At 43.6% G+C, this 72,089-nt stretch overlaps 1 long non-coding RNA gene across 1 annotated transcript; it reads right to left on the reverse strand.

Moving 5' to 3' along the window:
- Positions 1 to 38,069: 38,069 nt before the first annotated feature.
- On the reverse strand, positions 38,070 to 48,000 carry LOC132652214 (uncharacterized). Its single transcript, XR_009589694.1, has 3 exons — positions 47,675 to 48,000; positions 46,894 to 46,990; positions 38,070 to 38,593 (listed from the first exon to the last, which is right to left on the reverse strand). It is a non-coding gene; the product is annotated as an uncharacterized LOC132652214 (long non-coding RNA).
- Between the last annotated feature and the right edge of the window lie 24,089 nt (positions 48,001 to 72,089).

The following is a 72,089-nucleotide window of genomic DNA, read 5'->3' on the forward strand; positions in this document are numbered from 1 at the left end:
TGGGTGGCATGCTTCTAGGATGGGCATTAACCGTGGAAGAAGGGTCTCTGGATGGAGAGGCAGCTCGGGGGAGTGTGGCTGAGATGGAGGGGCAAGCAGAAAGTCAGTCTGAGTAGCAGGAGGAGGCTCAGAAGGCTCTTGACCGCAGCAAGCTCAGGGATGACTGGTTGGCAAAGGAAGCCAGTGTCCCTTAGGGGTGTTGTAGTAGGGTGAAGCCAGAAAGTAGAGCGGTAGTGTGCCAGGGTTAGGGCATGGTGACAATTGGAAGTTGGCTAATAAGAGGGACCCGGAGCATGGTGGGAAGATTGGTTGAGGGGTGGGAGCCCTCTGCTTTTGGGAATTGAAACAAACAAACAAACAAACAAACAAACAAACAGCAGAGAACAGGAGCACAGAGAGGTCCCTTCCACATTAAAAGGGCCATGGAAACTTGTTGAAATAAAGCCGAGTCCTTGGTTAATATTTCTTGCAGAATGATTTTAGAGGACAGCTCCTTGATTGAAATGATGATAGGTTGGGCTCTCCCCTCTCTTTTCTTTCTTTCTCTCTGTCTGTCTGTCTGTCTCTTCTCTTCCTCTCCCTCCTGCTCCTCCTCTTTCTTCTGGTTTATTTATTTATTTATTTATTTATTTATTTATTTATTTCAGCCTAAAGATGTTTGCCATTTGACGGCATCCCTTTGGCTCAGCATACCATTCCATTTTGCATAACTATATGTTATCTCAAATCTAGAGGCAGGGACTGGGTAGGAGCTCCTGCTGTCCCTTTTTGTCTGATGCTTTTAGCAGCTGTTTTCCTTGTTTGCTTCCCATGACTCCCCAAATATTCTAGCAATTACAACTGGGGTCTTTTGCCATGGGTGGGCTCACTTACGGAAAGTTGGAGTGTTGGAGGAGGCACAAAAATAAGAGCCCTGTAAAAAACTTCCTCTTGTGTTTTGCATTTTCTTCAACTGTAGGTTGAGGAAACAAACAAGAACATGGTGAGCACCAGCTCTGGACAATAAGACATTTTTATGAATAACCATACTCTGGTTATAGTAAAATGTGCTAGGAACACTAAGAGGTGTCAAGTGCTTTCCGAGCTGAGAGGAGGAGAGATTTACTGCGCATGTTGAATTGTGTGAAAGTACAAATTGTACCGAGAGAAGATAAATAATCTAGTCCCTTCATAGTACTATAATAAATAAAATATTATTGACTTGCCTGCCAAGGCTACTAATACCATTTGGGTGTTTCGAGAAAGTCTTATGTATAAATAACCATGGGCTGGTAGAGCCACAGAACTTAGGGTTTTAGTGCTGCAAGTAAGCTTGGATGACATCCAATTCAGCCTCCTCATTTTGCAAATTTATAAACCAATGTCCAAATAGGTTAAGTCAATTGCTCAAGATCACAGAACTGACCAAGGCAGGGCAAAGGCTAAGCCCCCTTACACACTGCCCCCAAAGTCCCTCTCATACTGGTGGTGTGACATCAGCTATGTCTTGCCTCTACTAAACAACGAATTCTGAAATGTACTCCTTTCAGCTGGGAGTTCCACCTCTTATCAGAACGTCCTTGTGGCCTGTTTGGAACACTTTCACATTTCCTTACTGTGTGAGACTTTTCTGAGAATTTAGGTGACCCAGAGGAAGGAAAACAGAGTGCTGAGAGGGCATATAAATTGCTTTGGAGATCATGTTAAAAAAAATCCTAAAGATAGCTGGGCACAGTGGTGCACATCTGTAATCCCAGCACTCGGGGAGGCAGAAACAGGAGGATCTCTGTGAGTTCGAGGCCAGCCTGGTCTACAAAGCAAGTCCAGGACAGCCAGGGCTACACAGAAAAACCCTGTCTTACAACAACAACAGCAATGAAAAATGCTGAAGATGGTTCTCTAATAGAAGCTGACAATAGAATATTTACCAGGGGCTGTGGGGAATAGGAGAGAAGGGAGATGGGAGAAAGGGGTCAGTGGGTCCAATGTGACAGGTAGATAGGAAAGAAAGGTTTGGTTCTGCTACATGAAAGGATGACTGTAGTTAACTCAATGTGGCATGTGTTTCAAAACAGGTAGAAGAGAGGATCTGGAATAGTGTTCTTAAACAAAGAAATGATAAATATTTGAAATGATAGATTTGCTAATTACTCAATTATCTCTGCACAATGTACATAGACATCAAAACATCTCAGCACACCCTCTAAACATGTACAACTATGTGTCAATCAAAAACAAAGCTCAAAAATTGAAAGAAAGAAAACATTGAGAAGTTTGAAAGGAAAGCTCTACTGACTTTGGCCTGTCTCTTCCAGCCTGTCTGGGCTCTAGGAAGTGAGCCCAACCTCTGTTCTCCCCTTTTGGAGATCTCTCCAGACCCATGCAGAGGAGCCAGACACTGAATCTGCCTTTCCGTCAGGGAGGCTGTTTGTTGGTCCCTCTGTCTGCCATCCATTCTCTCTCTCTGCCTGTCTTCTTTCTTTCTCAAGCCTTTCCTCAGATTCTCAAAGACAGCCCAGCTTCTCTCTTACCATAGTTTTACTGCTCTTTTACCTTCATTTCTCACTCGGGCTCCCTCACAGCCAGCATGTAAGGTGGGCGTCGTACCACATACCAACTTCCTTGACAAATTTTTTTGGGTTTAAAATTAAATCTTTATTTATGCATCTATGTGTGTCCACAGTGCATGTGTTTGCATGTACATGAGGAAGTCAGAAGACACTTTGGATGCCATTTCTTAGGAATGCCCTCTGCCATAACTTTATTGGCCTGACTGCTCATTGGGCGAGATTGGCTGGTCATTCAGTCCCAGGGCTTTGCCTGTGTCTGCCTTTCCACTGCTGGAATTACAGGCATGCAGTCCCATTCCTGAGTTTTTGTTGTTGTTGTTTTTGTTTGTTTGTTTATTTGTTTGATGGGAATTCCTTGTGCTTGCAAGGCAAACAGTTTTTCAAGTTTATCTTCCCCAGTGTGTCATGCGGACTTCATTTCAAAATCTGCCTCCTACCCAAGCTCATTCGCTACTTAGAACGGTTATTCCTGCAGCCTCTGAATGGCTCAGTATGTGCTGCTGCAGAGCCTGCGTCATCCTTGGTTAGGCAATGGCTTATTGATTTGGTCAAGGGTGTCCTAGGGCTCAATTGTACTGGACTAGCGTTACCCGTACAAAGCACAGACACTTGCAAGTTCCCTTCAAAATCTGACTTCTAAAAGGGACAATTAAGCTCAGATTCTCTGGTACACACTCATCGATTCTAGTAAATGCCTCCTTCTTCCCTGACACCAGCAATGGCTTTACTGCCTTCTGACCCTCCCCAAGCCATTTGCTTATAAAGTTAGGCGGCACTTCTGCTGCCGTGCCTTGAATTACAGGGAAGCCTCACTCCTCTTCTCTGGAAACTATCATGAGCGTTTCAGCCAGTCTCAGACCCATTGTCTTGTGCAGAGAATGCCTGGCATAAAAGAAAGATTGGACCTAGCCTTGGCAAACTTTTAGGGTTCCTTTGAAAGGTGGAACACTTAGAGATATAAAGTCCCGAAGCACAGAAAGGATTTCTGTGCCTAAAATTATCACTGCCATTATTCCCAGAACATCTAACATTGGGGATTTTGTGAACTTCATCTCATGTAAGACTAACAAGCCTTTGATCCTTTAGCAGAAGAGAAGAGGAACCTCAGGAGGGAGATTATGCAACTTCCCTGAGGTCACAGGACTAGTAAGTAGACCTGGATTCCTAGACCCAGCAGTGCCTCGTGTCACCTCTGATATCAGTTGTCACTGGCAGAATGATGAAACCAATGTCCCAACCCTTTACTCATCCAGAAGCCACTTCATTTCCAAGTGTGCCTTAGTGCCGCTGTCCTTGGTCTGCTCGGCGGTATCACCACAAAGCTGGCCATTTTTTTTTCTCCCTCCAGATTTTTCTCCCCAAATAAATCATTAATTGCCCTTACTCTGAAGCTATGTCATAGCCTCTGACCTCTGGCATCAGAGCCACCATTAAAATGTCTTTTGGAGTCATTTTCTGGGATGCTACAGTCAGGTTCCTGCGGTATACTTGCTGATTCCTCACTTGGCATTTCATCTCGATGATGGATGGCCGTAGGATCTGCCCTTCCACACTCAGGGACTCAGTGCTCAGCACCTCTTTCCTCTTCTGGCAGCTCAGCTTGCCTTTTACAGTGGTCAGAAGTGTTTGTGCTCAAAGAACCTTTGGCTATTATTTACCTCCTTTAAAGCTCACTCAAGCTCCTCTGTTCCTCTACACCCTCCTTCCCTGGCTCCTTTACAGCTCCCACTAGCCAGTGAGCAGTCACCATTCCACCCGATCCTACCCGGGAACGGCGGCCACAGCACCCATTTGATGCTTGTTTCTTTCTCTGTCCCATGGGAAGCAGTTGTCATATCCCGCCACCCATGCTTCCATTCATTTATCTGACCCCTTCTGTGTACTCTCCATGGGATTGTGTGCTTATAGGGAGAGAAAGCACATCTTAGGATGTCTACAGATTTTAACTATACCTTAACTTTTACTTCTTACCTTTACGTATACACAGATTACCCTAACTGCATTCCACTAAAGTGTGACATTAGTCAGCATTGATGAAACTCCATTGGCATATCATTATAAGCCATAGCTCATAGTCAAAACTAGGTTCTCTCTTGGCATTGTACTCAGTGGTTGGACAAATGTATAATGGCGCGTGACTGCACTAAAATCCCTACTACATCCTGGGAAAATATGTTGGGACATAAAATCACCACAGTACAATTTTACTGGTGTTGAAATGGCAATAGCAATGCAAGCCTGATGGAGAGCCAGGAGGAAATAGTCAACTACTTTTTAGTTGGGTCTGTAGAAATCTGAGAGATCCAGCAAGACATTTGCATTTTGTCTATTTCCAGGGGATTAAAAAGAGTGTTGCGAGGATTGTGGGGCAGAGGAGAAAGCTGGCTTCTGATGCCTGGGCACATTGGAGCGAATGCAGACTGGTGTGTTAGCGTGGATAAGAGCTGAGATCCGCAGCCCTACAAACTGGAATAAGATTCTGACTTCAATGACATACTTGTCCTGTCGTCTTGGCCAAGCAATGAAACTCTGTATGCCTCAGCGTCTTCAGCTACACACTGGGGAAGATGACAGTGTTTGCTTGTAGGGATGCTCTGAAGGTGAGTGGATGATGCATGCCATTTTTCTTGCGTCTGGCCTCGGATCTGTAGACCCAGATGGCAGCCATGGGTGTGTTGAGACAGAGAGGTGGTAGGAATAGAACTTGAAAGATTATGACTAGAAGGCTCATGTGTCAACAGAATTTGGGAGTTTTGACACATGAAACCATAGTGAGGACTCTAGTCTCTAGTTCAATGCTGTCCAGTCTTTTGGGTGTGTAAGAATTATAATACAATTTACTGAATGCAGATTTATCAGTATTTACATGTTTTCTATTTCTGTTGACTTGCCTTGGGGCTCAGGAAGCCTGTCTTTTCATGAATGTGCTGTAAGTTGTCCAGACAAGTTTGGCCTCCATAGAATTATCATGACTTCTGTCTCTATCTTTGCAGAAAAAGCACAGTTTATGGATGTAGAAAGAAGTTTGGGGTTTGCTTAGGGTCAAGCTGAGCCATACTTTAGCCAGGGGTCTTGACTTCCAGCTGAGCTCTTTGTCCCATACCCACACTCTAGCCATTCAATGCCCAGTGAAAGCTAAGCCTCACTTCTGTCTGCTGGGCTTGACGGTCAGGTGTGCATGAGGTTCTTGTGATGTTACAGACAAATCTCCTTCTGCCCCCGCCCACTAGAGACTGTGTAGATTAAGAAAAAACATGCTCATGAGCTTCCAGTCCTGTGGCAATGACTGAGCATGTCTCTTCAGGAATGGAGACTAGACATCCCTTATGGATGTGGCTTTCTGCCAAGTAGCTTGAAGCAGTGTATAGCATGCTTCACTGAGTTCTTCATCTTGCGGGCTAGGACATTCTTCTCCATTCCACTCTAACCCTGGAAGCTACAGCCCCCGCTAACACTCCGTATTTCTTTCCTCTGTTGAGGAGCACCTTGCCTTTTGGCTGCCAAGGCTATTCCTCTGAGGTTCTTCACTTATTCTAGGTCAGCGTGTTTACTAAAGAGCCCCACGGTCTAGCTTCTCTCCCGAGAAAGAAGAGTCCTGAAGACATCAATGAAGGTGATATCTTACCCAGGTGAGGTAGCAGAGTCCAGTGTGTCCTGGATTAGGAGTTCCTGTCCTGGTTTCTGCTGTGTGTGTAAGTCTCCTAAACTAGTCCCTCTCCGCTTTTAACTACAAACGTCAGGAGTTGTTCAGCTTTGCAGATCTCTCTTCTTGACTTGCAGGCTCCCCTTACCACATCATAATTTGAAAGACAACTCATAGAATAGACTAAATGCTGCCTCTTTCTACCCTCTACCAAGAGTTTTATAGAGGTGAGAGGACACCCAGGAGTCTGGGACGCTGGGAACTGTGGAGAATCAGTTGCGTTTACCCCAAGGGGTGGAATCACCAGTAAGCACCAAAGGTTGAGGAGCCATTGGTTCTGAGCTTGGGGAGGACACAGGCTAAAGCTGGGCTCGGACACTGTGTCTCACCTCTGGATGCCGAAGGCTTTGCAAAAATGATGCCTCCAAGTCCCCATACCAACTGCAACAACAGGAGCCCGGGACCAGCTGTTTCTATGCCCTTCTACAGGGCTGCGAGGCAGCAGGGGCCTGGAGTGCTTTAGAGTTTTCTGTTCGCCATTGATTCTGACAGCTACAGGATTGTCCCAGATGTGGAGCGACCCCACACTGCGTTTCCAGCTGACGTTTCTTTATTGCTCTCAGGCTGAAGAAACTAAAAGCAACCATCCAGGAAGTGTGGGCCCTGGGCCATGTGTTTTCAATGCATCATTTCAAATCATAACCAGCTGGGGAGATCGATGTTCCCTTCACTCTCATTTTGCGTACAGAGGCTAAATGATTGACCTAGGACAACAAAGCAGCTGGGTTCCACACCCAGATTGGCAAGAGCTCGAAGAGGTGGGGTTCCCACACCCAGGCTCCCACGTAAAGTTGCCTCCCCTGGAAATAGGTCATTATGCTGAGTGACAAGGAAGTTGCTTGGTAACCTAACCCAACTGAAGAGCATGAACTATGGCTTGACAGGTGAGTCAGAATAATTGGTTCTAATGCTGATCATATGCAGTTCTGGACATCCCCAGAACTTCTGGAATTACTTGGGAGAAAGATGGTCAGGGGAGTAAGGGCCCAAAAGAGATAAAGTGTTGGAGTTGTATATTGAGCAGGGTTTGCCTATATCCATATGCAGGCTTTACATTACACATGCCTTATGATTTCTACTTCTCCTGCTGCCACTATATGAAGTTTTAGCCCAGCTGTAATCTCCATTGGTCAGAGATAGGCCAAGAGGGGCCATGCTTGGGGACTGATTCCAAAGGCCTGGCTCTTGGGACAGGAATAAACTGGCTTTGGTGATCTACGACAGTGAAATTTTTATATTCAACTAATCATTTTTATAGGTTACTATGGTGACTGATGTAACTGATTTAGATGCAACCCCAGAACCAGTTGGCAATGTGCTTTTGAACTCAGTCTTCAGCTACTTCTTGCCATCCATGTGTGAGTTAAGGAGCAAACAGACAGAAAGCTTTAGTCTTCAACTTTGAAATGTATCACTTACTGAGACAACCGACAAACTTCAAACAAGCAGATTTTAAAATCGAATCAAACCCACAAATTTAGGTGGTAGGGAAATTGCCTTTTGAAAGATAAGGTAAAAATTATGTCATATAGCCAGATTTGGGAAATGTGTGTGTTTGTGTGTGTGTGTGTGTGTGTGTGTGTGTGTGTGTGTGGGTGTGTGTGTGTAAACTTGAAGTTGACATTGGGCATTTTCATCAATCCTTCTCAACTTATTTATTGAGGCAGGTTGTCTTAATGATCCCACAGATTGTCAGTTTTGGCTGTTCTTGTCAGGTATGGCTTGTCTCTGTCTTTTGAGTGTTGGAAATACAAGTGGCAGCCATCTGCCTGGCTCTTTATGTGACCCTAGGCATCGGAACTCCAGGCCCCATGTTTGTGTGATAAGCACTCTATCCACTGAGCCTTCTCTCAGCCCGAAGTTTGTGAAATTGTCACTGAAGAGTCTTAGGCAAGTGATGGAATTGTAATTATTCACTTGCCAGCTTTTAGATGATTTCCCATCTTTGAAATGAAAGAATACATTAATCATAAAACTCACAGAGTTGAGAGCAAACAGCATCATATTTTAGTTGGAACCATGGGCCAGGCAGGCCTTGAAGAGAACAGGTGGTATTTTCATAATCATGATAGCCTGTAAGTTGAAAGTAGAGGTGTCTGTTTGAGAGCTACCTCAGCTGGTAGTCAGATGGGTGAGGACAGAGATGAGCCACTGCTCCACTCTGTGGCTCTGTTCCTCATCCACAGCATCCTTGCTTTGTTCTATTTCCTAGTTCCCTGCCGGCTCCAAGATTCTGTGATTAGCATCTCTACTCCATTTCAGAAGATTCTTGTATGTCCAGTAATGTAAATCAGGTTATCAAATCAAATATTTGTTGAACACATGGTATCAGTTCAGGATCTGAAATCATTTGACAATCTAGATCTGGAAGGGAGAAAAGACAGCCGAGGAAGAAAAAGTGCCACTGATAATAAACAGACAACACATGATAATGAACAATGTTGGAATGTTTAGTAATTTCTAGTGTCTACTTGCTTGTTTAGAGTCATTCTGTGTGGTAAAAGCACAGCTTCCAGTGAGACAACGGCCTGAGGGGGGGGGGGGCATCAGATATGACCTGCAGGGTGGTAACTGAGCTACTAGGTTCTCAGGATGACAAACATTGCTAGGAGATAAAAGGCACGGAGGCATCAGGGGCTAATCTGCTGCTAAACTGCTGCTTTAGGAAAAAGAATGTGTGACCAGAAAGGAAGTCGTGGTGATTTAACTGATGGCGACAGCTGGAGGCCCTGTAATTGTCCAGCTAGGAAGTGGGAAAAGAAAAAGTTGTCTCTTCCGTGGAAAAGATGGTTCAAGCAGGTATTGCTAGAATATTCTGGCTTCTGAAGATTCCTGAGAGTGGTTGAATAGATTGGTCACGTACACATGTGCTACAGCAAGCAGCCAAAGCCCCTCAGCGTTGTTTCTCCTTTCCCCCTCAGCGTTGTTTCTCCTTTCCGAAGAGGCTCTGAGTGTGGGGGAGGGGTGTTCAAACACCTTTGAGAATTGATGGAACTGTTAGAGGGGACCCAGTGAGAGAGAAGTGAGTGGTAAGTCGTACCAACAACATTTCCTTAAATCAGAACAGTTCTGCAATCAGTTGCTGTATAGATTGAGGCTCTCCATGATGGAATTGGATAACTTAATTGACAGAACACTCAGGAGCTACTTTGGAGGTGGTGACCGCTAATGTTGGCTGTCATTCTGGTTGGATCCGAAATCAACTAAACTGCAAGCCACTGGCATTTCTCTCTCTCTCTCTCTCTCTCTCTCTCTCTCTCTCTCTGTGTGTGTGTGTGTGTGTGTTTGGGTGGGGGTTCTTCATCACATGATTCGAAGTGGGAAGACTTATCATAAATGATGGTGATCACTTCTGGTGCTAGGCCCGAGAAGGACACAAAAGACAGAAACTGCTTTTCTGCTTGCCTTCGCTCTTGCTGACAAGTTTGCCTTATCCTGTGGCTACAGCATTCCTTTGCTGAGAATACAACCACTTTCTTTGGACTTCCAACACAGACTGAAGACCAGCAGCTCTCTAGGAATCCTTCAGGCCTCCATTGCCAGAGTGTGGCTGCTGAGACATCTAGCCTCCTGGTGTGAGCTGTTACCAGATTTTCAGCTTTTCCAGTGTGAGTCAGCATTGTTGGACTATTAGGACCATATTGTGTAAGACGAACTGATGAATCCCCATTATATACATACACACACACACACAAATGTGTATGTACATGTACATACGCACACAGACACACAGAAACACGGACACACATATACACACAATATCAATTCTGTTTCTTTACAGAACCCGGAGTTCAGCCTTAGCCACTCAGTTAGGCAAAGGTCTTATGTTCAGTATTTTCCTGTTCTTTGGTGATGACTGGGTGTTTTCTGGATAATATGACCAGGATTCCTGGTGCAAAGACCTCTGGGAGATGGTTCCACACCACTGCCCCCAGCCCATGGTTCTTCTATTACTCTCTAAGGGGTAGTGTGCCCTGAGGAACGAGGTAGGGGCCCGCATAGGAAATCTCATTTAGTTCTTGTAACAAGTCCCGGCTGTTGCTGCTGTTCCCCACATCCCCGAGACAGGAAGTGGAAACTCTAAAGTTCAAGGGTCTTACCTGGGCCATTCAGGCGAAGAGCTGTGTTAAAGAAGCCCTAAGAATTGTGTTCTGAAGTTACTCGAAGAGATGGCTCCAGGGACACTCTAGACTATAGTCTCAGCCTGGAAGCCACTGGGATCTTCTCTGGTACCATGAAAGCTAGTATTCAGGGAGGCAAATCTGGGTATCTGAGGAAGAAGAGGGTGTGAGTTCTGAATGTTGTAGGATCCCAAGCCGTCCAGTGCTGTGGAGCAGTTTAAGAAGAGGCCTAGGAAGGTCTCTATTTTATCTCTGTCCTGTAATAAGAGCTCCTGGAAGAGCTCAGTCGATGCCCTTCTATCGACAAAACCAGCCACAGAACACGGAGCTGCATTGGTGGGTTGTAAGTCATAAGTAATTGAATTTTTAAAATGCAGAAAGAGTAAATCCTGGGAACAACCCAATCTGATATAAATTGACTTATATCCTTTGACATCGAGAAAGCCATGTTTTTACTTTCTGATATGAAGAGAAGTTGGTGTTTGGAGTAGGCCCTGCACAGACATTTCTTGAATTGGTAGAGAAGAAGGAAGGAAAGTTGACATGAAGTACTCGTTCTGTCCTGGGTTTAATGTCTACTCCTTAATCCTTCAGGAAGTGCTCCTCTAGCCCAAAGAGTGTTCATTACTTTAAAAGAGTTGACAGAAACTTGGGGTGATTTTCTAGTAGTTCAGTACTGCTTAAGTCATGCATTTTAAAGTGGGCTTATTTCTTATTTCCAATCATCCATAAAGCCAGAAGTCTATCAAAGAAGCCAGTGGAAACCATGTCAGGAGTAACGGAATCTTCTTCCTTTGCATTTCCCCCCCCCTCTTTGACAGATGTCACAGATAGAATTTCCCTCTTGGGATATAGACCCCCGTAAAACCTATGGCCTAACATACCAGCAGCCTCCCAGAGCCGCAGACGAATGCTTAAAATTCCACAGTCTGCTGTGAGGCCCACAGAGAAAGCCCGGAGCAAGAAAGGCAGACACTGGGGACTTTTGAACTTATTCTGGGTATTAAAGGAGCTTTAAGTGGGAAAGGGTGTGTGGAGACAGGAGCCAGCGATTTTCAGCTGACTCGAGGGAGTTGCCGCAGGAAGGAATATTCACAGCCTACACAGTTTGGAGCTGTGCCTTAGGCAGACAGTATCAAGTACTGCCTGGTACTCTGCGGGTCTCTGCACGATAAAGTTTTCTTAAGAGGTGGTGGGTGAGAGGGTCTTCATGTCTTGCGACAGGAATGTGTGCCGTCTCCAGTCATAGGGTCCTCTCTTCATGCTGTGACAGGCAACCAGGAGCGATGGCAATAGCCTATGTTGTTTGGAGGTAGTCTTTTGCACCCCAAATTATTTTTACGAGGAAAGAGAAGCTCCACTTTGTTTAGCAGTGGGACTTTTACAGGGCTTGGCACAGAACACTTATTCAACAAATATTTATTTATTAAGTGAGGAAAAATATAAAGGCAACATTGAAGGACCCGTGAGCTTCTTTCCATGCCTGATATTAAAATTAATGTCTCCATCCCCGGCACTATTGCTTACAGAGCCTTTAGAAAATTTTATTCTGACTTGATCTCCCTCCCCCTTTCCACCTAGAAGTTAAAGTAAAAAGTTATGGACTTTTTATTGTTGTTTGTCTTTGAGACAGGGTTCTGCTTTGTAGTCAAGCTGGCCTTGAGTGCACCATGTAGCCAGGGCTTATCTTCAGTTCACTGTACTCAGCCTTCCCCAGCCTCCTACATACTGGGATTGCAAGTTTGTGCCACGATGCCTAGTGGGGGCTGTGCTTAGTTTTCAGTGTTTAGTCTGGTTCCTGCTCATTGAGCAGGAGGGCCACAATAATTTGTTACTCAAAGCAGGACCCTCTGAGGGCACAGGGATGCTGACTAGACAGCACAGATATCCCCGTGGAAGCCGACACTGTGCCCTGATCGGTGAATGCTTGGGGAATGAATAAGGAAGGGGAAGCGAGCTTACAGAGCCCACAGAGGCATGCTGCCTTAATGCTTTTCCTTATCTGGAGATTCAAGACTGCTCTATGGGAATTCCACCCCCTGGGCTCCATTCTATTCCACTAGACACACACAACACATCTAGATGGTCTTTCTTTCATGTGGCATTTAGTATTTGAGTTCCCTGGCTGCTACCCTCCTGCTGATTTTCTCCTTTGCAGCCTAAACAGCCCCTTTCTTTAGCATTTCATTTGCCTTGGAAGTTTGCTGGCTACACATGGTTCTGGGGCAGCAGGGCAGAGGGTGGGGGTTTTGGGGAGCAGTGTCTGTGTGACAAGGCTGCCTTAGGTACCACAAGCGTTGGCTGAGAGAATCTTGTCCATAGCTCCACGATCTAACTCCCCACTGCCCAGTTCTGGTGACTGCACTTCTGATCCAAAATTGGCCTCACTTCCCATGTAAAAATGCTCATCTTTTTTTTTCTTTTAAAATAATTTATTTTATGTGCGTTGGTTTGAGGAGGTCAGATCCCCTGGAACTGGAGTTAACAGACAGTAGTGGGCTGCCATGTGGGTGCTGGGAATTGAACCCAGGTCCTTTGGAAGAGCAACCAATGCTCTTAACTATTGAGCCATCTCTCCAGCCTCATATTCATCTTGTTTTTATTAGTTGTTTCTCTTCTGCTCCAAGGAGGAAGTCATAGCCCAGGGGACACCTCTGGGAGGCATCTAGTCTATAAGGCTTGATGATCCAGAACCAGCCTTCCTCCCTACAAAACTGGGGCCAAGCTCTCTGTTAGAACATGTGGAGAGGAGTTCTCCTAGCTGACTTGTATGATCCCCATGATTGTGTGTTGTGTTGGGCATTGTTGAGGTGCAAGACCGAGGCCTTGTCAACCATGCTGACCATCCTTCATCTTCTCATCCTTGTTGGCTTATTTAATTATATCTTTAGTTAACCTCAAAGAAGGCAGAGAACTCTTTTTCTGTTGTTTGCTTTTAGGAGGGAGGGAGAGGGGGAGAGGGGTGAGAGAGGGAGGGATGAGAGAGGGAGAGAGGAGAGGGGTAAGTGAAGGAAAGAAGGGAAAGGGGGAGAGAGGGAGAGGGGAAGAGAAGGAAAGAGGGGGAAGAGAGGGAGGGAAAGCTGGAGTGAGGAAGAGAGAGGAAGGTAGACAGTGAGGGTGACAGAGAAGGAGGAAGAGAGACAGAGAGAGCGAGAGCATGCTGTTAAGGACCTTAAAGTTTCCTCATTTCCTCATGGTGCTTCCTACAGGCTTCCCTGAGCTGAAAATTCATCCATTCATCCATAGACAGATTTATCAGTCACTTCAATAAATAATGGAGAGATAATAACATTTTAGCCTCCTGCTCTCCTAGTAGAAAAGATTCCATATAAATATACAACATTATTGTAAAGTTGCTAGAATGCCCTGCAGAGGAACGTGACCTTTTCCAAGTTAAGCCACATTATACCCTTGAGCTTTTTGTGTTCCGTAAATTCTAGAATAAAAGTTAAAAGCCTTTTAAAGGTTAATAATCACAACTGCAAAGGGTTTTGCTATTGTTTTTGTTTTGTTTTGTTTTTGGTTGTCATTGTTTTGTTTTGTTTTTTCTGACTAGGAAGCTGCTTTTCATCAGCTTCTAGTATCAGGTTAGTAGAATGAATTGCATATTTAGGAAAAAAAAATTAGGGAGTGACTAAAACAGCCTCCTATTTTTAACTCCTTCTCCTGACTTCTAGCTAGCTGTGGGAGCCTGGGCAGGATATGTCATCTCTCTAGGTCCTGAGCTCATTTGTAAAGAGAAGGTTTCACTGTATTGTCTCTTAACATTCCACAGTTCTAGGATTTTGCAACTCAGCATGAATACTGAGAAGCCACTGCGCTGTTGGGCTTACAGAGCAAGTAGCTGCAATGTTTGCAGTGGCTGTATGTGACTTGGGCGTTACAGGACGGTAAACTCCATTCCTAGTCTCTCCCAGACCCCACGGTAGGTAAGCTGCCATAGCTTTGCTAGCCGGACAAGCAGTTAATACACTGCAGTAGTTTAGAGCACAAAGGGCTATGGTGAAGATAAAGCACAGGTGTGACATTGGGTGTGTAACTTCGCTCCCCACAAAGCTTCCTGTGTTAAATATGTACGTATATGCAGAAGAAGGAGAGGAAGAAGAATAAGAATAAGAATAAGAATAGGAATAAGAAGAAGAAGGAGAAGAAGAAGAAGAAGAAGAAGAAGAGGAAGAAGAAGAAGAAGAAGAGGAAGAAGAAGAAGAAGAGGAAGAAGAAGAAGAAGAAGAAGAAGAAGAAGAAGAAGAAGAAGAAGAAGAAGAAGAAGAAGAAGAAGAAGAATAATGATGTAATTGTGTGTCATGGCTCTCAGCACATAGATGTGGTCAGTAAACGCTGGCTGTTGTCTTTGCTTTATTTGTGATACGATGGGCTCAGCATCAGTTCACCTCTAAGGTCCGTTCACGTCTTCACTGGCTGTCCCTCTATGATGACGGTTTTGTTAAAAAAAAAAATGTGGTCAGTGACCTCTGGGATGTTTGGTTAACTGGAGCTTGGGAAATTAGGCCAAAGTTCACATGGGAGCTCAAAGCCTATGATGATTAAGAACTGCTATTCTGGGTTTAAGTAACATGGGTGACCATTGTGGGTCGCTTTGTTAAATACAGATTCTTGAAAGCATTTTTATTTTTTACGCTGACGCTTTTCTGGGAGATTGGGGGAACAGAAGTAAGTACTTTGCAAAGCCTGAACTGAGGTGTTGGAGCTGCTGACTTCCCAGGCACACAGCCTGAGGAGCGCTCTTCCTTCAGAGGATCGGAAGTGCTCGCAGAGGAAACAAGGCTGCCTCTGGTACTGGAAAGTGCCGCGCTTTGCTGACAACACAGCTTCACGCGAGGTGCTGCGGACTCAGCAGAGGGTGCTGGGTCTGCTTCTGAGAGGCCACACTGAGCTCGTGTGCCTTCTCATCCGACAGTCCTGGAACACCAGTGCCGATCTCTGTAGCATTCTCAAAGCCAGGGGTGTGTTTTTGATGGTGGCTCAGGCCAGCACCACAGGGCTGGGGCCGGAAGGTGAAAGGCAGCCATGCTTGGGCTAGGCAAGCCCCTTAGTAAAAGCTGTCATTGTTTCCCACAGCATGTCCTGGAACTGGGAACTAAGTCACCACTTAGTAAGGGACTCTTATATTTTAAATTAAAAAAAAGTTATTTTTAAATCAATGGAAACCAGTAAATTGAGAAAAATAACACACACTAATTCAGATGCCGTCTATACTTAATAGAATCAGAAATCCAAATTCAACTGTATATATCCAAATTCAACTCTATAAACTGTATATAAAAGTACATCGGAGGCTAATAGATCCAGAGTTCCTTTTTCTAGATGGGGTATGTTCCAAGATCCACAGTGGATGCCTGAAACCTGGGGAATGCTTAATCTTGGAGGTACTGCAAAATTTCCTATGCATATATACCCTTGTTCAGGTTTAATTCATTAATTAGGCACAGTAAGAGATCAGGAATAGTACTAATAATAAATAGAGCAATTGGCACAACACAGTTTTAGAGTTGCGCCATTATTGGACTTTTTGGCCATTATTAAGTACAATGAATGTGGACCTGGATACAGACGCTAGAATCCTTTTGACAGTGAAGTAATTGCTGAGCAAACTAGGTCACATGCTGAACCACAAACACAGCAGTGCTGTCAGGTAGGGACATGATCTCTTAGATATCAAAGATGACTGCTAAAAAAAAGTAATTGGATTAGAGCGTGGGAGACAGGGGATGGGACAGTAAGGGAGTATGAACACAACCCCCCCTCCCCCAGCTGATTATCACCATCTCTTCCTGGAGCATGTTGCCTGGGCTGGGGTTTCCATCTTCTCACTGTGCCATGGTCCTTGCGAGTCAAGCTCTGGTGTAGCAGCACATTCCCCCAGCAAGAGAACAACCCCCCTTTTATTACCCAGGAAATGCTGAAGGATCAGATGTTCTGTGCTAGCGTTAAAGATCAAACATGAGAGCAATATCTACTATCCCTGTTGCTTAAGGATTTTAGGATTTCTGAACCAGAAACTAGGAATTTATATTCTCTCTCTCTCTCTCTCTCTCTTTCTCTCTCTCGCAGTGCTGGGAATTGAAACCTAGTCCTTTGCACGTCAAGCAGGAACTTACCACTGAGCTACAGCCTGAGCATATTCTTAATAAAAAAGGAACTATAACATGAAATGAAGGTCCAAGTTTATTATTGGCTATTAGGAATTAACCTGCAATAAAAAAATGTTACTATGAACCTTTAAGAGTGGTTAAATTACAGAGATTTACTGTACTTGTATCAAGTTTTGAAAAAATTATACAAATTGGTATCCCCAGACATCCTTAATGGAAATTTAAAATGGTGCAACTACTTTGGTAAGCAATTTGGTAGTTGCACAAAAGGTAAGCTTATACATGTCATATAATGCAATAATTTTTACTTCTAAATGTCTATGCAATAAACAAGCAAACCAACCTGAAAGCATATTTCCTCCCTAAGACTGGCACAGGAATGTTCACCTCTTGATGCATGTACAATAACTCCAAATTCAACTGTTACCTACAGGAGAACAGATATCCATAACAGGACAGTAATCTACAGCAACATGAATGAGTTTAAAAATAATGATATGCAAAGGAAGATAAGCCTTATATAATTATATTTATATACAATGCTAGGCAGTGTAAACTATTAGTAATAGCATATTTATGATAGAGATGGTGGGAAGACATGAAGTTATTACAGAAAAGCATAAGGTTTGTGGGAATTGTGGATATATTTACCTCATCACCTCTCATTGTGATGGTTTAATGGGAATATAAATATCAAAATATATCAGTGTATAACGCTTAAATATGTGCAGCTCTTTTGTATATAAATTGTAATTCACTGACATTATGAAATGGGGGGAATATTAGAATAAATGTCCATCACTGTAAAATAAATCAAAACACAAGGAAAACAAATTGTGTTGAAAGGCCCCAGTGCTCAAGAAACCGCACGTATAGCCGCCGCCTGTTTTTGGATGTATGTTATCACTGTTGGCTCTGCAGCGCAGAGACAAGGGAAATTTCCAGTAAGGGCGCCAGGCGGCTTCTGGGGGCTCCAGATGTTAGTTTCCCCACACCACCCAATGGAGAGTGCTAAGTAGAGATTATCACACACCTCCTTCAGAATCCAGCCCCGGTCGGAACCTCAGAGGCTTTCTTTTAGGCCTTGGCCATGTCCGCAGCCCTCACTGCAACCCTCACTCCAGAACAGTGAGCCAAAGTGCCCAAACTGGCCCAGTTCTAGAAAGCATCCCTGTGTGGTTGCCCACAGTGCTTTCCTGGGAGGCCCTCAGGAGGGGCTGATGGTTGGATCTAGTTTCCTCACTTACTTGATATGTGAGTAAAACCCTTCAGGGAGAGGGTGCCTGAGACGCCCCCCATCCCACCCCTGTGGCCTGTCCCCTCTGGCCTCCTCCTCATCTCAAACTTGCAGGTCAAATAGCGGCAGCAAGCACTCAAGCATGATAATACTGACATTCGAACGGTAGTTGGCCTTTTCCCACAGGGTTTCCATGGGAACCTTCCATTTCTCACCGAGCCTCAGAGACAACATAAGAAATATGTAAGGCAGGATGATTTTACTTATAACTTTTTTTTCTCTTTGCTAATCATAAATACAATGTATGGCCCTTTAAGACTATCTCAAAGTATAATTATGAAAAATGTTCAAGGGGAAAAAAATCATCTGAAATTCAGTCTCCCACTACGGTGATGTTTGTTCTTCCCAATGCAGATAAAGCATATTCATTAATTTTATTTTTAAGCAACACTAAGCACAAGCTGTACCAATATTTTGCAACTTGTTTTTTCTCCACTTAGTGCAGGGTAGTCATTTCTTCATATCCTTAAATATGCTTTGAAAATAATATTTTTTAAATGGCTACTTCCTAGGCTATTGCATGGGAACACATGATTTATTTAACTAATTTCCTATTGTTTGACAGCTTGTTTCTAAGTTTTGGTCTGAAATAAATCTGTAGCCTTTCTGGGGTAGCTGGAACTCCCGTGCACTCTTAGAGGAGTTTATTCACACAACAGCTCTAAGATAATGTTGGCAGGTGGCGGCGTTCCCTGTGACTCAGCGTCCCTCACAGGTGTTCAACAACAGTTAAGATGATGTTCATAGAGGCAGTTATGGTCTTAACGAGGGCTAGTGTAAGTGTCAGTCAACAACCAAATGCACAAATGCTATAGTGTGTTGGGGCAGCAGAACGCCGTGGAACAATGGGAATGAACTACCTCCAGTGATACGCAGCTCCATGGATGATTCACACGAACGTAACATCGAGCGAGGAAAGCCAGGCACAAAGAATGCAACACTGAAACAAACACGGTCAAGCCATTGTTTTAGATGGCAGCGGCTCCTCCTCTAGATGAAGAATGAGCATGGACTCTAACTGTGGTACACCCAGTACCTGTCCACACCCCTGGGCCTGAGAAACCCAAGATACTCAGGGCGCTGAGTAGAATACTCGCAAAAGCTATCACTGCTAGCAGAATAATAATCTGTAGATTGAGCACTGCTCCTGTCCCCAAAAATATTGAAAACAAGATCCCTAGAGAAAAATATTTACTTTTATAAGCAACACAACTATGCCTGAACAATATAAAACATATTTACAGAATACAAAGAACAATGCTGAAATTCACAATGTATGAAACCATCGTAACAAGAAGAAAGCCAAACCTGTCAGCTAGGCTGTACAGTGTTTTCTGGGCATTGGTGGGTGATTTGTTCCTGCGTCACTCAGAGATAGATAGATAGATAGATAGATAGATAGATAGATAGATAGATGGATCGACAGATAGAAAGACAGAGAGCAAGAGATATCACTATTTAATCTCAGGAGGCAGAGGTAGAGGCAGGAGAATCTCTGTGTATTAGAGCCAGCCTGATCCACATTGAGTTTCAGGATATATATGGAGAGACCCTGTCTCAACAAACAAACAAACAAACAAACAAACAAAAAAGGCAGGGAGAGAGACAGCAGGGAGAATGTTTAAATCTCTTGCATAAAATGGTATAGTATTTGTGTATAACTTTTGGAGGTACTTCTGTATAGATTAAAGTATCTATGCAAATTGTTAATTTACTATTTATTATTTAGGGATTAACTGCAAAAGAAGTCAATGCATATGTAGTCCAGATGCAAATTTACGGATTTTAGATATAAGAGTTGACTGTATCTCAAGAAATGCCTTTATAAATGTTGGTAAATTAGTGATCTTTTCAGAAATCGAGGAGTTTAGGCAACTTATTATGCATATAAGTTGTCAGAAGAAAATGTAAAAGGAGCCCTTCGTGCAGAGAAGAATGATGGGAGTCTATGCAGAGGGGAATGATGAGAGTTTGTGCAGAGGGGAATGATGGGAGTTTGTGCAGAGGGGAATGATGGGAGTCTGTGCAGAGGGGAATGATGGGAGTCCATACAGAGAGGGAGGCTGGCAGTTGGTGCAGAGGGTAATGCAGATACAAATCAAACTCAACCCAGAGGAGTGAAGAACTCCAGATGTTTACAAGGGCAAATGTGTAAGATTTGCAGTCTTTTAAATTAAAATCTCTTTAAAAGTCAGTTTGTTGTATAAATAATAATTAATGATAATAATAAAATATGGAGATTATTGAAGATATAAGATTAAAAAAACCCAAATAAAATTAAACTGGCCTCAGAATCTCCATCCTACAGAATCACTCCATCTCTACAACCATACTTCTTTTACATTTTTTAATTTTTAAAGTTAAATATATTTTGATCATAGTCTTCCCCTCCCCCAAGTTTATCAAAGTGTTCTCTTCCTCCCTACCAACTCAACTTTAAGTTTTTCTCAAACAAATCCAAATCCCAATGCAACAGCAAAACATCCCCAAGCCTAGGAAACAAAACCCAACATCACCTATAAATAAAAATAAAAATAAAAAACCACAACCAAACCAAGCCAGCGCCCCCAAAATGTAACCAAATGAAGGCACACACACACACACACACACACACACACACACACACACCCCCGACAAACCTGTGGAGTCTATTACATGTCAGTCAACTACTCCTGAACATGAACTCTGCCCTGGAGTGGTTGACATGCCCAGTGTCAGTCCATTGAAGAAAACGGATTTTCCCTCTCCCAGCAGCTATAAACGACAGCTCCGTTGTTAACTTTTGTCCCAGTGGCTAGGTTTACATTTACTCATTCCTTTAGTTTTTAAAAATATAACAAAATGAAATATAGTAAGATAAAACAAAGACTGGCACATAAGATAAAATATAAGATGGACCAGACAGACCACTGGGAAGGAAACAACCCAAGGGAGGGCATGAAAGTCAGAGACCCACTTTGTGCCCAGAGAAAATCCCATGTGAATTTGGTGGGAAAGCAAGCCGCAGAGGGAGGCCCCAGGCCAATCTGACCCTGCACACAGGTTGGTCTCCAACTTCCACCGCTGGGAGAGGCTGGATCTTTTACATCACTCAGTTTGTGGCACTTTGTGGTGGAGTCTCCAGGAGTGATGGCAAACAGTACAGATGATGGTGAGCAATTGGAAGACAAGGTCAATTCTTGCTCTTTCAGGCCCTTATCATACACCAAAGCTCTGTCACACAGTGAAGCACACACTTACAGAATCAACTGATAGACAAGGAAATTTGATATTGGTAAGTAAATAAGATATGGTAATTAGCCATATTTTATATGGTAAATATTTTATATTTTACATGGTAAGTTGATTGGTGAAAATGCCATTAGATCACAGATATTCAGAACACGCTGTGGCCTGTAAGGATCAGTCTTATAATTGTAATATCTTGTACTTATAGAACCTTTTGTGTAAGAAGAAAAGGTGTGGCTTCTATTGATATATTTCCCTATGGGCAACAGTGATGCTCTAGTCACTGGGACTCCAGGTATGAAGGGACAGGAAGCTTGTTTGGGACCCATTTGACCCAGTGTCCTGTCCAGCACTGATATGAGAGCGTTTCCCTGACTGTTGAGCATTGAACTCACAGTCAATCATTGATTAATCTCACAAAGGTCCAATGACATGACACAGTTACACTTGCTCCAAAATGACAATATAGCACCTGGAAAGGACCTTAGAGTTTGCAGTGGAGACAAACTATCAGTTTTGGGGAAAGAAAGGTCAAAGGTCAGCCCATGGGCGGTTATGTGACAGAAATCTTCAGGGTAACAAACAAACAAACAAACAAACAAACAAATGCAGGGTCAGGGTCAGCCAGACATCCCAGATGTTCTCTTCTCACACTATCTGGAAACATCTGGATGACAAGTGGAAAACCTTGTGTTTTCTTACACATGCGGCACATTTCAGCAAACCTGAACCAGGAAGAAGCTTGGCAAAGAGGGAGCAGGTTTACTGTCGCTCCATTTCCTACAGGATTCCATCGGAGTCCAAGTGGCTCAACACTCACACGCACACACAAAAAGATATATGCATGAAGTCACAGCTGCTTATATGTAACCAGACTTGGGATGAAGAATTGCCTCGTGGAAGAACAGGGCCTAGCAGTTTCCGGTACATTGAACTCGTCTGTGCCTGTGCACGGCCAGTTTCAGATGTCAGTCATTAGCATCATAGCAGCAAGAGAACACTATAGAATGTGGTGCTTAGGAAGCAAGGGAGGATGATCAAGCCAGAAACAAGCCTATGGGTGGACATTGAGAGGCAGAGCAGATATTCCTGCAGTGGACCAAGATGGCTGAAGAGAAAGGAGGGCTTTGAGGTGCATCCAATATGTCCTGATGCTAATTCCTGAGTTTTTGACTCTTTCCACTTAAGAACATCCTGAGACTAGGTTAAATAATGCTTCCATTCCCACCTACCCATCCATCCATCCATCCATCCATCCATCCATCCATCCATCCTTTATCCATTTGGCCAATATTTATTGAATATCTCCAGTGGGTAAGAATGATAATAATTAGTGAGAGTTAATGTAAGCTTGAAATCTAGAGGATTCAGAGAAGAGAAACATTGGGACAGGAGGTGTGGAAGCTACCCACTTCCTAGATGTGATGCCTACTTGAAGAGCTGAAGAAGAGTGGAAGAAAAGGAGAACGGGAGAGTCCACTAGATGAACAGGTAATCATGGCTCAGCATGAGTCAGTTCAGGAAGGCTGGGATACTTGGAGAAATGAGACAGAAGGCAGTATGGCGGGGTCTGAGGAAGCTGTATTCTCAGTATGACGATGGGCTGGTGATAGCAGTGTGCGTGATGATGAGGCCTAGAACCTGTTACTGGTGGGAGGTAAAAATGTGGAAATCACCAACATACCAGGTTTACTTAATGGGCTACACTGCAGGGATCCTCAAAGCTAGGTAGGATGAATAGGCAGCAAGCCAGGAGATGTGGCAATGAGGTTGCCAAAGGAACATTAAGATTTAAGAACAAGATTGTCACTGACAGCATAAAGGGGCTGAGAACAAGATCCTAATTGAAGATCAGTGCCTGCTCAGCACCTTGGAAATGGGCAGTAATCTTGGTTTGATCAGGGGCTTCCTGGTGGTTCAAGTGTAGAAGAGGTGTGAAGGAGTGATAGTGAAAAACCTCCCGAACTGCTCAGGTAGCGACAGCAAAGATAGACATCGACCTGGAACAGAAGAAGTATTGTATGGGAGCATATTTTAAGATGGAAGTAAAGATAGCATATTTGAATATGGGCCAAACATTTCATTATGGGTGGCTTGGTTGGGGTTCCAAGGAGGGCCATGGAAACTGTGGCACAGGCAGATGTGAGATGGTGGCAGTGGCTGGACCTCTAGGCTAGATCGTGAGAGCATATCCTGCCTCTTCTGCTTTCTGCCTGTGACCTTCAACGAGTACTGAACCTTTTTGGTGCCTCCCTCTGTAGGATGTCCTCCCCCACGCGGCATGCCACACGCAGCCCCTGTTCATCTCTGTTTTCTAGACTGTACTCACCATGTGGAGAGCCGACAGCAGAGACCGGCAGCAGGGCACACCTACAGGAAACCCAGCTCGTCTGGCCTGTGACTCAGGAAACCACAGCTCTGTGACTCCGGGAAAGCCCAGCCTCCCTTTCTCTGCAGGCAGAGCCGTGGTTTGGGGACCGTCAACTGAGCTACTGGGGCATTGCACTCAGCATCTGAGATTCTTCACTTTTGAACATCAGTACAGTATCTGATATGCTGTCCAGAGTATGGAGGGAGGAAGGCAATGCCTCACTTTCCAAAGAAAGTGTTCTTTCTTTCTTTTTTTTTTTTTGCCACCTACTTCCTTCCAGCGGCCATGACTGACCTCCAGTGCCCTTTTCTCCACTGGAATTTGTTAAGCTAAGTGTGGCCCAAGGTGAGACCCAACTGAATTGGGATGTTAACTGAAAACCTCACTTAAAACCAAACCCTAGCTGAACCTCATTCAGTTACAAAAATGAGAACGTCTGTCGATCGCAGGTGGCTTACTCATCAGAAGAGGGAGAAAACAGGGAATAGGACAAGAGCCTGACACAGAGGGCCCCTGAAAGACTTTACTCTTGAAGCTCTGTTCAAATATGGCAAATGTCAGCCTGGAATGGGTCAGTGGACCTTTATGTCTGTATTCTGTTTCTTCCATCCTTCTTCTGTCTACAAATACAGTCCAACCACCTTGCTGTTCAGGACCTCTCTGAATCTGGTACCTTCTAAGAGTTCCTGGTAGCTGCAAATACAGAGACATTAGCTCTACAAAAACAAATTGCTCATCATTTTGAGTTTTAACATGTCAGGTCAAGATGCAAGTATGTAAGCGAGAGCTTTGTAGTGCCTGGCTAACTGAGGGTGGGTGGAGGAGAATGAAGCTCAGGGTCACACAAAGAGTCTCTGCATGGCCAACCAAACACTTAAAACTAAGGCCTCCTGGCCCAGTGTGTTCCTTTCAAATCTTCTTTCCATAAGACATGGGAGTTTAGTAGTCCATCTGCTTCCCTTCAGTCTTCATGAATTTGCTTTGATGCTGACGGAGGGGGCCATGTCCTTCCTGTGTTTACTGGGGGCTTAGCAAGCTAGAAATTCATCTCTGCTCTTATGGGGCTTATTAGAGTGAGGGCAGACAGACCACAAACCCATTGAACAAATAAGATAGTTAAACCTCAGTGAGAAACATTTTCTCGACAGAACATCCATAGATATTTATAAAATTCAACTCCATAGATTATGTACTTTTCAATACAATTTTAAGCCAGTAGCTATACATGGAAAGAGTATATTTTTGACTGAAAAGCTCAATGCAATAGTTAAACAAGATAACTTTCAGAAATAATCTTTAGTTACATTTACTCACAATAATAGGAAGTCAAGTCCGAGACAGGCAGGTTTCTGAAAATAAAAAAAAAATCAGCTTGCACATGGTTTGTGCGTCCTGCCTGCTGTTAGGCTAAGAGAAGACTCACAGCACATTAGACTTGGCTTTTTGGGAGATGATAAAGCCATACTGCTAGTGTTTTACAGCCTAACATCATAGTTATAATTTATATACAGATTCGCAGCTCATTTTCTGTGTTGTTTCACGTTAGGAAGTTGATTAGAAGGCTTGGATTGATGTGAGCTTACATTCTGGCATTTCCTAAGATTCAGAGGGACCAGACTCTTGTTTATGAAGATTTGTATGCAGATTGACGACTTTCAACATCTGTCTCTGATGGTAAGAAGGTCGGAAGATGAGAAGAGTTGTAAAACTCTCCTTGTGTGCCATGCCAACAAAGCCTTCCTTCCACAGCCTCTTCATTCCCATGGATGGCAGATTCCTTTTGTCGGGGAGGTAGTATAGAAAATGGTACATTTAAAGGGACATAGGGGCTCTGTCTTGATGATCACCACTACTTGCAAAATAACCAGAAGTGTAAGATGATCCCCATTAAGATTAAGTTCAGTCAAAGTTTTTCCCCCTTGAATGGTAGCTATGGAATTGTAGGAAGTGTTCCACAAAGGATTTCCTTTGGCCATTGTTGTTTTCTCTCTTAGTTTAAAAAAAAAAAGGTGTTTGTTGCTAAACAAGAATTCTTCTCCTTTGAGTTCAGCAATGCAAAGTTTAAAAGGCCTGAGCAGGATCTAGGTCACAGCCTTGCTTTCCTCTTGGCCTGGGGCCTCCTGCTTCATAGCCTGTCTCTTTAAATACTGGGAACAGAGCTCTGCATTCCTTCCTGCTTTTTCATTCCTGGTCTTAGGCGTGAACAGTGCTTCCCTCATATCTGTACAAGGGACGTTTTATGGAGCAACCACAGCTTAAACTTTATCTTTACCCAGTCCCCTGAGTCACATAGTCCCGCCCTCTTTTCAAAGCTGTCTCACTCTGGGTGACAGCTCAGGGAGGCCCAGTGGGCCCAGGGTCTGTCTGGCTGTGGGAGGTGATATCAGAAGGCACCAGGAGACAGAACCCATGGGAGGTGACGGGCCAGGAAAACTGTTATATTTTGAGGAAGTGGCTCACAGGACTGTGAGGGCTTCAAGTCCAAATCTCAGGGGACGGGCTGGCAGGAGGAAGGCCCAGGCAGAGCAGACGTTGTGGGGCAGGCCGGAGGGCCTAGTGCTGTGCAACTGCCTCCGTTCAACAAGCTCTGCCCGCCTTTAGGTTCCCACTGCTGTACAAAGCCTGCCAGCATGACGGAGCACCATCCCTTTTCCTCAGAGTAAACCAGTTCCAGTGGAACTGTCACCCCAAACCTCTGCGCAGAAACATCTGCAGTCTTGTTTCACAAGGTAACCGGGCAGCAATGGCCTAGCAAACTTGACATAAAATTAGCCAGCCCTGTGGGGTGCAACATCAAGGCTCTCATAGATGCTTGTTAGTGTTCAGGGAGTAGATACACAGACACACACAGAGAGAAACACATACTCACACACAGACACATAGACAGAAATACATGCAGACTTGCACATGTGTGTGCCCACACAAATACAAAGACACACACAGACAAAGGCACACACACATACCCACTGACACAGACAGACATAAACACACAGACACACACAGGCAGACAGATATAGACACAGAAAAAAGACGCACAAACATGCACACATATACATACAGACAGGCACACGGAGAAAACCAGACCACAAACATGCACATGGAGACACAGACAGACACACAGACACACACACAGACACACACACAGACACACACACACACACACACACACACACACACGAGCTCAAAGAATCCTGTCCATTCATAAAAAGGAAATTCAAGCTTTGGATAAAGTCATCTTCTCTGGCCAGGCAGTGGTGGCTCATGCCTTTAATCCCAACACTTGGGAGGCAGAGGCAGGGGGATTGCTGTGAGTTTGAGTTCAGCCTGGTTTACAAAGTGAGTCTAGTACAACCAAAGCTACGCAGGGAAACTCTGTCTCTGGGAACAAACAAACAAGCAACAGCAAAACCCACCTCCTTTCTTCCTGCCCTGGGAAAGTACATGGCACCCGGATTTTGGTGACCCATTAAGAGAGACCCTGGCTTTGAACCTTTTAAATGCAGCCAGCTGCGGGCTCCCTGCATTCCTGCAGTTGTGTAGGGCTAAGAAGGGGCCATTAAATGTGGCAATATCTACAAGACACTTAGGTGAGTGCCTGCTCCGTCAGTCCTGACAGGGTTAAGACTGCACAGTGATTGTTAACATTCTCCTCAGTACAGTGCGTCTCAGCCACGCACACACCTCAGCCTGTGCACACCTCAGGCATGCTTATTAACCCACAAAAGGCGACCTGTACTTACAGCAAATAAATTAAGAGCGGGAACCCTATACGAAAACCCCCGGAAGCCACTGTGCAGAGCCCATGCCGGGGACTGTCTATAAGAACATTTATTTCCTGGGGTACCTCATTCATGGAACTTCGTCGGATAGAGTCCAGGCTATCTCTGCTTTAAATTAAATTGAAGCATTTTAATGTGTTCCGGAAGACGCTGGCCTGAAACTGCGATCAGTTCAGCGTAAAGCGTTCGTGAAGATCGTCTGCGGCAGGATGCCTTCTGCTGCGTAGGAGGTCTCACGCATGCTTGCACCGGAGCAAGGCCTTGGCCACTTGAAGCTCAGGTGCTTGTCAGCTTGCTGGAAGGAGAGCGAGCGGGTGGGCGCCTGGGTGATTCTCTATGACTTGACAGACGCTGCCAGCTTCACGCTCAATTAATCTCAGTTGAATTGATCACCCAGTTATAAAGGAAACCATTAGCAATAACGCAAAACTTCCCAAAGAGCTTTTATGCAAGGAGGAGAGGAAGGGGATTGGTTTTTAAAAGAAATTAAGATGATGAACTGTGTTTGAAAAGAGCTGAGCTCCAGCCTTCTATCTGCTGGGCTGAGTCAAACCTAACGAGGAGAGGCAACAAAGACATCTATTTTTTTTTTTAACCTATTTATCTCAGGAATTGTTAAGGGAATTTTTAAAGAGGCAAGTGCTTATAAAGCTTAGCCTATTCTAGATTTGGCATTAAAAAACTATCACCTCATTTAGCTCTCTGACAGCACAGTAAGATGGCAATATAAATTTTCTACGGTCTCAGCATTTATTTGTTTATTGTCACTGGCATGTGAGAGTACCTGAGGAGTTTGTTCACGCTTGCCAAGGCACACTTTGTGGAGTCGGTTTCTTTCCAGCATGACATGAGTTTGAGGATCCAACTCAGGTTATGACCACTGCATTTCTCTGGCCCACTGCTATTTTATGGGTAAAGAAATAGAAAACGCATTGAGTAGCTGGACCAGGATGACTAACAGCTGAGCTGAGCCATAAGGTGCAGTCTTCATGCTCTATGCTGTGCTACGTCCAGGATCTCAGTCCTGACCTTTACCTCAGGATCAGGTGCTCTTGTTAATTTCCACAATCTTACTTTCCTTTTTTAATTATTCATTATCTATACAGCATTCTGCCTATATGTGTGCTTGCACACCAGAAGAAGACACCAGATCTCTCTGTAGGTGGTTATGAGTCACCATGTGGTTGCTTGGGAATTGAACTCAGGACCTTCGGAAGAACAACTAGTATTCTTAACCTCTGAGCCATCTCTCCAGCCCCCACAATCTTCCTTTCATATTGAAAATGCTATGCTATGTTCTTTTAAAAGATAACTTTGGGAGAGCTCATTTATTTTAGGATACAAAAAGCATTCGTAGCAATACTGAGAAGCAAGCAGAAGAAATAAAACTTATTTTTATTTTTCACTTAGGTGATGCTTTCTAACACTGTGTCCTTCTTGGTTTTGTTCTTCATGGCATCTTTCCTTTCAAGCAACAATAAACCCATATAAGACAGACTGTTCTATAATAAACTCACATGAGACATACTGTTTTATAATATTTAGCCCTACAGTGAAATGTAAATGTCTTTCCATTTACATGGATTTATTTCTACAACACTATTTTTTAGTTCTTAAAAAGTATTCCACAATATACAATGCTACAATTTACTCAACTAATCTTCTGTTTTGGATAATTGTTTCCAAACTTAGAAATGAAAAATAGGACTACCATGCAAATAACTGATAAAAATGTGTAGTAAGTAATGTAATCTTCTAGTATATATTTTTAAAACATCATGTTGTACACGAAAAATGTATTTAATTTTTATTAGACAAAAAGAAAAAACTGGGGCTACTATATAAATACTTTGTAGCTTAACTTGTATGCGTATTAACATATTTTAATTAATTAAATTATTATTAGCATTAGGTTTTAGTTCTTATTAATTCCTATTGATTCAAAGTGTTTATTTAAAAAGCAATACTATTTATTCTTTCCTGATACTCACCTATTAAAGGAAGTGATCAAATCTTCAGGTTAATATAACCTGTTTGTAACATAAATCTTTAGTTTGTTCTAAATTTTCTAGTAACATGGATCTTGACTTCATTAAAATTTTATGACTTCAACACTGAAACTTTTAGAAGATAATGATGACAGATAAATACAAGGGAGGCGACATGTGCCTGTACATTCCCATTGGGCTTCTCTGTGACTTCTAGTCAAGATTCCAGGGGTCAGCGGCTCCAGGCCTTAAGGACATCAATTTCTGTGTTCATGCTTAGGGTGATCCTGTACTTCCAGACAAGTTTTCTGTCCACGGAGCATAAGTGTTCATTGGCCTTTCCCTGCAGTTTTTTTCCTCATTGTCGTAGATGGCCTTTCCATCCTCTGGAACTTCCCCTCTAAATCTGTCTGTGCATGGTTTCAGATTTAGCTACTTTTTGGAGATTGCATGGCCTTTAAGGATTAACCGTAAGAAATCCAACTATAACCGAAGACTAGCTGAGCTTCAAGTATTAACTTTCCTGGACACCTTGTCTCCTTTTTTAAAATTTTATTTTATTTTTATTAATTACAGTTTATTCACTTTGTTTCCCAGCTGTAGCCCCCTCCCCCTGAACCCCACTCTCTCTCTCTCCTTTTCTCCTATGCCCTTCCCCCAGTCCAATGATAGGGTAGGTCCTCTTCCCCTTCCATCTGACCCTAGTCTATCAGGCCTCATCAGGACTAGCTTCATTATCTTTCTCTGTGGACTGGTAAGGCTGATCCCCCCTCAAAGAGCCAGCCCATGAGTTCATGTCAGAGACAGTCCCTGTTCCTATTACTGGGGAACCCTCTTGGACACTGAGCTGCCATGGGCTACATCTATGCTGGATTTCTAGGTTATATTCATGCATGGTCCTTGTTTGGCGTATCTGTCTCACAAAAGACTCCTGTGCCCAGATTTTTTTGGTTCTGTTGCTCTCCTTCTGGAGCTCCTGTCCCCTCGAGGTCTTTCTATCTTCCCTTTCTTTCATAAGATTCCCTGCACTCAGTCCAAAGTTTGGCTATGAGTCTTAGCTTATGTTTTGCGACCCTGATGGGTGGAGTCTTTCAGAGGCTCTCTGTGGTAGGCTCCTGTCCTGTTCCCTGTTTTCTCCTCTTCTGATGTGCATCCTTTGCCTTTCTGAATGAAGATTGAGCATCTTACCCAGGGTCCTCCTTCTTGATTAGCTTCTTTAGGTGTACAGATTTTAGTATGATTATCCTATATTATATTATATTATATTATATTATATTATATTATATTATATGTCTAATATCCACTTGTAAATGAATATATACCATGTGTGTCTTTTTGCTTCTGGGATACCTCACTCAGGATGATCATTTCTAGATCCCACCCTTTGCCTGCAAATTTCATGATTTCCTTGTTTTTTTATTGCTGAGTAGTATTCCATTGTGTAAATGTACCACAATTTCTGTATCCATTCCTCAACTGAGGGACAACTGTTTCCAGATTCTGGCTATTACAAATAAAGCTGCTACAAACATGGTTGAGCAAATGTCTTTGTTGTCTACTTTAGCATCTTTTGGATATATGCCTTGGAGTGGTATAGCTGGATCTTGAGGTAGCACTATTCCTAATTGTCCGAGAAAACACCAGGTTGATTTCCAAAGAGGTTGTACAAGTTTACATTCCCACCAGCAATGGAGGAGGGTTCCCCTTTTTCCACATCCTATCCAGCATGTGTTGTCACTTGAGTTTTTTATCTTGGCCATTATGATGGGTGTAAGATGAAATCTCAGGGTCATTTTGATTTGTATCTCTCTGATGGCTAAGGACATTGAGCATCTCTAAGTGTTTCTCTGCCATTCCATATTCCTCTATTGAGAATTATCTGTTTAGCTCTGTACCCCATTTTTAAGTTGGGTTACTTGATTTGTTGCTGTTTAACTTCTTAAGTTCTTTATATATTTGGATATTAGCCCTCTGTCAGATACAGGGTTGGTGAAGATCCTTTCCCAATCGATAGGCTGTTGTTTTGTTCTGACAACAGTGTCCTTTGCTTTACACAAGCTTTTCAGTTTCATGAGGTCCCATTTATTGTTTGTTGCTCTTAGAGCCTATGCTGTTGGTGTTCTGTTCAGGAAGTTGTCTCCGGTGTCAATGAGTACAAGGCTCTTCCCCACTTTTTTTTCTAACAGGTTTAGTGTGTCCGTCTTTACATTGAGGTCTTTGGTCCACTTGGATTTTAGTTTTGTGCAGGGTGATAATATGGATCTATTTGCATTTTTCTACATGCAGACATCCAGTTAGTCCAGCACCATTTGTTGAAGATGCTATTTTTTTTCCATTGTATGGTTTTGGCATCTTTGTCAAAAATTAGCTGTCCATAAGTGTGTGGGTTTTTTTTCTGGGTCTTCTATTTGATTCCATTGATCCACCATTCTGTTTCTTTGCCAGTACCATGAAGTTTTTATTACTGTTGCTCTATAGTACAGCTTGAGATCAGGGATGGAGATACCTCCAGAAGATCTTTTATTGTAGAGGATTGTTTTAGCGATTGTGGGTTTTTTGTTATTCCATATGAAGTTGAGAATTTTTCTTTCCAGGTCTGTAAAGAATTGTGTTGGTAATTTGATGGGAATTGCATTGAATGTGTAGATCGCTTTTGGTAAGATGGCCATTTTTACTATGTTAATCCTGCCACGCCATGAGCATGGGAGATCTTTCCATCTTCTGATATCTTCTATTCTTTCTTCAGAGACTGAAAGTTTTTTTTCATACAAGTCTTTGACTTGCTTGATTAGAGTTACACCAAGATACTTTATGTCCTTTGTGGCTATTGTGAAGGGTGTTGTTTTCCTAATTTCTTTCTCAGCCCATTTGTCTTTTGTATACAGGAGAGCTACTGATTTCTTTGAGTTGATTTTGTATCTAGCCACTTGGCTGAAGGGGTTTATCAACTTTAGGAGTTCCCGGGTAGAACTTGGGATCACTCATGTATACTATCATGTCATCTGCAGATAGTGATACTTTGACTTCTTCCTTTCTGAACTGAATCCCCTTGATCTCCTTTAATTGTCTTATTGCTCTAGCAAGGACTTCAAGTACTATGTTAAAGAGGTATAGAGAGAGTGGGCAGCCTTGCCTTGTCTCTCATTTCAGTGGGATTGATTTAAATTTCTCTCCATTTAGTTTGATGTTGGCTATAGGCTTGCTATATATTGCCTTTACTATGTTTAGGGTAAGTGCCTTGTATCCCTGATCTCTCCAACCTTGTCTCCTTTTGTGGTGCGATTTATATTGTAACCTGTCTCAGTTGTCAGTGGGTAGGAAAATACCCCATCAAGGACAAAGGGTGTTTTTTTGCTTCCACACCTCCTTTCTGGAAGAGTTGGTAGAAGTCCCCTGTGAGTGGCAGCTAATCTTTATATGCACGTGCCTGAAGAGTTGGCATACATTTGGGGGAGGGGGAGGGTGACACAGGAGAATGTCCGGTTCAAGGTGAGCTAGGACTGAATAGTGCGTTTGAGGCTATCCTGAACCACATAGTGAGAGCCTAGTTCAGAAATCCAGTTCTTCTTCCCTCCCTGGATTCAGTACCGAGATGTTTTCAGTGCTTTGGCGAGAGTTGTATTTTTCTCTGAATGCATTTAGTTGGGGAAGCAAAAGTGGAGTGACTTAACAGCTAGCTACCAGGACAGCATGACACCTGTTTTCTCATAGAAAAGCTGCCTGCAAGGTCTTAACTTGACTAATGGGGTGTGTATGAGAGAAACCAAGCCTGAAATGGAGTAATTGATGATATACCCTGAAGATGTTGGAACTCCTGGCAGGGTGGTGGTGGTGGGGTGCTTATCATCATTTTGTATAGTTTATATAATTCCAAAAGGTCATCTTTCTTTTTAAAATTTCCCTTGGAAAGTCACATAGATCAGCACGTAAAGAATCTGTGGACAGCATCAAGAAATTCCGCTGGTTTGGACCAAATGGGTAAACTGTTATGTGAAAGCAAACAGGTGAGAAGGGGGAGGCCCCAACTGTAGGCAACGCCAGATAGTGCTACTGAAGTGAGAAGCAGGAGACCCAGAGACACATGTATCTTCTCAACCACTGTGTCTTCATCCAAATCTCTTAGTTTTCGTCAGGGTACAACCCTCACCACTTATATGTGCTGTCTTTGGGTAAAATGCATTCCTGGACTGTTTTCTCATTGCCTTTATATGTAGATATATTTAGTTTTATGGAGTTCCTTATTAAAATGACAAGATTAAATTTTTGATATGAATCCTCACATCTCTGCCTTTCCCAGTGCAGGCATATTTGGAGAAACGGTCTGTGATCTGGGTTTTGGGGGATACTGGTAGAGGAAGTGAGAAGCTACCCTCCGTGATGTCTTGATAGTTTTCATTATCTCTTAATGTCATACTTGTGAGGCCGACGACTGTCCATTAAGCAGCTTTCCACTCCCACAGGCTTGTGTTCCCCTGTGTATCACTCAGTTTCCCTCTGTTGTCAGGTGGCAGTGCATGTGCCTGGTAATTACTTAGAATCCAGGATCCACAATGTCCTTTAATAGGCTGTGAGGTAGAGCCCAGGATGTTGACCGCAGTTAAAATCCAAGACTATTCAGTGCCACGATTATTGAATAGATTTTAATACATCTAAAGTTTTTGCTAATTATACCTTGATTCTTTATTTTAAAAATCAAAGAAGCTTGTTTAAAAAAAAGAAATAAGGTTGGTATATTACTTTGAGTGAAATAAAAGTGAAAAATTCAGAATCTAAGAAAATGAGTCTATGTACATGGTAATTGTAAGTAATTTGCTTCGATGGAGATTTAATCTGGCTGTGGGCTTCATGCAAGGCAGACAAAAAGTAAATAAGATGTCTCACCATGCTTCACATTGGATGAGGGAGCTCTGATTGGCCCCAGAGAGGATTTTCACAGGCCTGCACTAAGCTTTGAGTCTAAGCTCCACCTGTATTCCTTCACTGAAAAATTATCCAAGGCAAATTACCAGCACTTTGCATCATAGTTCAGAAACCTCCTTATTGTCAAATGAAGTTCATAGGAACACTTCTTCAAGGTTGCTATGAGGCTTGACTGGGAAGCTTGTTAGAGTGTATATTGCATGAGTAATAGGTGAGCTCAACTTAGTTCTTTTGTCAGGGACATGGTCAAGTAAGCATGATGCATTTTTCACTCGGCCATACTGTAGGCTTAGATTTTCCACCAAGCCTGCTTTACCTAGGGTTCTTAAGCACCTTTACCTCCCCTCCAGCCCCTGAAATCTTAGGTAGGAGATTAGTAGGGGAAAGGGCTGTAGACCTCTTTTCTCTACTTCCTGCTGATTAAGGTCGATGGGTCGTTAGGGGATTACCAGACTCAGTTGTCAGGGTACCAGCTGTCCAGTTCAAAGGCCAACACCAAGCAGCAACATGAAGTCAGCCAAAGCTGCAAGACTCATTTGGATTGCCCAGAGAAGCTCTCTGGAACATTCCTCTCTGCAAAGCCAAGTGTTGAAGCACTAAGATCAGTGCAGCAGTGTCGATCCAAAAAGGGATGTCTCACTGTGTGGGGGCCTCTATATATGTCCTCTCCTCAGAGTCTACCCATGACTGGCCAAAGTCATGCCCCTCCCGTGCGAGAGCAAAACATCATGTGCCCTTTCACAAGCCAACCTACAGTAAAACATCGCATGCCAAAACTCAGTCTTCGAGGAAACCAGAAATTTCCACTTTGCCACACTATCGTCTTCCTCAGGCCTCACTCCAGCCGTGCTTTGTCAATGACCCGCAGCTGTCAGTGTGGAGGTGTCTTTCCCCATGCTACTGCTACGGTAAGGGCCACATGGTTTATTTTGGCCATGTCAGACACGTAGACAGAAGCGACAGTGTGGCACACACCTCCTTTGCATTGCCTTCATTATAGGAATGTGAACCCTTGCCTTCTGGCCCAAGGGAAGTACCAGATACAGGAAAAAAAAATCGTACCCACTCTGGAGCTCAGAGTCCAGATAAGCTTTGTCAGCTAAGACCTCCGTGTAGGAGGTCCCAGAGTCATCACATTTCAAGGTAATTTGCTATATATGATGGTAATCACAATGACTGACTGATGCAGTGGCCTTCTATGAGCAAACATGGAATGATGTACATGATACAAGTGAGAATTAAAGTTAAAGAGGAGAAAGCTGAGGGTGGGGGTTTTCATGTGTCATCTTAAGCACCCAGAGGCTAAAGCAGGAGGATTTCTGAGGTTAGCTTGGGCTATGTAATGAATACCGGGCCAGCCAGGGATACATAGCAAGACCCAATCTCAAACAAACAAACAAACAAACAAGCAACAAACAAGTTCTGGTTTTGTTGAATAATATAAATGTCTAATCTGATTTTGTTGAACTAAAGATTATGCATGTACATCTGAACACTGAGAGCATAGTGTTCATATCTTTCACAGTGTGAATTCCAAAAAGGATATGCATTAATAAAGGTGTTTTTTGTGTGTGTTATGTGTATACCAAAGGCTGTGTTGATCTTTTTATAACTGGTGGCCTTGTGTTAGAAGAATATGGTGTCTCACTTGGTACAAATGCTAAGGTGTCCCAAGCCATGGAATTCTATCCACAGTCAACTGTGGGTTGGACTGCAACAAGCAGTTAACAGGAGGAATGCTGGCCTGGCAGGTTACTCTCACAGGTTGAGAGATAGTTAACGTCTTCCGTATCAAGGATGTGAGAGTTAAAGGAGGCCGGAACTCCTTCTGTTTGAAAGTCAGGCCCAAATCAACTATTCCAGGCAAAGCAAGGACGTGGTCACAGTCCTTGTGGGGCTGGACAGAGGTGGCTTGCCATTGTTTGTGGATTTGCATAACTTGCTTTCATTGAGAGCCCCACGGTTTCATGGCACAAATTCAAGTCTCCAGGCAGCTCAGCCTTTGGCAGTCTCTGCTGTAGTTGTCTTTCCTTCAAGGATTTTCAGGAAAGTAGAATTACAAAGCTATAGAATACAAATCTCTCAAACCTCACTAGGTGGTTGGCGTGTGTGCAGTCACCTGTTCACTGAGCAAAAAGGTAACCGTGGCTCCTATCTCAGACAGTTGCTGGGTGCCTTCGCTGAGCTCATGCATGCAAGATACCATGGCAGCGAGGGGCCTGAGCCGGCACCTGCACCGTTCACCAAATGCGTTGTAATTATTACCCAACAGCAAATATCGATAAGACAGGGCTCTTGTTTCTAAAATCCTGGCAATGGGAATGGGGACATGCAGAAGTGAGTAAGGTAGAAAGAGATAAATGGTGATGAAAGTGTTTGTGGTAGAATAAAGTATTCGCAATAGAATTTACAATAAAATGCACACTAGAAGCTTGAGTACACCAAAGGTACCCTTAGGACTCGTTGTGTCTGAAGGTAGAAGGGGCTAGGGACTGTGGGACACAAAAATACAGGGCAGGATCTTTGATTACCTTAAGCAATTGTAAGAAGTATGAGTCTTGTCTCCAAGGAAGAAATTCTTCTGTTTTTGACTTCCTATCTCATAAGAGAATTTTTTTTTTTGCCGTAAAAGAAATTTAGTACATAGATTATTGCATTTTATTATAGTAAAAATGATAGCTAGTGTAAATATTTTTAAAATAGTATATCACAGTAGGTAAGGGCCTGACTTTTAGAGCTCCAAGACTGAGATACAATTTTGGTTTTACTTGCACTGGGAATGTCACTTTGTTTGGCCTCTTTGTGCCTTAGTCTCCTCCTCTGTTGGGAAGCTATTCCTTAGATTTATTTCAAGGTCGTCACCTGAGGGGTAAATAATTGATCCAATGTAAGTTACCCTCTGGAGAGCTTGGCATCATGAGCACCTCATAAATGCCATAGAAACTGGGCAGTGTCTAAGCAAAGCTGACTATCCCTTAGCCACCAGGTATTAGACCAAGATGTTTGGGCACAACGGAAAACATTATTATTATTATTATTTTTTTTTTGCAAAGTGCCCTTGACCAATAGATAATCTCCAAATCTTAGCTCATTCCAGAAAAATCAATAATTTTTTTTTCTTTTGTCCACTAAGCATCATCCTGCCTCTATTTTCATCACTCTGGTATCCCTTTGTTTCCAGTTGTTACCTGCCAGCTCATGTTAAATTCTCAATGTATGGCCTGGTCTAATTTCTACTGCTTTCTATCTCATTGTATTCACTTGCAGGAATGATCTGTAGGCTCCACGGAAGAGTCAGTGTTTTTAGCAATCGCAGACTTCAGATTTTTGAAAAGTAGTGATGGCGACTGTTATTTGGACCTGCATCAGAATTGCCATACCAGACAATCTCCAGCAAGCCAGTGGGAAAATAATGTAATGACCAGCTAGCCATGCAGCTTCCAAATCAGTGATTTTAAAGTAATCTAAAAGCAAATGCTGTGATCTCCCCCTGCCAGATAGTCATCTGCGTTGATCTGGGGACATCTGAGAGCATTTTATGAGGCCAGATTTTTTCCCCCTTGGTCACAATCTCCTCATGTCCTTGTCTGCCATTTGTGTAACCATCTTGGGCCCTGCTGATTTTAGCTTTTTGAGTCTAGTTATTGAGACTTCTTGGTGGAAACATTCTGGCCTTGTGGTCTGCCTGGAGTTTAGGGACAAAGCTAGGGAAAGTACGTTTTTGATGAGTGACTAATTAAGAACCAGAGTGTACTTTTGCCTCTTTGAAGAGCGTCCTGTCTCACTAGTTTCTCGTCAAACTTCTTTGATTGTGGCTTCTTCCCTTCAGACACCCACAGACGCTCTCGGGTCGGGGTTCCCTCTGGCTCTAGAGCATTTCGTGGGTGTGATGGGATAGTGCAGTGACTATCAGCACCGAGTCTCTTCCTCCCGTGAGGCAGCCGATGGCCTTTGCTAGGTCACCATCTCCCACTGAAACGAGCCATTCCATTTTCCTAGGATGAAATGTCTTTTATTTTATTTTGGTTTTCCAAGACAGGATTTCTCAGTGTGGTCCTGGCTGTCCTGGAACTCACTCTGTAGATAAGGCTGGCTTCAAACTTATAAAGATTTGCCTGCCTCTGCCTCCCAAATGCTGGGATCAAAGGCGTGCACCACCATGCCCAGTGATGAAATGTCTTTTAAATGAAGTTATTTGTGGTGTGTGTGTGTGTGTGTGTGTGTGTGTGTGTGTTGTATTTAATTGGATGTTTTTGATTAACCAAGCTTGAAATGGTTTTTACTTTGCCTTTCAAACTTGTGTTTTAGGCAAATGAGTTAAAATGCTGGGGTTTATGTGCAAGGACAACATTTGGCACGGTGCTTAGACTAGTAGGATCCTTAATCACTGTTGGTTTTTCTGAGACTCCGGTGCACTCATCTGTTGACAGGCAGTTAGGATGGATGGAGCCGAGCTGACAGGTTGTTCATTCTTGCCCCGTGAGCTTGCTGACGAGAGGCCCTCAGGCAGGGTACAACATGACTCTGCAAATGTAACATAGGCATAGTAACAACACGTATTACATAAAACTGTCACAATGATTAAACGTTACAGTAGATAAAAGCACTTACAGGCATGTGTGACATGTCAAACAACTGAATACATACATCATTGTCAACATGACATGTGTGACAGGCACTGTGCCACGTGACTTCTGTGCAACTAACACAGCTCTTCAGTGGGGGGAGAAAGAGATCTGCTTACTTTTCAATATGAGAAAGATAATTTAGGGGAAATTACTATTTTTTACTCCTCGAACTCATTTTTAAAAATATTCTTTGAAACGAACATTGCACTTACCCCATGGGTTAAAATCTTTAACTCCCCTGTCCAAGTATTGTTTTCTTCAATTCATCTGCTCCCATCAGCTCAAACACACCTAGAAGATGCCATCTCTTTGGCATCTTTCTTACCCTTTCTTCTCTCTGTCTTGCTTTTGGCTCATGTGGCTTTTGATACAATTTCTGTTTCTCCATCCAATCTGCTCAAATACCATGCTCCAGAGTAGCTTCTGGTGTGAGTTCCAGATAAAGTGTTTACTCTCTGTAAACACTTATTTTAGGCTCGAAACTTAGGGTCTTTTCTTTCTGGTCTTAGCTGTTTGGATCATTTTCTTTTCTGGTCTCCTTTATGTGCAATTTCTTCTCACCTGCTCCAGCCCCTCATTTTTGCACCAATAGTCCTTCCTCCCTTCTCTCTGCAAAGCTGTTCTGCTTGCTCACATGACAGTCTCTCAACAAAATGTCGAAAAATATCTATGCTTAGACAAGTCCTATAGCTAGTCTGAAGCTCTCTTGCTTTTTTTTCAGTATCACCACCATTGTTAGCACAGCTGTGTTTTTCTGCTCCCACCCCAGTGCTAAGATATCCACATATGAACCTATAAAGTGTGTGTGTGGTGGGCTTTGTTGTTTTGGGTGGGTATCTATGACATGAATTGCAACAACTGTACTTACCATTCTGCAACTTGCTTCTTTCCCACCAATCTGTCCTAGTGATCTGCCCATCAACACACATCCCAAATACCACCGCTAGGTCCCCACACTTTGCAAGATCTCATTTATGTGGTGCGGTTTCCTCTCGTTACTGTCACCTGACCCAGGAACAGGAAGGTATGAGTTGTTTCCAGATATAACTGTACAACTATAGACAGCCCTATGAAGCCGAGACTTCAGTTTCATTGTCTTTAAAATGGAAGCAGTCATTTTCTGCCCTTCTTCTAGAACTGCATTGCTCCACCAAAACAATGTGCGTGAGAGAATTTACCTATTTACTTATACAAGGGTTATTGTACTGTGGAAATGTAGGATGTTACAATCCGACTGTCTGGATTCCTAGAAGTTTAAGTGGTATGGAATTTTAGGTTCATGAACTCATGATTACTTAGGCAAAAATACGTGAGGTCTGGCTTTAATTTCCCCAAACTGCTACATCAATTATTTGTGTTTTCTTTTCATAATAATAAAATTTGCCTTATAATGAGGTGGTATAGACATAACTTACACTTCCTTTTTTAAATGGGGAAGTGAAAGGAACATAAACACTTATTAGACCATGCATGTATGGTCTGCTACTCCTCCCTGTTATGAAAATTTTCACATATTCCCAAAGTTGAAAGAACCTGCTGAGATATCTGTAAACATGTGTGCAGAGCTGACACTGATGTTTTGTTGTGTTTGTTTTGTCACAAATCTGTCTGTTGATCCATCTTCTCACTCATCCGTTCATGTGTCTGATTTTGGGGGATATATTTCAATGTAACATACAAATATTAGTAAAATTTCTGGGCTGGAGAGATGGGGCGGCTGTCAAAGACTAGACTTGTAACCAAAAAGTCAAGTCAAATTTCCCCTTACTGGTACCAAATCACACATCTCAACTTACCAGACTTTAGCATCTCCCTATAGTGTTATTTTCCTTGGTGCAAGTGGGGTTCAATTTGATGTCACAAAAATCTTGGCACAGTACAGTATTTTTGCAGGTTCTTCTGTTATTGAAATAGTGAAACCCTCTTTTCAAACAAACTCTCCTGTTAAAAACCTGGCATGAAAAATCGACCGAAACAGAGCTTCCTTGGATGAAAGAGACATGGGGGCCTGCTACTTTTTGCTCCCTAGGTGGTCTCCAAGGCCCTTCCTGGATGGTTACAGTGCCATGAACTGTCCACTTCGGGTCAATTTATTAACCTCATAAACCCTGGCATGGTTATCTACAGCACAGGGCTTTATAAGTAGCTCTTTCCAAGCTAGTCACTTGTCTTTTCCCAGAGCACTGAGCCTTTTGCAGATCTTTTTTTTTCCCTTCCCAGCCTCTCTCAACAGAAAGCTTTCTTTTGTTATAATGAGTTCAGTACAAGAAGCTACATTTGAGACTGTGATATGAATGCCCGAAGTAAAAAAAAAAAAAAAAAAAAAAAAAAAAAAAAAAAAACAAAAAACCCACAATTGGAGGGGCTGTCGGTGAAATGGAAGGAGAGCAGAAAACCAAAAATGCGACCTCGCTAGAGAGCAAAGCACAGGAGCCTGGGCTAGCACGTCAGCATGCAGGCACATCTATCTTGCCATCCTCCAGGGCCTTTGCCAAGTCAGGCCTAAAAGTATCCCCAAGGAATTTCTGTGTCCTGTCACGAGTAAAGTCTGCTCTTGTGTGTGGACGAGGACAGAGCCTTTACTCTCTTCTACATGCAGCAGAAGACTGAGCAGACGGGGGACTCTTGGGTGGGAGCTAAGCCTGGGTCCAGGTCGGGCCAGAGTCACCTGAGCCAAGTGAATGTGTTGGAGAATAAATGTTAGAGCTATGGAGAGACCATGATTAGGCATCCCCATCTCAGAAGGAAAAGAATGGGTTGGGAGAATGGAGGGAGAATGCGGGGCTGGCTTGAGGGTTAGGTTATGAAGCAAAGAAGAGTTGGGCTGCAGCCTGTTCCATGAGGGGTCTCAGGTGCTCAGAGGTAATTCTAACTACATAAAAAATACTGCACTGTGGCTAAATACTATACTGTGGCTAGCTCAGCTAGCCTAAAGAAAGAAATTGTAGGTTGCAGATGGCTACTCAGTAAATGTTTATTAAAGGAAGGGGGGATGGACAGAAATAAGGGAGACACACACACACACACACACACACACACACACACACACAGACAGAGAGAGACCGAGAGCAGAGGACAGGATGGTCAGGGGTCTAGGACCATCGCTGTGAGGTTGTCATATAGAACTTGAATATAACTTCTTTATCAATAACTATTATTTTAAATATATTTTGACCACGACTCACAGTTTTAAAAGGGAGGGAAAGGCACTGCACAAGGATCAGAGCAAACCCATGTCCACCCACACTCACACACCAAGAGTCTTTTAAAATGCATCATGTTCTAACAAGTTTTATTCCATTCTTTGCCCCCCTTCCTAAAATACTGGTTTGTAACCCGCAAACCTAAAAATTCTAGGTTCAGTCTCTTTGGTCCTTTCTAGAACACATTTTTTTTTTTAAAGAATCTCTTCCCTTTCCAGAATTCTACCTCCTGTGTGCCCCCACGCCCCATCTCCTAAATGGGGATGAATAGTGTTTTAGGACCATCCGATTAACTCTGTCTTATAGGATGCAAACACAATTGCTGCTTTTGTGGTTGGCATCACTGCACTGTGACCTTGTTCACAGCAGTGGTCTTGAGAACGGGCCCTTAGCTGACCCTCCTCCCTCCCAGCCTTCGCTTCCTTAATCTCCTGCGCCTTCCTGTACCTTCAACGCGACCACCTTTCTTCTTTGTCCTTCTGAGGGTCACACTGTCACTTGACTACACAATCCAAAACCAATTTATTCCTTCTCCTCCTCTCGTTCATCTTTATTCCTTCCACTTTTGACTGAGTATATTTGATCTGTACTTCCTTAATAAGGATCTTTTTCTTCATTTATTTTATGCATGAATGCATTCACTTATTTAATCAGCCTTTCAAATTTCACTTGAGGAATGTCTTAATGATTAAAATACAAGCCCAGATGCTAAATGGGGAGAAAAAGGCATATAATTCTCCCTCTCAAACACCTTGAGGAATAGCAAAGGGCGTGGATTTGTACAGTGAATTGTCCAGGGCTTGAGGTAATAAGGTCACTGGATTGTGCCACGTGGGTAAAAGGTCAAGCTTTGGAGCTTTGTAGACCTGAATTTGAATTTTGGCTCTACCAGTTTCTAGCTGTCTGCTTTGGTGTGGATAATGCCAAATGCTGGTTTCTCCTTAGTTAAATGGTCGTTTTGGTAGTTGTGGTATGTGATAGTTTATCTTGACTGTAAACTTGATTGAGAAGTGCCTGAGAAATGGTGAAGCATGCCTCTACGTGTCTGTGAGGATTCATGAAGTGGAAGAGGACCCACCTTGAACCTCAGTCACACCACCCATGGTCGGGAGACCTGGACGGGATAAAATGGTAGGACAGAGCAGGCAAGCACAGACATTCTTTCTCGAGCCGTGATAGGGATGGCTCTGCTTCACTGTCTTCTCCCAGCTACTCATGTTGACTCAAACACCTGGAACATTGAGTCAAAAGTTCTCTTTCTGCAAGTTGTCTTATTCAGATGTTTGTTGAATCTGAGTGATGAAAAGTCTGAGTGATGAAAAGTCTGACTGATACAGTGTCATGGAGGTAACGTTAACATTATCTCATTTAACTCCACAAGTTCCTGTGTGCAAGGTACTGCCATTAGCCTTACAGATGAGGAAACTGAGGCTCTGAGACAAGAACTCAAATTTTCTCACTCGAGAATCCATGAGTCTGCACATAAAGCTACCTTACTTCTCTGAGTCACATAGAATTCGGGGTATAGTCCTTAATATCATAGACTGAGACCTAGTTTTCTAAACAATTTGCAGGGGTTATCACACACTCAACAAATTTGTTGCTCAGCTGGAATGGCACCATGTCAGTGTCTTGCTCAAGAGATGAGACTGTGTATCTGCATGATAGCATTCTCCTGTAAAAGTGACCTTGACTTGCCTGATACAATTATTGTCTTGGAGGTTCTACCACCTTCTGCTAACCTAGGCCTAGTCCTGGAAGCTTTTAGCCTCTGTACAATCTAACTTAGGCTTAGACTGTTTTCAGCTGCTGAGACTTACTGCTGAATAAGCTCACCCTTTCTTGTTCTTACTGAACTCTGGCTGGCTGGTTCAACTCAGCTGTTCTGGTTCAAATTCCTCTCCCAGCTGACTTATTCAGTCTAGCTTTTTTCTTCGCTTCTGAATTGCTCTGCTTGGCTTCAAGCTATCTTCAGCAATTTGCTCTAATCTTCTGGCTTCACCTCATTCTCTGTTTTGCTCAGTCTTCACCTGAGTTCTCTCTCTCTGCAACCTGTCTCTCTATGACTGTCCTGGTAAAACTGACCCCCACCCCCCACCCCATTGCACCTTAAGTAGCTTCCCTTCCCCCTCTTTTCTCATGTGAGAATTGGGCGTATCCTATTCTGTCAAATCTTTCTCGGATTTGTCTGTCACTTTTTCTGCCACTCAGTTAGACATCACTTTCAAACATGAGTGCATCCTTCTACAAACTATCTTTACCTTCATTGTTTGGGATTAAAGGCATGTACCACTATGCCTGAACCTAAACTTTTCTTTACCTGAAACTCAGATCTGCTTGCCTCTGTTTCCTGGATTAAAGGCGTGTTTATGTTTCAGCTGGATCACACAGACCTAGAAGGCCTTTGGGGGTGATCTCTTGCCAAGACAGCCATGTCCTGAATTAACACTCCTCTCCATTCTCCCCTGCAGACAATGAGGACATCAACAGATCATAATTACCATCAAGACTGTACTGGGCTCTGTACTGGGCAGCTTATACATGTGAGCTCCTGGTATCTTATAACACTGTGAAGTAGATGTTATTAGAAAATTAGCGATGGGAAGACTGTATGGATAGATGGTAAAAAAACACCGTTTAGCTGCTTCTGCTGCAAGTATTATCATTACCTGTAGGAGTAACAGCGGTAGTGATGATAAAGAATATAAGAGACTACACATGAACCCAAGTCTGTTTAGTGCCAGGGAGGTTTCCATCATGAAACCTCACAAAAAAAGTTTGGGCTCAGAGCAGCTTTGGACAAAGAGAGGCTAGTTTTTCTATGATGTATCTCATCTGATCTAAATCAGTTCTGTTCCAGCAAATGACAGCTCCAGCCCTTGATGCTACTCCAACTGTACTAGGATTGAGTGGCCTGTCATTTTCTTTACGGGAGTGGAATCCAGATGTTTCCTTCAGTGATGATACCTCTGTAACAAGCCTGAGACCTTAGCACAGCTGACCCTGTTGGAGGAGCCATTCTGAGCTTAGAACCCAGCATGTAGGCCCCAATACCTGACAACAGGAACAAAGACCCAGGTCATCAAAGACCTAGCCCATAGTTCCAGGATCTGGAAAAACCCCTCACTGTACTAACCTTGCTCTCTGGCTTCTGCAGTTTTGCTAACTGTTCTTGCTAGTTGAAGTATGTCAACCAGGATGTGGGTTTAGTGCATAAAAGGCAAATAACGGTGCAGCTTGGGGCTACATCATTTGGACAATTTCCCTGTGCAGTTGTTGGCTGGCAATGCAGTATTTCTGTTCATCTTGTTCATATGTGTTGTCTGGTGGAATTACATAACAACACCTCAGTCCTCCTGCCTGGATTCAGAGCACATTATTCTCTTATGCGGTAGATTAGTTACTTTTATGTGACTTTAAACAATTTAAAGGAAGAAGGACTTATTTGGGCGGTGATTTCAGAAGATTCAGTCTACCATGGCAGGAACAGCTCATGTTAGAGTAGAGAGGAAGTAGAGAGGGATACTGCAGGAAGACGTGAGAACAAGAGTCCTCCTACCTTTTACCACCTCCCGAATGACTCCGTCTATCATCTTACCAGTTTGTCAATGAAAGAATCCACTCATTAGGTCAGAGCTATCATGATTTAATTATGTCTGGAAATATCACACACATGCACACACACACACCCGCTAGAGATATGTATCACTAATCTTGCAGGTGAGTCTTAATCTAATCAAGTCGACAGTCAAAATTAACTACCACATCTGTATCTCTCCTGAGCCTTCAACAATGTGAGATGAGCACAGAGAATAAAAAGCAGCAAGTCTCAAAGCATGTCCTGCAGAAATACTTCTTCAGGATGTTAGCAGATGCTCAGCAAGCAGGGAGCAGCTGTCTATTCTCTTATCTAACTAGGTTGTTCTTCTCTGCTCCTCGGGAGAGGAATGCTCAATGTCCACTTTCTGCCTTTTGAACAGGAGGCTGGAGTTTCTGTGTCTCCAGCACTGAATATTGTTTTGTCTTCCCACTCCATTTCTGGTTCACTATGATGCTTATTTTGGTTTTTTTTATTCATCTTTTTTTTTTTTTTTTTCTGTTTTGGGACAAGGTCTTGCTATGTAGCCTATGCTGGCTTGGAACTCTCATTGCTCCTGCTTCAGCCTTCCCAGTGATGGCACTATGAGCATCTCCCACTGGTTCCTCTATAATCTTCTTGATATGCATTTTACCTCTCATTGATAGGCATGTATAGCATGTATATGATGCAGAGAAACATGCTTAAGGTGGTCGTTTTGGACCACGTGTCCAAGCCAGGCTTTGTTAGGGAGCTCTGTATTCTGTGACTATTAAGAGCAGACTGGCCCATGTCCTGCTTCCCTAACTCACGAGGCTGGGAGCTCAGCTGCTTCTGCCTCTCACTCTCTGACACTCACTTTGGAAAGCTTGCCAGTGACTGGAAATGACAGGAGGGCCCTTTAGAAGAACTAAACGTTATTTGGGTTGAGTGGGAGGGAGAACAGATGTTTCAGGAGCTCCTCACGCCTGAGTGTTCAAGGATGATAGGTGTTTCTGGAAACATGGAGCAGTTTCAGCTCTGCCGTGCTAGAAGACATGGAAAGGTTTGCCAAAAAAAAAGTTCTTCTAGAAATGTGACTGAATTTAATTTTCTTGGGATGGAGAGATGGCTCAGTAGATAGGAGTATTTGCTGTTCTTTCAGAGGACCTGAGTTCCATTTCTAGCACCTACTGGGGCCAATGGTCCCTCAGGAAGATTCCATAAGGCTGAGGGTTACCCAGAGGATAGACAAGACCCTGATGGCAAGGATGCTTAGAGCACACAATGGAAGAAGTCCAGATAGATAGCCTCTTGGCAAAGAACAGAAAGGTTGGCCTTGGGTAAAGAGATTTTTTTCTTTTTTCTTTTGTAACCAGACTTGGGATCATGGGCACAGAAAGAAACAACTTTCTATTGATGTCAGAACATACCTACCCTCAGGAGTCTGGGATACATCCAACTTCTGCCAGCTGAGGACAGCAAGGGAGGCTGACCCAAGCCTCACCTGGACATAGAGGTCAAAGGCCTCACTCTGAGGAGAGAAAGAATCTCAGTCAGGGAGAGGGTAGCTCCGTGTTGACAGCTCCTATATTGGACAGCTATGGATAGCCTTGGTCTGCACTTTGAACTTCTCTGTCTAGCTGACTGTTCTTCAATTTGCTCTTTGCTCAGCTCTCACCTCCTCATAGAAGTGCTGCATGGCTCTGTAGCCTGGGGGTATTTCTTCTTGCCTCTAGTGCCAACTGAAGAATTATGTAAGCACTTGCTGCCTGCCTGTCCTTTCCAGACAATGAGCTCAGTGAGGGCAGGGCTGTCTCTTCCTTACCATTCTCTCTCACTGTGTGGAACCTTCCATTTATGGACACTCACCCAGGAAACAGCAGTATCTGTTGGAAGGATGAATAAAAGAGCCTTGCCAAAGGACTTCAGGACTTCAGTGAGATGACTACGTACTGTCACTTCCACAAGTTCAAAGACTCTGTGTGTAGTTTTTAGCTAGGCTCTTGATCTCAATCAAAATAAAAGGGTTGCAACAATGAAAGAAGAAAGATATGGGAATATTTAAAAAGCAGATCAACACCATTCCCCATGTCATTTGGGGCCAGCTATCCTGCAGACATGAAATGTGCTCGGAGTGTGGTCAGCTGATGAAGCTGGACAGAAGGGAGTCCCTAAGCTATGCTCTCTGTAGTTAGCATGGGCATATCCATCCTACCTGCTGCCCGGGATTCTGCCAGTCTAGCCGTGCTCAGGTGGAGGTGACAGTAATGATGCAGGTGACTGTGCCATCACATCTGCAAGGAGCCATCTCCTTGATAAGTCAGCAGAGCGTGTCAAAGTGAATGCAGAATTCAGGTCGGCTAGGAACAGCCGCTGTGCTGTGAGAGCTCTTTGTTTCTCGCTGGCATGTGGGTGCACAGCCTTTGATGTTAGAATTTTGGCTCATTAATAACTAATTTACATTTCCCAGACAGCAAATTGTGATCTGACACAAATTTATAAAAGAACTCCAAATGGTGAAACTCTTTTATACAATGAGTCCTTTGTGGGCTCTTTCTCTCTCTCTTTCTCTCTAACTTAAGGAGTTTGTGATTAAAATTTTAATGCAATCATTGAAGTCTCCCGGGCTACTTGAAAATAAAGTAGCATCTTATTTCCTCCTCTTCAGAGATCATGACAACTGGCTGCTCCTCTGTAAATGGCTGTAAATGCTACAATCGCTTTCTCGTCTGCTCTGAGCCTCAGATAAACTAGGGTGCTCCCAGTGGGCCAGAAAAGTGACCCAGTCAAAGGTTGAGGGCAGTTCATCCTTTGGCTTTGGGAACTTCTCTGCAGGTTTCCAGATCAGCAGATTTCATTTCCCTTAAGATTGTTTCCTTGGCTCCTGAGACTCCCTTGGGGACTCTCAGATGCCTAAAGCCAAAACCTGAATTATTCTAAAAGCACAGATAGCAGGCTGAAGTTACCAATCCTGTTGGCGACCTTCTTGGAAGGCCAGTTGCTTCATAGAAACTATGGTGGGTTCTTGATGGCTGGTTTTAACTGCCAATTTGACATAACCCAGGATCACCTGGGAAGAGAGTCTTAATGAGGAAGTATCTAGATTTGCTTGGCTGTGGTATGTCTGTAGAGGATTGACTTAACTGACTTAATGTCTACAGGGATTAATGTACGAAGATCCATCCCACTGTGGGCAGCACCAATTCCCTCGGCAAGGGATCCTGAATAATAAAAGAGAGGAGAAAGTTAGCTAAGAGAAAGCAGGTAAGTAATGACATATGAGTTTAGTCTCCTTCCACTCTTAATTGTGGCTGTGATACTTTAAGTTTCTGCACTGACTTCCCCAAAACAATGAATGGTAACCTGGAATTGTGAACCAAATAAGCCCACCCACCCCCCTTTTCTCTAAGTTGCTTTTTATTACAACAGCAGAAATTTAACATGGGTTTTCCATACTTTGTGTTTCTTTGGGTCATATGAATGCCAAGAGGAGTCACAAACTGGCTCTTGGAAGACAGTTAGGTCTCTCTCTCTTCCCCCTCTCCCCGTCTCCCTGTCTCTCTGAATATCTGTCTTTGTGTCTCTATCTTTTTGTGTCTCTGTCTCTGTCTCTGTCTCTGTCTCTCTCTCTCTCTCTCTCTCTGTTCCCCAGTCATTTGTCTCTGAGAAAGGCTTTTGTCTCCCAGTGTGCTGATGACTCACAGCTCAGTGGGGGAGGTAGGGCAAGGCTCACCTTTGTGCCAGAATAAGAGAGTGCCATGTGTGTCCAGCCACCTGGAAAGAGCTCCCCTAAGTGACAAAAAAGGTCTGTGTGTGGATCAGTCAGCTGGCTGTGGGCAGGGCAGTAGGGTGGAGCTACAGAACAAGACCAAGAGTAGCTCTCTGGTTGTGTCACTTCCGGCAAAGGACTTGGCTCTACTGAGCTTCTCTTTGCTTGAAGAAATACTATAGGCAGCAGCCATAGGCTTGTTGTGAAGTGGAAACAGCCAGGAAGGAAAGGTCTTTAAACTGACTCTACTTGAGGTCAGACTGTAAATGGTCGACACAGCAGGGGCCAAATTGAGACGACATGCAGGGAAGCAAGAAGCTGCTGGTTCCCCATAGTATTTTAATAACAGAAAGAATGCATTAGGAATTCCAGGCAAGATTTCCACCTGGATACAGTCCCAGATTCAAATTTATCTGTACATGCCTTTGGAATAAGCCTTTCACAGGAAGGCTTTTTTTTTTTTTTCTCTCTCCAAATTCTTTTTACCACTGAAGGCATCTGAGGTTTGTCTTCCCAGCTTTGGTTGTAAAAAGGAAGAAATCAGAGAGCCTGCTTAACCGAGTGTAGTTCTGTAGAAAGCTAAGAAAATACCATTGCCTTTGGGGGTGGTTTTTAAAATGCAAACAAAGAAGCTTACCCCGGGTGGGGCACCCGCCACACCTGGTCCTCTTCTGTGGCTTGGGCATGTGGGCTGGGGAGCAGAGAGAACTTGATTGACTCATTTTTTTCTTTCCTAGTCTAGACCACAGTCTATCCGACTCTGAGTGATATCTGGACTCTGTTTTCCCGTGATAATGTGACTGGGACTGATTGTAGTGTCCCTAGACCACTTTGAGAACCACAAGGAATGAAGGAACCACTTTCTGTGTGTCTTGATCATTATAGGTTCTAGAACATCTTGGGCGTTTAAGGATGAACACTACTGTCATGCTTATTAGTTTTATTCCCTCGGGTCCTGAATAGCTTAACAGACACCTGGTGGGGGGTGTGTGTTTGTGCATTTCGTGTGCTCATGCGCTTGTGTGAGTGTGTGTGTGCAATGGCCTTAGCTCTATCTTTTAGCCTTAGATAGTGGCCTAGTGGGATGGGTTACTGTTAATGCATGTAAGGACCCAGGAGGGGTCCTTATTATTTGCACCTGTGGTAACGACAGGTGCAAATAATGGCAAGGGAAAACTTTTATCTAAGCATATCTGCTTTTTCCTTGGCCACCGATCGTAGCTTCCATAAGAATTTGGACCACGGGGAGGCTTTGGAATGGTGTCTGTGAATAACATACACAGCAGCTGTGACTTGTCCAATAGGCTCACGCAGCAAGATTTAAAAAAAGATCTGGTTATGTGGTGGAGATGGAAAATCCTCTGGGTGACAAGGAAGCCATCAATGAGGTGGTAGTCCAGGCCTCGACAGTATGTCTTGCCGTGTGGGTCATTGGGTTGGGGCTGGAGGTTTGGTTTCCTGACACTCATCTCACATTCAGAGGGGCCTTGCGCCAGACCACTGCCTGGTTTTATAAGTCTGCAGAGGGTCAAGGCTGCATTGCAGGCCTCAGTGCTTCCAGGATGCTTCTGGAGTGTTTAAACCTGGTTTAGGTGGAGCCCGGTAGAGAATTCTTCCCGTGCTCTTTGAAAACAGGCGGCTGTGGCAGACTGGGCTTTTCATTCACAGTCTGGATTGCTGTGTCCATATAACTTCAAAGTGCTTTTACTCTGGAATATGACACACATGTGTAGCTTGTGTTAGCATCAGTCTTGCACTTATCTGGGGTCCTGGTGCTCTGCTCAGTGCCTGGACACAGCTGTAAGCCAACTCTCAGAGCTCATGGGCTATTTCCCATGTCATCATCAAGCCCACCTTTGACCTCAAGTGGGTTCCTCATAATTACAGCCTCGTCTCTTCTTTCCCTGATGTGAAATTCAGGGAAATGACTAGGCCATTCTTTGATTTCGTGCTTTTAAAACAAATCTGCCTAGTCATTCATAAATGGAGGATTTGTTGTGTGGAGTGGGTTTTATCTGTTATCAGACAGTGATGATTACTTCCATAGAACAGTGATTGGTTGTTTCTCCTGAATTTTGGGGGGCTATTGGGGATCTCCTTTACTCAGCCTCTGGGTAGAGCTCTGATTTGCTAAGGCAAACTCAAAGAATACATAGCAGAGGCTTCCCTAAGGACTTCGGTATAGGTTTAGAAAGACTGTTTCGTCTTCTTTCTGTTATTACACGAAGTATAGCCTTGATTCTGATAGAAGGTTTCTGCGGTAGTCTAGAAGACATTTATAATTATTTCTGAGTAGACTTGCTTCTCCATGCAACCATTCTGGTAGATATTCTTGAGCACTTCGTGTATGGTGAGGAACAGATTGAACGAATGAAAAAAATGCCGAGTTGGGAGTCACCGGCTCTGGATTTGGAAGACAATGTTTTGTAAAAGAGTGTGGGCTTCAGACCCAGATACCAAGAAGGAAACCTTAGCTCAGCAACCATGTGACTGGACCAGCTTTGGGTTTCTTGGCTATGAAATGGGGCTATGGCTATCTCACAGAGTGTGGTTAAAGGGGTCATTATCAAGTTGCTGCTTTCTGGATTGGTATCTGGTATCCCTGGTCCCAACCTATCTCCTGGATTTGAGATCTCAGTCACCCTCGGATGGTCCTCGTCCTCCTACACGTCTGATTTAGGGAAGGGTTTCATTATTCCCCAGTTTCCAAACCATATGCCTGCCGTCACCCACGTGTCTTTCTCTGTCTCTCAACCTGGAATATCCTACAAGTTACCTAATCTTTTGAATTCTGCTTTCCCAGTTGTTACCATTCTCTTTCTCCTCATTTCTGTCCAAAGCCACTCCTTCATGCCAGCTTTTCAGCTCTTGTCCAGGTCACAGAGCTGTGCACCATTTTAAATTTTATACGACCACAAGAGAAAATCACCTTGTGTCAGTCAGCTTTTGAAAACCTTCAACAGTCCTCCATAAATTTCCATAGGAAGTTAATCTTCTTTGACCTGTAAAAACTGGATCCCCATGTAGAGTCCCTTCATTCTTTCTGTCTGGGTTCTTGTCTTCATCCAGCATCCAGAAGCAGTACTCCGGGCTCTGTCTGAGAGCCAAGCTCTGACTCTCTTCTCTCTGCTTGAAATACTTTGTCATGACCCATGTGCTCTTAGCTACTGCTCAAGAATCAATTCCGGGGTCAGCTTTTCCTGGAAGAGGTTCTTGAACTTTCTAGTCCAAGTTAGAGCTCTCCTTTCTGGACTGCCATTTCATAGACTGAAGTGGTTTTGTTTTCTTCTGGTTGGTATGCCCTTGAGGTTAGAAACTGTTCTCAGCTTGCCTACATGAGACACTATCACAATGCCAAGCAGAGACGAGCCACATGGACATCTAGGGTGTCTTTATGGAATGAATGACCAGACTGTATTGGAAGTAACTGGTGAAGAATCTGGCTTGTGGGAGGAACTCCTCCAAAGGTTCCTTACTTTGACTTTGCCACTAAATAGCTAGCCCTCTTGGATAAGGCCTTGTTTTCTCTTGGCCTCAGGTTTTTCATATGAAGTAAAATCCATAGATAATTTGACAGGAAAACTTGCACAGAGCTTCAGGTATCCATACAGTGTAAATCTGTAACTGAAAGAACTAAAATGAACAGTGACTTATAATAATAAAAATGTATATATTCCATAAGAAAGTGTACAAAAGTATACAATGAAGTGGCCAGATGCTTGTATCTGCTTGTAAAGAGTGACTCTCGTTTGCAGAACAGTATGACAGAATTGTGTTTGACATTTACTTTAAATTTCTTATTTTGGAATAATGGCTAAATGAAAAAAAATTTACAGAAACTAGTTTGGCCAGCTGTCCCTTGACTCTTGGTGTTGATAACCCCTTCCATCTCCAGGAGGAACCATGGCAGAAGAGGGACAGAAGACATTGGAGAGCCAGAGGTTGGGGAGGAACAGAAAGTGTCTTCTGACCTTTGTACTCGTGAACTGGATCCTGACAACTGTGAAGGCCTGCACAAGGCCTGTCCACGATCGACCCAATCAACACTGCAGCTTGGGAGGCTAAGACTTAGGAGCTCCTGCCTTGAGCTGAGAAAGCATTGACAGCTGATGGCTTATGGGTGAGGGGTAGTCAGTTTTCTTTAGGGTGTGGCCTCTCTTAGGTCACCCACGTGCCATTTAATGGCCCCACACCCGTGAGTACGTGGGGAGTACTAACGGGTCTCAGTAGTTTATAAAAAGAAGAAGGAAAAAAAGAGAGAACATTTAAGTTAGGAGAGGGCTGTTGAGTGGATCTAGGAGGAACAGGGGGGGTGAATATGATGAAATGAGCTGTATGCATAGATGAAATTGTTAAGGAATTAATAAAATTAATTCAAATAAGCTAGTAAAAGAGAATGGTGCCAGTGAGACCCCTATATGGGCCTGAGTGTCTATTGGTAAACTCAGCTGCAGAACTGAGAATTCTAACCACAGATGGTAACTTTCCGAGAGATGTGTTAGCTCTGCCAGAGGCACAGGCTCGCCAGTGCAGCTGCCCAGAAAGGAGTCACGCAACTTCACACCCTTACCTTGAGAATCTGCTGTTTGCCAAATGCCTCACTTGTATTTCATCTCAAGGATTCAAGGATCTGTTGGGCTGTGAAATTTTCCAAAAATTTCCAGTGGTGAGTCCGAGGTATAGGGATAGGTCTAGGTATACAGAAGATTACGGAGATGACACCGTGGAACTTGTCTTCTCTCACATTGTTTGTGTTCTTTCTGCTCCACCGCCATATTTGTACAGCCACTCTGGTGCTGCTGAATCAAAAACTAAAGAGAACGCCACATTCCCGGCAAGACAGAATTCCAGGTACGACATTCCTGATGCGGAAAGATGGCGTTTATTATCTTATAGTCTCAGCGAAGTTTGTACACAAAAGTTTATTAATTATCACAGTTTCTCTCTGACAGTCATTGTGGAGTGGGTAATATACACGTGTTGTCAAGTATAATCAAACTGTGGAAACCTCCTTACTTTGCGAAGACCCACCCTCAGGCATACTGGAATTTTGTACATGGTAAAAACAGAATAGAAATTGCAGCCTCGCACTTCGCACTTGAGATGAAAGGACATTTAAATGGAAGGCTAAGCTTTTTCTCATTTTTTTTTCTGTTGTTATGAACCACTATGGATAATACTGTATTACTGGACATGGTCATGTCTTTCCTGCACTTCAGCCACCCTCAGGGTGAAGTTAGACTGTTCAGGGAAGCTAACAGAGACTGTAAAGTATTTTGAATCCGCTTATGCTGAGGCTATGTTAATTACGTTGCAGAGAAATGGACAAAAAGGCAACAATACATCATGGCTTTAGGATTTTTAAGCTTATATTTCTGAAGGCCAAATACCTATAGCCACTATTTGTTTTGTCTTCTTTACGGGCTAATGTGTAAATGAACATTCTTTCTGCATGTTTTTGTTCTTTTCTCTTTTTTCTTTCTCTTCTTCCTCTTTTTTTCCTCACCCTTCCATACTCCCTTTTCTCATCCTCTCTCCCTCTACCAGTCCAGCTAAGCCCCTGGTTTTTTTGTTTGTTTGTTTATTTGTTTATTTTTATTTTTTATTCATTACACTTTATTCACTTTGTATCCCCCCATAAGCCCCTCCCTCCTCCCCTCCCGATTCTACCCTCCCTCCCCTTTCTTTATGCATCCCCCTCCCCAAATCCACTGATAGGGGAGGTCCTCCTCTCCTTCCTTCTGATCTTAGTCTATCAGATCTCATTGTCATCTTCTGTGGCCTGGTAAGGCTGCTCCCCCTCAGGGGGAGGTGATCAAAGAGCAGGCCGATCAGATTATGTCAGAGGCAGTCCCTGGTTTTAATACTACTTTACGCATCACATTCTTCTTCTTGTGTTGTGTCTCTGTTGCTGCTGAGTCTGCCCTATCTAGGCTGCATTTTCCCCTCACTATTTTCTAACATATCACCGAGTTCTCTAAAAGCCATGGTTATTATTGGAGAAGAAAACAAGAGCAGACTGTAGACAACTTATCTTTTGCAGTTATGCTGACTCAACATTCCTGTTGCAGCTGTTATTTATATATTTATTTGTTTGTTTGTAGACTGAAGAACCCTGTAGGTATAGAATAGTGGGAAACAAATCTAATTGTATTTGGCACCTCTCTGCGGCAGTTTCCCGTAATTCTGGATTAAACAGCTGTTGCTACTATCACCAACCACACAACCGGGCCAGGCTCTCCTCAACCACAGAAGTTTACAGACTCAGAACTGTCTCCTCAGCATTGAATACATGGGACTGCATTGTGCTTCTGAGCATGCGTAAAATCAGAGCCTTTTTATGAGATGCTTCAGTCTGGGGCTAAAAGGCTTCAAAGGCTTACAGTCCAATCCACAGGCTTCGAAGAGACTTGGTGGCGTGGTGGTAGGAAGCTTGGGCTGCCACGGGGAACTGCATTACTTCAGTCTTCATTGCCAGCTGCAGAGCAAACATGGCCACTGGTGCCTTGACTCATGCATGTTCTCTTTGCATTCAGAGAGACTGGCTCATTTTGTTCTGTGTTTAGGCAACTTGTCTCTTTCTCTCTCTTCATTTACTTATAACCACAATGACTTTTGTCATTGCATTTGCTGTTGTGAAAATTGAATTCTAAGTAAATAGTGTGGTTATGTACTACGGCGTAGGCCATTGTAGTTAACATCAGAGCTATGTGACCTTTCTGTCTTCTGCAGTAGATGAACTGGAAGGTGAGCATCCTGCTAACCATTCACTACCTAGTCCCTTGACACAGTCTCTTGCTGAGCTTGGAACTGGGCTGATGAGGACCAAGCGCTAGAGTTCCTCATGTCTCCCATTCCCAGCCCTACCCACCCCGGGCCCACACCTTGTGATGGGGTTACAGGTATGCATGACCAGGTCCAACTTTTTACATGGGTCATGGGAATTTGAACTCCGGTCTTTATACTTGGACTGAGCTTTCTCCCTAGCCTAGTGGGGGAAAGCTGATCTTTTTATTGATTTGGCCAAGGATATCTATAAAATAGGAAATCAGGCGTCAGGAAAAGTGAACTCTGACCTCTGTAATCATTGTGGGAGGCTTAATTCATCGAAATTATGTCATCAAAATATACAAACAGGTGCTGCATTTTAGTTGAATTCTTTCTCAGGAACTCCCCCCAACCCCTGAAGGCCTGTTTAACAAAGCAGGGCTTCTCTTTCCAGGGACACCTTTGCTAGAGGGGAAAACGCTTCCTCATACCCCAACATGGCTCACTCTTAGTAACACACCATCAAGAAGACATTTGAGCAGGTAAAGTTGCAAACATATCTACAAACAGCATCGTTGGCATAATGTTTAGCTTTGTTCTCCGAGTCAGAAGTATGACTCTGGGAGCCAGCTTTCTGTGTTCCGCCTTCACAGCTTTGGGAGGATCTTGAGAAAACGCCAAGCTTTAGGGGAAGCTGAGAGTTTGCCCCAGTAGGCCTACTTTCTGTCTCCTCTAGCCTCTGTGTTCTTGGCATTGGTAGTGGATTTTTGCTTGTGTCTCTTCCTCCAAAGAAAACAAGAAGCCAAGTTACCCATCCAGTTTTTATTTCACCAGGGGGAAGAGAGCTTTGTTACTTTTGCCTCATGTTCCCAGAAGAGAAACTAAATACAATCAATGTGCAAATTTAAAAATTAAGTCAAATACTTTGCCAGTTTCTTCTTTTTCACAGGCTTGTATTCTGAAGAACCAGTGACCTAGTTTAGAGCCCAAATAATTCCTCTTAATAGGAAGGAAATATAAGTGACACATTGGTGAGTGGCTTGAACTCCGCGAATGTCACTGTGCTATTTTCATCACTTTTCCAGAGCGGACCTCCTTCGAGCGCCCTTGCTTCCCCTGAACCTCACTTCTAGAACTATGGTTTTCTTTTTTTTAATTAAAAAAGTTTTCATTGAGTGTGAGAGATGTGCCGGTGTCATAGCATGCGTGTGGAAATCAGGGGACAACGTTGTGGGGTTGATTCTCTCGGCTTCCCTGTGGGGTCCAGGGGCTGAACTCCAGGCCTGCACGTGGACAGTTTTGCCTGTTGCCGCGTCTCTTCAGCCTCGGTTCTAGAGCTTTCAATGGGATTAGGGATGCGTGTGCACGCATGTGCCTGCTTCCTCCTGCAGGCGCTGCCTTGCTAGAGAGAATGTGTGTTCTCTCGCACCACCTACTACACGGTTTTATCGCCGGAGGACATCCGTTCACTTTGTGGAAGTGACTTTTGTCCAGGTACTAAGAGCTCTGTAGCAGCTTGATCGAAGAGGTCGGTGATTCCTGAGTCACACGCACTGCACTGAGTCCTCACCGAACTGTTAGGATGTCGCCCTGAGGATCGGTTAACGTTGCCAGGCTCTGACAACGGTTGCATACTCAATGGCGCAATAAAACTAAAGATGAGCAGAAGCTTCGACAGTTCTCGCAGGAGTGAGCGGCCACGTGACTCACCCAGACGTCTCTGTCTCTCTACTAACATTAAATGCATCTTTGGCAAAGGTTGAATTTTCCAAATCTGACTAGCCTCCATGAAGACAAGCGTGCTTATTGGAAATGTGGATTGATGTGGAAAAGAAAACGAGGGCACAGTATCTTCCCCCTGGAAGTGAGTCACATGCTATAAAATCTGATGCAAGTTTTAAAAATTTCATGGTAGCCCATGACAAAAAGACGCAAGTAGGAGGGTTTTAAACTTAAAATTTTCCGTATTTATGTTGAGTGTGTGTACGCGGGCCCGTGTGAGGTGTATGTGAGTGCAAGGGGGTGCCTGCCATGACATGTGTGTAGGCGGTCGGAGGATGACCTCAGGTGCCAGAGTTCACCTTCCGCCTCGTTTGTCTCTGGTGTTCACCCCACCATATGCCAGACTAACTGGTCCGGAAGGTTTCAGGCCTCCTGTTGTCTCCATGTCCCAACTGGCTGTCAGAACGTGAGGAAGGCAGACACGTATCGCCGCATCTGTCTTTCTGACAAGAGTTCTGCAAGACTGAACTTAGAGCCTCCTGCTTGAGCAGTGACTGTTGAACCCACTGAGCCATCCCTCAAGGCCCAAGAAACTTTCAAAAGCAGTCTGATCTAAGACGCAGACCTGGGTGCTAAAGAGCTAGGAACGGCAAGACAAACCTGAGTGTCGGCACCTAAGATTAAAGAGAGACATAAATAAGATAACGCATACACTTTAAAACCGTTTTGGAAGGATATGGAATACTTGCACAACCCTGACGCTGAGATAGATCACACAACTGAAATATTCAGGACAGGGAATGAGTGGTGTATGGACACTTACAAGGATCAGTGGAACAAACGTAGAATACAGAAATAGATTAGTAAGTATATCACCAATTGCTTTTCGATGAAGATTCCAAGTTAAGTTATTTCTCCCACTACTGGGAAAAGATGAACTTTGACACCTAACATGATTTACCAAAATTAACTCAAAATCTATCCCAGACTTAAGCATAAAAACTAAAATGATAAAAAAGGAGACAGGAGAAATCATTTGTGACTTTAGAGAGACAAAGATTTCTTAGGTAAGACACAAAAATTAAAACCATAAGGTAAAAATTGGTAAAGTAGATTTTATCAAAATAAGAACTTAAGTAAGACCCCGTGACAGGGTGACAGACTGGGAGAGCACAATATAGATCACAGCAGAGACATCTGGTCAGAAAATGTGAACAAAAGGAATTGTTTACCCAGATATACCAATGGCTGATAAGCAAACGGACCCTTACAGGACAGTCATCGCTGAAATGTCAACAAACCCATGATGTGGAATTAAGATGTAATGACCCTAAGCATTGGCGAAAATCTGAAAGAGCTGTAGCTTTGCACATTTGTAACTGAGAAGTCAAAGGCTGCTTAAACAGGCTAACCACCCCAGCAAAGCCACCCTCAGGCAGTTATACAAGGGACATCGAAACAAAGGTGTGTCTACTGCTGTGTGCATGCCATTACAAATTACAAGCAAAACAGAACACCCCTCAAAACTACCTGTGACTTTAAGTAACCCTTTATCTATACTTTGTTTTTTAGTGCCGGATGCAGAAAATGTATGTATACATTTGTCAAAATTCTTTCAAGTGAGCACTCCTGAATTCATTAGTTCAGTGTAAACTATACCTCAATAAAGATATTTAAAGATACACAACAAAGAAGTCCTTATTAATCTATGGCGCAAGGCAAGTCTCGTCTTTGTGAATATGCTTCCATTCTTGTACTTATTTAAAGTAAGGGTTTTTGTTTTGTTTTGTTGTTGTTGTTTTTGTTTTGCATTTATGGAAGAAGTCAGATGCTAACCTTTCACCTCAGGGAGGGATGAAGCAGTCCTTTGTCTCTCTCGCTTGAAGAACCATCCCATCCCTTCTCTCTCTTCTCTTGGGGACTGCTTGTTCCAGATATGTGTTCTGGAGTGACCTCCAGTTGTGACGGGCTTCTTGCGTACCCCACATAACTGTACTCCCACCGACTGTGTGTGGAAAATTCTGACTCAGTGGAAAGCATAAGAGTGCTGGAAGAGCGAAGCCTCCAGGGGAAGAGGAAGAGGAAGAGGGGCAAAGACCAGAAGCTCTTTGACTTAAGATTGTTTGGTATTTCTCTTCCTCCACATTCCTTGTTTTTGTTTTGAGCCAATAAAAGAATAAATTTTCTGTTTTTCTTAAGTGAGTTAAAATGAATTTTCCTCTGATTCCCACCTAAACAATCTTGGCAATTGAAAATGTAAAATTCTGTTATATCCTCAGCATGTTCCCCTTGCATGTTGGGGATAGTTTCCATAAGGACCTTTCCTGATTTTCAAGTTGTCTCATGTTAGTCAGATTTCCCTCACCATGACCAGATTCTTGAGCTATAAGTAGCTCTTAAAGAAGGAAGGCTTGCTTTTAGACCCTGGTTTCAGAGGTTCTAATCCATTGCCGCTGTGGTGAGACACCGTGAGAGGAGAATGTGGTATTAAAGTTTCTGCTTACCCATAGTAGGCGGGAATCAAAGCAAAAGAACAGGAGACAAAATCCCAACACGTTTGCCAAAGGTATGCCCCAATGACCTAACTTCCTTCCAGGAGGCTCCGCCTTTCTAGGGATTCCATTGTCTCCCAACGGTGCCTAAGCTGGGACCAAGTCCTCAACACAAGCTGAAAATGCTGAGGACTGAAATGGTAGCACCTGTCTAAATGAACGGGCCTAAGCAGGGGACTCCAGATGTAGACTTGCCTAGAATATTGGAACTCTCATGTACCTTCATTTTATCTCTTTAGTATTGATTCATGTGGAGAATTAGGGTAAACGCCGTGGTAACTAGCTTGCTTCTTGCCTTATATTGACTGTGAAGGCAAAAGGTATAAACCGACTTAGATTTTTAAATATAAATTAACACCGAGATGGCTCTCCTTCCTCTAGTGTTTTTGCTGATACAGGGGTGATTATTTTAGCATCCTTATTTATTTCTATGTATTGTTATTTGATTTAATTCTGATATATATATTGAGACAAGGGTTCTCTGTATAGGCTTGGCTATCCTGGACTCTCTTTGTAGGCTAGGCTGGCCTCGAACTCACAGAGACCTGCATGCCTCTGCCTCCCAGAATGCTGAGATTACAGGTGTGTGCCACCACACCTGGCTTTAATTCTGATTTTTAAAAGTCCTCTTTTTGGTATTTTAGAACGTGATTGAATTCTTACTCTTTTAACTTTTAACTATTAGCTCTTTTAACTGTTTTGTTTTACCTATTTAGTGTAAGAAAACAATGAAGTAGAAAAATAATTAATTTTTTAAATGTATATCTCTATTGGTCACTATGTGCTTTTAAGGAAATCACTATGGTATGGTCAATATTCGCTTTGGAACTTTCATAGCTTGGTTGCCTTCTGCCTTGCTATGGACAATCAGCTCTCTTTCAAGCCCACCAGAAAACTGTTCATTACAATTGTTTGTCAGTTTCTCCAATCTTCAGGGTACAAGGAAGACATTAATGTTGCTCTCTGATCATGTCTTCAGTGCTTTTGGTGGTAATTCTGAGAGTGCCCAAGGCTTCTACTCACTTGAAGCTACTTAACGTTTTCTGTATGTCTCTGGATCTTCCTGGGGCTTTGGTTTCTTCCAGTGTGAAACAAAATGAAAATGCAGTTATTAATGTCCCATATTATTTACATGGCTAGAACCCTCCTCCACACATCATTTTCCCTCTTGGGTAGATAAAAGAAGGTAAGGTGGGTATTTTCATTTGCTTTTCTGTTATTGTAATAGACGCCATGACCAAAAGCAGGGTGGGAGAGGAAAGGGTTGACGGCACTTCTAAGTCATAGTCCATCGTTGAGGGAAAAGTCAAGGCAGGAACTGAATCAGAGAGCACATAGGAATGCTGCTTACTAGGGCTGGAGATATGGCTCAGTGGTTTAAGAGTACTTACTGCTCTTCCCGAGGTCCTGAGTTCAATTCCCAGCAACCACATAGTTGCTCCCAACCATCTATAATGGGATTTGATGCCCTCTTCTGTCTAGTGACTCTTCTGTCATGTAGGTATATGTGCAAACAGAGCACTCATGAACATGAATAAATAAACCTTTTTTAAAAAAATGCTGCTTACTGGTTTGCTTCCAGGATCACAGTCACCTACCTTTTCATGGCCAAAGCCCACCTGTGTATGGATGGCATCACCCACAGTGGACTGGGCCTTCCTACAGCAATAAACAATCAAGAAGATGCCCCACAGATATTCTCATGGGCCAATATGATAGAGACAATTCTTTAATTGAGGTTCTTTACTCTTTCCAAGTGTGTTACGTTGACAACAAAACTAACCAGGACAGCAGGAAAGGTACATAGGGTGAAACAGTCATAAACATTTGGCCCAGCCTCATAGATACTCAGTCCTGGGGTGGGGTATCACCAGCAACAAAGGTTTTGGCAGGGTTCAGCAAATGCTGTCTCCGTGCCTGCCCTGCTGCTGCCTCCACAAGAGGGAAAGGGTAAGGCTTTGTTTCCACAGAAAGAATATCACGAAATTCTAGAACCTGAGGGCTTCATGGCAAGAATTCCTGAGTTAAAGGGATGTAAGTCAGACATGGAGGCCAGTAGTTAGCATCAGACTACTGCATCCTTCAGCAGATTAGTCTGGGTGAGAACTGGTAGGTGCTGGAATAAGAATATAGAAGAGGAAAACTCCAGGAGTGAGTGACCCCTTCCAGCACTGGCCCTTCCTCAGGAAGCTGGACCAAAGTCCATCCTGCACTTCATCTCTCAACTGAAGGTCATGTGATTGTTAAGCCCTTACATACTTGCCCGAGAAAGCTCAGTTTACTGTTTATTCCCCCTCCCCCCCAAAAAAAACCTAGCTGTGTGTCCCTGACTTCCTTCTTTCTCATCATGTTCACCCGAGAAAACGGAATTGTAAGTTCTTTCTTTCATCCCTTTGAAATAGATTTTCTAGTCTAATAGTCTTTATTCAGGCTCTGGAGTAAAATCATCCAGGGCAGGGTCCCTGTTCCTAAGTCTCTTTGGTCAAATAAGGCCCATTAGCACACTGTCAGTCTCTCCTGGAGCCTTTCCTTCAGCTCAACCTATATCGAAGCCTTCTTGGCTTCAGTTTTAGCAGAGTTGCATGTAGCAAGGCACGCTACATGCTGCTCTCCAGGCTACTATAGTAAAGCAGCTAAGACTTCCCTGCAGGTCACCTCCTGCAGCTGGGGAGGTGAGAGGTGATGCAATGACTCCCGGAAGCCCAGGGCAGGACAGCTTCCATCTTGCCCTGGGCACCTGTCTGTCTCATTTCTTCTTACCTGTGCTGGGGCTGTTGGTGGAAGGAGCCTGAGGTGGAACCAGGACCCCATCTCAGAAGAGTGAGGAGACAGCAGGAAGTGAGGTTGTGGAAAGTGAAGCTCTGAGTCTCTCTCTCTCATGAGCCACATCCTACCGGTGGACAAATCACAGGTTCAAAGGCAAGCTTATTAAGAATTGCAACACTTGAGAGAGCCTGAGGCAGGAGAATAACAGTGCATTTAAAGCTGCACAATGAGGACCCCCCCCCAACAAAACAAAAACCTAAAAACCAAATAGACAAGGGTGAAGGCTGGGGTTGGGGGTAGAGGTGCTTGCTGTGTAAGCCTGATGGTCTGAGTTCAGTCTTGAGAATCTAGACAAAGAGTGACATAAACCTATCACTCCCCTAGGAAGATGGGAGGCAGAGAGGAGACAGGACAACTGCCTGGAAGCTCACTGGCCAAGGTGTAGTAACAGGGTCCAAGCAGCTGTGCTGCCATGACAGGCTTCAGAAGGTACTTTAGGCCTGAATTTCTGTTTCCTGGGAATGTTCCCACAGTTGCTTAGACCCTGTTTCTGTTTCTCAGAACATGAAATTATAGTCCATGGAAACGAGATACAGTAACTCAGTGACCTCCCTGAATATCAGAAACAATAACTTAGTAAACCTTTGCTTGATTAGTCAGAATGCTATTGTTACCTGGGCACTTTCTGTTAGCACTCTTTGTTACCTGGGCACACATTGTTACTTGCACACTCTATGAAGTGCCCCATCCCCTGGAGCACCGACCAATCAGTTTATGACAGGCTTGCCTCTGCTAAATGTGAACCAATCATGTAACTGCCAAGTTGGAAAGTCTTGTTACCTGCTCAAACGACAATAAAAACCCAGCTTTGTAGCTAGTCAGGGCTCCCTCCCTGATCTACTGCATTGGACAGTGGGGAGTTGGAGATTAAGCCCGAAATAAAAGCTCTTTGTTCTTGCATACATGGTTGGTCTCCTGGCGGTCTTTGGGGTGTTTTTTTGCAATCTGGGCATAACAGTAACACAAGTGATCCTATCTCAAAAATAGGTGGAGGGAGAGGACAGATGTCTTCCGAAAGTAGTCCTCTGGCCTCCACATACACAGGGTGACACGTGCTCACCCCCCCCCAACTATTAAATATTTTTTGAAAATTCAGAATGGGTCTAGAGAGATGCCTCAGCAGTTTGGAGCACTTGACAGCTTAACTGAACTCAGGTTCCGCTCCTGGCCCCCACATGGTGGACCACGCCCCATGTAACCTTTGCTCCCAGAGATCCGGTACCCTCTTGTGACCTCACGTGCACCAGGCATGCATGTGGTGCACATATGTAACATGTAGGCAGGACACTCATACCCATAAGAAAATACATCTAAAATTTAAAAAAAAAAAAAGGTCAATAGTTTACACTTCTGAAAACAGATCTCTGTGCATGCAACTTCCCTGGCCACAGGCCCATGGACGGTCCTCATCAAGGCCAAGAAACAGTATCAAATGGGGAAAATCTTCTTACACAGCAGATCCCAGAAGGCAGGCTGAGCACAAGCAGGAGATGGCCCTGAAAGGCAGATAAAGGAGGGACATTGTTCTTGTAGGATCTGTTTGAGAGCAGAGAGAGACAAGGTGAACTTGGCCTCTTAGGAGGATTAATTTTCAGCGCGTTGTCTTTCAGAAGCTGATGCCTTTCAATTTTTCCTTTTTGTTTTCAGACATAAAACTTGAAGGAATGCTCTTTCGGCATCAAAGAAGGCCCTTCCCTGGGAGGCCTTTTTCACCAGCTTTTCCCTGCTGTCCCCTGCACAACATCTGCTGGAACTTTTGACATTTTGCTCTTCCTTGTTTCTGGATTTTAATGCCAACAAATTAATGTGTGAGACGTCGGCAGAAAATGACTTTCACAGGGCAGAGTGACCTTGCAGTTTTGGTCGGGAGGAGAGGAGAGCATCAGACGTGCTAATTGCTGAATTATAATGAACCTTTCTATGATCCTTTGAGTCTCTCAGGGGAATCAAAACAAAATGAAATTAGAGCAGTAATATCAAGCAGCCGGCCTCGAAGGGAGACAACAAGTGGAAATAAAAGCCAACTTTCAACTTCCTGGAAAGGACAGGCAATGGGGGTGAGTGGGGGGTATGACTTCTGATCCGAAAGGTCTGTTAATGGTTTTCATTGGTGTTGCTCTTGTCTTAGCAGTTTGTGAAAATAGACGTTTCTATGGGGCACACCTATGTGCGGGCAAACGTGGGCACACACACACACACACATACACACACACACACACACCTCACAGATGCACACATGCACACATACATAAGGAGCGCTTTAAAAAGTTTTTTTTTTGTACTTTTGGAACTTCTTACATAATCACATAATTCCTCCCTTCCCTTTCTTCCCTTCAAAGCCCTGCCCACTGTGTCCCTCTTTGCTCTCTTTTAAATTAATGGACTCTTTTTCTTGTTTGTGTGTATGTGTGTGCATATGTGTGCATGTGTATTCCTAAATATATAAATTTAGCTTCCTCAGTCCATACAGTGTTATCTGTATGTATATGTTTCCAGGGCTGACCATTTGATACTGGATAATCAGCTTGTGTGCTCTTCTCCGGGAAAGACGATTTCTCTTGCTCTCACAATTCCTTAGTTGCTTGTGGTTTTTGTTTGTATGTTTGCTTGCTTGTTTGTTTGTTTTGTCTAGGGTTGAGACTGACAAATAAGCTTTCCCACTTCCGAATTAGAATGTCTATCGGTGGTGTCTATGTTAAGGGCATGTTTAAGCTGCCATGTTGGTGAGACTTCACCGGTGTAACTTGTAATATTCCTAGGGGACACAACCATAGAGCAAACTTCCTGTTCCTCTGCCCCTTACAATCCCTTCTTCTTCTGATATGATCTCTGAGCCATAGGTGTAGGAATTGGGTTGTAGATGTATCAGTTGGGCGTGGGCTCCATAGCGCTGCATCTTGATCAGTTCTGGTTTTCTGCAATGGGCTCCGTCTGTTGTTAAGTGTCCTTGCTGAGGGTGAAAACTACCTGTAGCTTGTTACAGGGAGCCCACCAGAGATGACCACTCAGGCACAGTTTACGGCCAATTTATTATAGCCAGATGGGACTATACGCAGATATTTGGGACCTAAGTGTAATGCCAGGTGTTTTGGGTAAGGATTTTTTTTTTAAGGCAAAAACCACATCCTAGTATTTTCTCACAGCTGCAGGGGAGGTTTTGCACAAGCGAGCAGTTTGGCTGAAGCTAAGATAAGTGAGCTGGGGCATCTTGACCTAAGGTAGAGTTGGGTAATTTTCCATGGGATTCCTCATCCAGGAGATCAGATTCTAGTTAAACTTAAAATGGCCTGAACAAGAACACAAGATGGAGGAGCGTCTGCATTGTCTTGCCCTGTCATAATCTGTGGGTATAGATATTTAGAATGTACTTGGGGATTATGCTGGCTTATGTGGGATGTCCTCCAAGATCCATACCTCCACTAGCTCTGAAGTTGGCTAGGTTTCCAGTATCAGGCATTGTCTCCCTCTTGTCTTAAATTTAATTAGAGCTGTTGGTTAATGTCAAGGTATGTGTGCCACTACTGCGTGCTTAGGGTTATTGTACCATGGTGGACATAGATGTCATACCAGGGTAGGACTATTGGTTATTTATCACCTTGCAGGCTTGCATAGTACATTGTGGTACCATGAAAGCTTGTCCTCAGGAAGGAGGCCTTCAAGTCAGATCCTGCCTGGGTTCTCTATGCCCCATGTCTGATGTGCGTGTTGTCTTCTGTGATAGAAATAGCCTACAATGTTTGGGGAGCTTCTTAAACAACCTTGACCAACAACTCAAAAGAGGGCATCCATATGGGTTTAGCCCCTCTCCAACTCACTTCTGCTCCATCGCCGATAGACATGTAAACACATAGGAGCTGGAGTATAGCTCATTGCTCTGGATACTGTAGTATAGCTGCTCTCAACAGCGCTGTACAATCACCCCTTATCTTTTAATCATTATTGTTATCTTAAGACAGGATCCTTCCATGTCATCAAAGCTGACCTGGAACTTGCTATCCCCTTGCCTCAGCCCTTTAGATCTCTCTCTTCTTAGGCTATGACTCCCTAGTAACCTTTCCTGATCTGGAGCACCGGGAGCTGCAGAAAGAGTATGAATAGATGTGTAGTGTCTCTTTAATGAGCATAGCGGGCATGAGGGATGTATCTTGTGCAACCCCACAGGTTCCTCTGTCTTCATAGTGAAGAGGGTGCTCTTGTCTGGTGCTCAGCTTCCCTCCTAGCCTCCAAACTTCTATTAGTCCTTAAACACCACCTTCATTAGCGAGACAGCACAGCAGCTCTCTCTACTACTCAAAGGATGTCCACTTTCACCTACCTTGAGGTTATTGTCAAGATGAAAGCTTTTCATTATCCTTTCGTTTATCAGTCACCATGCAAATCAAGAACTTGCAAGTTAGTTCTCATTGCTTGATTCTTCTGCCCTCAGGGTCATTTATCTCCTTTTCTTACCTTTTCTTCTACCCCAGAACCTTTGTGTTCTTTCACTAGTCCCTGGGAGCTCATTAGTTACTGAAAAAGACGACCAATATCTCTTCCACTCTAGAGTCTTCTGATTTCCTTCCTTACCGAAGCTCGGCTCTTTAAGGAAGTCAGCGTTTCTCTGCAGGTTGCTGAAGTGGAGGTTGTTTCGTCTCTGTGGCTAGTTTAGCTTTGCAGTAGTGCGCCCTCCCTACCCCACAGTGTCCTTTGAGACCGTTCTCCCTTCTCCTTCTGACCTGCAGTGTTAGGCAGTGTTCTCTACATGAACAGACACAGATTTCTGGAGTGCTGCTGTTCTTCAGTCTACATTGGAAGAAGCAGGTCTCAATACTGGTGGAGGAATGCAACAGCGACAGAAAAGATGAGCTGCCCAGCAAGAACTAAGGCAAGTGGGCAGAAAAGCAAAAGTCCTCCTCCTCCTGCATCCTTTCATCTAGGCTCCCACAGGAAGGTTTCACTCACATTTTAGGAAGCATCCTCCTGTATCAAATAAGTTGATCAAGAAAGCCCCTCATAGCAGTGCCCAGTGACTTGTGTTTTAGTTGATTCCAGATCCAGTCAAGTTGACAACCGATATTAGCCATCATAGCTACCTATGTGGCTGCTTGGATTCCTGTCCTTGCTTCATTCAGTCCATGAGCAACGTAACAGCCTTCTACTGCTCAGAACCCTCCAACGGTGAGTCCTTCCCAACACTGACAAAGCTCTTCCAGGGTTGTCCCCTCTCACTTCACACAAGGCTTCTTGAGCCTTGTCACCATTTTTATTCTGTTCCCAACCCAACTGTTGCTTGGCTGTGTCATAGACCTGCTGGCCATACTCTTAACATATGCAAAGCTTTTCATGCAGATGTTGGCATGGCTTAGTCCATCTTGCAATTTCTGCTCTGCCTTAGTCAGTGTTCTATTGCTGTGGAAAGGCATGATGACCCTGGCAACTCTTCTAAAAGCAAGCATCTAAATGGGGCTGGCTTACAGTTTTAGAGGTTTAGTTCATCAGAGGAGTCATGGCAGCAGGCATGTGCTGGGGAAGGAGCCAAGAGTTCCACATCTGGATCAGCAGGCAAGAGGAATAGAGAGAAAGCCCTGGGTCTGCCTTGAGCATCTGAAGCCTCAAAGCCCACCACCAGTGGCATACTTCCTCTGACAAGGCCACCCCTCCTAATCCCTTTCAAGTAGTGCCATTCCCTAATGAACATTGTTTAAATAGATGAGCCCATGCGGCCCATTGCCATTCAAGCTGCCACATGCTCAGAAGCTGTCTTCTCCCTGAGGCTCCCTGGGGCAATTCAATCTAAATCAGTTTCCACCCCCTATCCTCATTCCCTATGTCATGTTTCTGACTGACGCGTATCTATTACACAATGTGTTGCTTGTTCTCTTTCCTTCAACAAGCACAGGAGATTCGTCAGTATTATATCCCTAATTTTAATTTTCTTCCACATACATTCATGTGTGCATCTCCTTGAGGACTGAAAGTATCCTAAGTGGCATTTTTTCTCCTTGATACGTAGTGTGTGAGTCCACTTCTGACAACCAAATGGTTTCCTTGGAGTTGAGTTTCTATGACTGTGTCTCAAACAGAACCTCTAACCAACCAAGTTTCAGGGGGCAACAAGTTCCCTAGCTCATGACTCCTACGTGTATATTAATTATTGGGCAAATTATTGAAAACATTTCCGCCCCATCATTTCTGTATCCGAGGCTGACTCCTGCTACACTACGGAGCCTGATCTCTCACTGCTTCCTGCTCTTCCACTGCTGCTTCAAGTTCAGTTGCCCATCAGAGTATTCTGCTAATGTTTTGATCCTTTACCATAGAAGCTGGCTGTTGAGCTGGGTGCGGTGGCGCTTGCCTTTAATCCCAGCGCTTGGGAGGCAGAGACAGTTGGATCACTGTGAGTTTGAGGCCAGCCTGGCTTACAAAGTAAGTCCAGGACAGTCAAGGCTACACAGAGGAACCCTGTCTCGAGAACAAGCAACAAACAAAGAAAGAATGGATCTTGAAGCATGGCACCACTAGAAAGAAGTCTTTACTGATGTGATAAATCACAGCTTTGTACTTTTATGGATTTGACAGCCCAGCTTTGAGAGAAACTACTGTGGAACATCACATATTGAAAAGTGTCTTGGTGGAGCCTCCACCCGAGTCTATGCGTTGCCTCTTGTATTAACTATTTTTCCTGGCACCTGAGGATTTGAAAGTGTCTGACAAAGGTGTTAAGACCAGATTCAAGACAGTTTGCATTTACACAGTTTAAAAAGCACATTCAGAATGGTTCCCACCTTTTTAAATGTGTCTGTTACTCCGCAATGGTGTGTAACAGTGTGGAAAGAACGGCATGGTTCATATATTAATATGATCTTCTATCATTTTTATGAGACACTTGCATCTTTTTATGCAGCGCCTAATTGACAGTTGGCCCTCCAGTCCTCTCCGATGGAACCGCCAATTAAATGGAATTTATGGCCACTGATTTTTTAAGGCAGTTAAAGGACATGAAATGAAAATCTACTTTAAACGATGTTCAATGAAATCTTTCTCTGGTTGGAAAAAAAATCTCATTTGAGAAAATAGCTGTTTATTGTGCAGTTAAGAGAGCACATCAGGGGCTGGCTGAACTACTGGGTCCACACGCGGTGCATCTGAGTGCTTCTGTTAGGTGTGGCGCGTGCTTTTGTTAGCGGTGGGTACCCTGCTTTTGTTTGAATGCGCAAATCTCAGCCGTGCTATTGATCTTCTGAAGTATGGCAGAGGACTGACAGAAAAGAGCTTGTTCTGGAGGTGAGGGACACATATGCACCTGTTTGTCAAATGCCTTAGGTCCCTGGTGCATGCTCGCTTTCTCATCCCATAGCCCTTCTTCTAAAGTGTTGGCTCAGTGAGCAAGTGATCTTGTCTTCTCTGTGGATGTAACTTCTAGCTCTTGGGAAACACATAACCAATCTTTGCTGGATAAATTAATGAACCAATACATTGATTACCTTGGCCTTATTGTTACTGTGACTTTGATAAAAATTTTTACCGTTCTAAACCTGTTAAATATTTAATTTACAAATCAGTGCATTCACGATGCAGTTCAAAAACAGATGCTCACTTTTCTTTCAGTAAGTGAATGAGCCATTGGAGGCTAGGAGCTGTCACCCTCTTCAGCTGATTGCTGTTGAGTTTCATTAGGTAGCCATGTCTCAGCAGCCACCACCATCCTACCTTAAGATAGCCAGCAGAACAGGCTGTAGGCAAATGCAGGGCTCGGTATATTTCCAAGCTCTCTGATCTGTTTGTCAATAATAGATGAGGCATATGTAAGATCAATTGTTTTTTTCTCTGCATCTCTTTTTCTACATCTTATTTTCTGTTTTCTCACAGAAGTCAGTGAGGTATGACTATTTCTGTGCCTTGGTTCTCTTGGAAACCTAAAAATCAAGTCACTAGATTCATGTACAAGAGCCTCAGATTGTGTCTTAGGGTTTCTATTACTGTAAAGAGACGGCATGACCAAGTCTTATAAAGTAGAACATTTAATTGGGGGCTGACTCAGAGTTTCAGAGGCTCAATCCATTATTGCCACAGCAGGAAGAATGGCATCATGCAGGCAGACACAGTGCTGGAGGAGAGTTCACATCCTGATCCACAGGTAGCAAGGAGAGACTGTGTGCCACCCTGGCCATAGCTTGAGCATAGCAGACCTCAAAGCCTGTCCCCACAGTGACACACTTTCTCCAACAAGGCCACACCTCCCAATAGTGCCTCTCCCTGTGGGTTAAACATTCAAACCCACCAGCCTATGGGAGCCAAACCTATTCAAACCACCTCAGATAGTTTCTCAATTTCTGGCTAAGCTCTTTATCCAATGCCATCCAGATTTTCTGAATTCACTTGATCCACATGATTTCAATTTGAGGACTTTTATCTTAGAAATATTATTGGCAAAGAAATAGAATGTCAAATGTGTGACAAGACTGGTCTAAGAAATCTATGAAGGAAGCAGAGAGGCCTTCCAGAGACACATGCTAGTATCAGGACAGGTGACAAGGACTACATTTGGTTGTAATGCTCTTTCTCTGTATCTTTCTTTTTCTCCTTCATCTTATACCTGTAAGTAAAAGCACTTTGCAGTGCTGTATTATAAGGAGAGTTTTAAAGGGGAAGGGTAGGCATGCAAGAAGAGAAAGAACACCTAAGTTCAGTATTCTCACAGAGGGGAAATTCTATTCTACATAATTTTCTAGGTAGAACTTGAATTTATTTATTGATTGATTTATTTATTCATCCTGGTCCTAGCCCCATCCTTCCCCACCTCCCAGCCCCACCCTCCTTCCTGTGGAGCATAAATTTTAACACACATTGATAGGTGAGGTATTAGGAAAAAGAAACATCCAGGGTAACCAGTCCACGAGCAACAGAAGAAAGGGTTAAAGAGAGTGCAGGGCATAGTCAAGGAAATGTGAGGTACAGCTTTGCTGTCATGTGGGGATTATGCTGGAGATTTTATTTTAAAGACGAGGGATGGA

This window comes from Meriones unguiculatus, chromosome 2 (genome assembly GCF_030254825.1).
Source record: "Meriones unguiculatus strain TT.TT164.6M chromosome 2, Bangor_MerUng_6.1, whole genome shotgun sequence".
NCBI lineage: Eukaryota > Metazoa > Chordata > Mammalia > Rodentia > Muridae > Meriones > Meriones unguiculatus.